This window comes from Euphorbia lathyris, chromosome 3 (assembly GCF_963576675.1).
Source record: "Euphorbia lathyris chromosome 3, ddEupLath1.1, whole genome shotgun sequence".
In the NCBI taxonomy this organism is placed as follows: domain Eukaryota; kingdom Viridiplantae; phylum Streptophyta; class Magnoliopsida; order Malpighiales; family Euphorbiaceae; genus Euphorbia; species Euphorbia lathyris.
The window spans coordinates 3,308,969-3,381,057 of NC_088912.1; the positions used below are offsets into that span (position 1 = coordinate 3,308,969).

General features: G+C 36.1%; 2 protein-coding genes, 1 non-coding gene and 1 pseudogene across 4 annotated transcripts; 2 read left to right on the forward strand and 2 right to left on the reverse strand.

Annotated features, from left to right (window-relative positions):
• The first annotated feature begins 13,786 nt into the window (after positions 1-13,786).
• On the forward strand, positions 13,787-31,194 carry LOC136223646 (pleiotropic drug resistance protein 2-like; annotated as a pseudogene).
• On the forward strand, positions 25,169-25,287 carry LOC136225084 (5S ribosomal RNA). Its single transcript, XR_010686820.1, has one exon. It is a non-coding gene; the product is annotated as a 5S ribosomal RNA (ribosomal RNA).
• An 8,083-nt stretch (positions 31,195-39,277) lies between the features above and the next one.
• Positions 39,278-50,750, reverse strand: LOC136223194 (pleiotropic drug resistance protein 2-like). 2 transcript variants are annotated; one of them, XM_066011072.1, is made up of 20 exons: positions 50,306-50,747; positions 50,037-50,157; positions 48,610-48,698; positions 47,299-47,383; positions 46,923-47,213; positions 46,719-46,809; positions 45,707-46,607; positions 45,078-45,238; positions 43,972-44,075; positions 43,713-43,872; positions 43,561-43,632; positions 43,326-43,474; positions 42,905-43,237; positions 42,528-42,818; positions 42,354-42,437; positions 42,128-42,261; positions 41,804-42,031; positions 41,228-41,399; positions 40,859-41,113; positions 39,278-39,878 (listed from the first exon to the last, which is right to left on the reverse strand). In XM_066011072.1, exons 1-20 carry the CDS (start codon positions 50,644-50,646, stop codon positions 39,609-39,611), a joined length of 4,332 nt encoding a protein of 1,443 aa, XP_065867144.1. In that variant the 5' UTR covers positions 50,647-50,747; the 3' UTR covers positions 39,278-39,608. The 2 variants fall into 2 exon arrangements, with proteins under 2 accessions (XP_065867144.1, XP_065867145.1); XM_066011073.1 differs by lacking the exon at positions 39,278-39,878 and having other exon boundaries at positions 40,974-41,113; positions 41,929-42,031; positions 50,306-50,750.
• An 8,344-nt stretch (positions 50,751-59,094) lies between these two features.
• Positions 59,095-69,499, reverse strand: LOC136221566 (pleiotropic drug resistance protein 2-like). The gene is made up of 20 exons (XM_066008939.1): positions 68,982-69,499; positions 68,729-68,849; positions 67,469-67,557; positions 67,171-67,255; positions 66,795-67,085; positions 66,544-66,634; positions 65,532-66,432; positions 64,709-64,869; positions 64,085-64,188; positions 63,837-63,996; positions 63,685-63,756; positions 63,452-63,594; positions 63,030-63,362; positions 62,653-62,943; positions 62,486-62,569; positions 62,265-62,398; positions 61,942-62,169; positions 61,666-61,837; positions 61,242-61,496; positions 59,095-59,937 (listed from the first exon to the last, which is right to left on the reverse strand). The coding sequence occupies exons 1-20, from the start codon at positions 69,356-69,358 to the stop codon at positions 59,668-59,670; spliced, it is 4,362 nt and encodes a 1,453-aa protein (XP_065865011.1). The 5' UTR covers positions 69,359-69,499; the 3' UTR covers positions 59,095-59,667.
• Between the last annotated feature and the right edge of the window lie 2,590 nt (positions 69,500-72,089).

A 72,089-nucleotide genomic window follows, 5' to 3' on the forward strand; every position in this document is an offset into this window, starting at 1 on the left:
TTATACTGCTAGAAGTGATTGAGTATGTGTATGTGTATGAAACATGTTTATGTATGATGTTCTGTTGATGTTTATGTTTGAGGTTCTGTATGAGTATGTGTACGATTGTTAATTTGGGCATGTAGCTTACTAATCATGCATCAAGTATTAGAGGAACATTATAAAAGGGTAATTAAGCATGTATGAAGCATGTATTAAAAGGTAAATTTAGGCTAATTGCATGTACTGATATGGCTTGCAAATGATAAGATATCACCATACTCTTTTTTATTTGAACATGACCTATGATGATAAGTAAGGAATAAGTTGTCTTGAATAAGTAAGGAATAGACATGCACGAATAAGTTGTCTACTTATTATAGCATGTTCACTTGAATATACATGTCTATTTGAATAAGTTGTCTACTTGTTATAGCATGTTAGGCATACTCTTAAAGCTGAAAATGTTATGAACTCAACTGGCTCATTTTTATTTGAACATGACCTATGATGATAAGTAAGGATTCTGAATGCAATTCGTTTATGAAGCATGTATGAAGCATGTATTAAAGGGTAAATTTAGGCTAATGGTATGTATTGATATGGCTTGCAAATGATAAGACATATTTTGATTAGATAGAATATACATATACATACGAACATAATAACAAGCTCTACATAAAGGGTTATGCATGTGCATTGGCCATACTCTTACTATGTTCCTTTCCACTCGGTTTGATATCGTAACAACAACATTAAACATGGTGATAGGTTTATGATGCATTCAGCACAAACAGAGTCCCTTGTTTTGACAACATCATAAACCTCATTACCAAGTTTAGAGTACCACGAGTACAACCCAAGTGGAAGGAACATTGTAAAAGGGTCAGTTTAGTCTACTTGCACATACATACAAACTGAATAGCAAAGCTCTACGTTATATTACAAAAAGGGGGATGAGTGTTGCCTTTCAGTTGTAATTGACAGTCCAAAGTTCCTTAGCTGTTTTGACTAGTGAAAGGAAATTTGGAATTGGAATGAGAATCACATTTGGATATCACATTGTCTTTCAATTCTCCTTTCACTTAGCCAAGACAGCTTAGGAGATTTGAACACCCTTCATATTCAGCACAAACAGAGTCCCTTGTGGTGACAACATCATAACCCTTATTACCAAGTGGAAGGAGCATTATAAAAGGGTCAATTTAGGAGCACAAAGCTCTACGTTATATATTACAAAGGGGGGGGGGGGGGGAATTAAAGGTCCAAAGCTCCTTAACTATTTTGACTATAGAAAGGAAATTTGGAATTGGAATGAGAACCACATTTGGAGCTCACATTGCCTTCTGATTCTCCTTTCTCTTAGCCAAGATAGTTTAGGAGATTTGGACACCCTCATATCCACTTTGCATACTCCTCAGTCCATATCCGGGTGATCCCCTCATACTCTTCCCTGTTGCTACGGTATTGGTCAGCAACTGCTTCTTGCCCAGGATATGGCTCCTCACTGTGGGGCTGTAGAAGTAGATCATATATGTGCCACAGACACTACAAAATGCATAGAATAATTAGAACAAAAATATGATGTTGTATGTTTATCAAATGAAATAGATAAATGGTTGCATTATACCATGGCAGTGGAAAAGCGATGGTTATTAAGGATACGGGGAAGATGAATCGACCCCTGAGGAGCCACGTTAGGATGATATATCCTATTCCGGAACCAAAACTGAGAATAAGATGAGAGATTTATTAGTGTATGTTTCATGTAGGTGATTATATCTTACTGATCTGAGTTAATATTACTCTTGCAGGTCTGTTTGGGAAATCCGGATGGTAGCTGATTCTGATTTCAAATACACCCCTTTCATATGAGGTGTATTGGGGGCCTTTCATCCTGATCGACCATGTGAAGAAGTTACCATCGAGAGGACCTGTACGTTATCATCCAAGAAGAATCATTAGAAATACACAGAAGAAATCAAGAAGGGTTACAGAACAACTATAGATTGACATACGTACCATTGATGGCCAGAAGCCACTCTGGGTTCTCCATGTACAACTTATTCAAGTCAGCAATTATGTCTCCTGGAGTTTCAACAAGGGGATCCATTGTTGGTAAGTTTTCTGGCTGTTGAAGGTATGATTCTGAATTATGATGCATATATTTATAGTGATATGATTATGGTAAGTGAAAGGCCGTGAAAGGGGAAGGGTCACGTAATTACTACTGAGTTTAGAGTTGTGTGTAATATTAATGACCTGCTTGGCTTTTGCAGATACCAAGATCTTTGGGATTATATGCCTAATTATTACTCCAAGATATGGATTGACTTATGGAAGATTGGTTATTTTTTTGTGTTTTAATTCAGAAATGTATTGGTTATTCAAGATATGGATTGATGTTAGGCACAAATGTAAACATATTATGAGTATTGGTCTCCAATAAAATTAAAACCATTGATATACAGAATTTAATCTTCATATTTTAAAATGTTTCTGTATTCAGGTATAAAAACCAGAAATTCAAACGAAGAAGAAGACATAAAGTGACATTTTAATTTGTAAAAATGTCATCTAAACAGCAATAAAAAGACATTAAAATTAATATTTCTGTCACATAAAAAAAATCTTTGGACATGATTGATTAAGACGTGTGCCATCTAAACAGACTATAACGGCAGAAATTATTATACGAACTGTCATCTCAAATTAAATATGTCAATTTCCCACACGCTAACCTGACGGTTTTAATTGTAAAAATGTCATTTGATGACATTAAAGGTGACGGCAGTAATAAATAAGTTGCATCGTAATAAGGGTAAAATGATAGTAAGAAAATAGGCTAATGTCATGTGTGATGACGAAACATGACAGAATCTGACCGTCGTCTGAAGGTGCAATAGACGGCAGCGAGCCCCGTGCCATCTAAACAGACTATAACGGCAGAAATTATTATACGAACTGTCATCTCAAATTAAATATGTCAATTTCCCACACGCTAACCTGACGGTTTTAATTGTAAAAATGTTATTTGATGACATTAAAGGTGACGGCAGTAATAAATAAGTTGCATCGTAATAAGGGTAAAATGATAGTAAGAAAATAGGCTAATGTCATGTGTGATGACGAAACATGACAGAACCTGACCGTCGTCTGAAGGTGCAATAGACGGCAGCGAGCCCCGTGACAGATTTATATCTCGCGGGACGGCGGTTTTTAACCATCGTCTAAAGAATCAATGTAATTTGAAGAATCAATGTATTATATTATAAATATTATTATATTATAAATATACTATATTATAACCTATGCATTATATATATATATATATAGGTAGTTATTTTGTGGGTGGTTACAAAAATCATGATTCATGGATTGATAGATAAAAAAAGAAGAAAAAATGGTACATCATGGTTCATTACGTGATAAATTAGTAAGATGGAGAGGAATCAAGTTCATTAATGGTGTTGAAGGGAGGAATCACTTATTCATATAATATCTCGGGGAATGGAATCCCTTTCCCATTTAAATATTAGCTAACCAAACATTAATAAAGGGAAGAGACTATTTCCATTCTCATCCCATATTTTCATTACCTCCAACCAAATACCTCCATAATGTATTATTTTATCTACGATAAATATATCAAGAGCTCTTTAAAACTGATCCGATTATCTAGTCGAAATGAGATTTGTTCCTTACTTCACTTATGTTTCGATATCCTGCTTGGATCATAGCTAATGTATTATTTTATCCAGGCTAAATACATCCCGTATTCCCTAAACTTAGTCTAAAATAGTGATTAGCTATCCGAATTTTGGAAATGTATCCTTATCCCATGAACTTATTTACATTAATAAATTGACCCTTTGACTTATTTAAAGTGACCTTTTAGTATTCTGAACTTTCTTAAAGTGACCTGTTAATACATAAGCTCTTGGTTAATGTGATACACATGTCAATTTGTCCAAATCTCACACTCCCACATGACAATAGGGAATTAGTCATGTCATATTAAGCAAGTTTGGAAACTAATGAGACATACTCAAAATTTAGGGACAGTCGATTTTTCTTTTACCAAATCCGGAGGTCTTCAACGTTTTATCTATGAATATCAAAAGGATTTAGGGTAAATAATGTTTTCCCTACATCTTTACCTAATATATTATTTAGTTATCTTATTTTAATAATACATTATTTAATCCTTAACTTTTATTCTATTTAACAGTTTAGTCTTAAACTGTTGAATAGAACAAAAGGTAAGGACTAACAATGTATTATTAAAATAAGAGAACTAAACAGTATAAAGTAAAAATGTAGGGATTAATAAATTATTTATCCAAAAATTTATAACACATTTTTTTTAATATAGGGATGAGGTGCAAAAATACCACTAACGTTTACAGTCATGAGCAATTTTACCCCCTAACATTGGTAGCCAAGAGCAATTTTACCCATAACGTTGTCAAGTTGGGTCAATTTGAAAAATAATTCATTAAACTATCTTCTAGGTCGCAAATATTATTATCTACACTTCACATATGAGTCATTTTTATCACTTATTAATAACGGATCATAAATATATAATTATACGTGAAAACAAAAATTAAAAAATACTGTCTATGGTATGATTTGGACAAAAAAAATCACCGAATTTATAAATATTAATCTCTAATTCTATTATTAAACCGCACAAAATATGAAATCTTTTTTTTAAATGAACTGATATTTAATTGGTGCAAAATAAGGAATAAAATATTTGTGTTTTATAATAATATATGAAATTGATGCAATTTGCCAGCGTTAGGGCTAAAATTGTATCATTTTAAACGTTAGAGGTAAACTTGTTCCTAAATGTAAACGTTAAAGGTAAAATTGCTCCTGAATGTAAACGTTACGGGTATTTTTACACCTTATCCTTTAATATAACATATTTGCTTATTTCATTGAACTATGGAAGAAAGTACAAAATTGTAATTGGATTCCTCGTAAGTTGTAAAAATTACATCATAATTATCATATACACATCTACAAATATGGTACACTCCACAAAAATGGGAAAGAATAATATCCACTATCAAGCTAATAAGAATAATAATAGAATACATCAGCAGACTTGAACCTAGTCCAAAAAATCAATTTACTCCAGAATTTACAGAATATTTTGTTAATCCCATTAACTTAATTAAGGTGATCTATTATAGAGTTGTAATTTCGTATTTCGTATCAAAATCGGGGTTAAATGCATAATTGGTCACTGAATTTATATGATTGTCTTAAAATGGCTACTCAACTTCAAATTGTGTCAATAAAACCACTCAACTTTGAGTTTTGTCTCAATTAGATCACTCCGCCGATTTTAGTGGTGAAAACGCATTGAAATAATAATATGGGTGACACGTAAGATTTAAAAGTTTTTAAATAGGGTGTGTTTAGTTTAGTTTCAAAATCAGTCATTCCGTGAAAAATGATTGTCATGACTATTTACCTCAAAATCGATGTGGAACAATTAAAGGGTCTGACTTTGTAAACCACAAAGGTTATTTGACCGACGTCAAAAATTATGTTGTGACTATTTACCTCAAAATTGAGCGATTTGTAGAAATTAAAAATACTTTTGCAAATTATTGAAAATATAAAGTCCGATTTTACAAATTAACTAAATCATAAATATTATTTGATCAAAAAAATTGACTCACATATTCTTTTAACTGCAAATTTCACAAAATGTAGATCATATTTGTAAACTTTTAAACTAGAATGATTATCTTTACGAATTTATCTATTTTAAGTGTATTGTAATTAATGAAAAAAAATTGTACGAGAAATAGTCATTAAAGATGATAGGCTACCATCTAAGGTTAAATTGAGTGGTTTAGAGGATTTGAGTCGCTTAAATTAGAATTCGAGTTTGAATCTTAATTACTGTAAGACTACCCGACGAGCTGCGAGAAGTCACTATAGATGGAATTATAGAAGATGGGATTATAGATTAGTATTATTTTTTTAAGTCTTATTTAATGATTTCTTAATTTAGATATAATTTTAATTTATTTCAATAAAACTACAAAATTTATTTGTCTACCTTTGTCTTAATATAATTTACCCTCAAATAAAGACCATAATATCCATTTCGCAAAATCAATTTGGATCTTAAACTATCAAAATCATTAATCAGGTCCCTAAAGTAAGTAAATATCATCAATTGAGTCTTTATAAAAAATCATTCAATTGAACAGTTTCAAAATCTCTTTTTCAAATTCATTTTGAGCCAACACTGAGATTATTACAGTGTCATAGTTTCTGATTTTAGGTTAAGATTAGGACAGTGGCAAATACAGGATTGTTTGGTTGGGGGAGCGATTTTACACGTGGTGTGTAAAATTTTTTTTTTCGCTAAATCGGTGTCTAATAGAAAAAATTCGGATTTAGAGAGAGCCTGATAGACCAAAAAAATTAGAAATTTAGATTTAAGAAAGACCTAACACGTCAAAAAAGAAAATTAAAAATTTGGATTTAGAGATGGCCTAACGGGACAAAAACAAATTAGAATTTTAGATTTAGAGAAGACCTAACAGTACCTTGGCTAATTTTGGAATGCTAATTTAGCCACCCGGTCTAATTTTTTTTGAAACACGAGGCCGGAACCACCACAATCTTAAATTTTATGGAGACAGACGTAGTCATAGTGGTTCCGGCGGCCAGAGGAACCTAGGCCCCCTGTCTCCGTCTCTGGATGAAGACTCCATTGATGAGTTTTACTTAATTCAGAGACCTAATGGACAATTTTGATAGTTCAAAATCCTAATTGACTTTTAGCTTTGTTTGAGAGTTTGGAGGTAAATGGAGGTGAGAGTTAAAGGAGGTAATGGAAAGAGAATGAAAGTGATGGAAAGGAAAGTTAAAAATTAACCTTGTTTGGGAGTTTATAGGATGTAAATGAGTTTAAATGTTTAACTTCGTTTGTGAATTTAAATCTGGAGGGAAAGGAAGGTTAAATTTACTCTGCAGAGACAAGAAATTTTAAAAAAGTTTACGTTACTCCCATTAACCCCCAATTTGGAGGTTAGAGGAAGTAAGGATTTAACCCCATTAACCTCCATTTACTCTCAAAAAATAACTTCAAAACAAGGTTAATTTAATACTTAACCTTCCATTACTTCCCTTTACTCTTATTAACCTCGTCCCAAACGAGGCTTAAGTTTTAATTTAGGGGTTAAAGGGAGTGTTATGCCTAAAACAAAAGTTAAATACCAGAAATATCCCTCTCCCCTCTCCCCATTTGCTATTTTTCCGATCGGAATCAGATCTTGCTTTTGCTTCATCTCTTCTTTAAATCGAGTGCAATATTGTTAGGAAACTTAATGTGTGTATTGATAAAGTCTGTGAAGACCTTCTTGAAGGTAATGACTGACCTCAACGCCTGCTTTCTTTCAGTTCTAACAATGGCATTATCAGCTTAACTTTGTTTTTTTCGCAAATTTTTATTTCGTTTTCTTAAGTTTTTCTTTCATGCGATAGCCCTGAATTCGTGGAATTGAAACAAATGGGTCTCCAGAAGCTAACTGCGGGTCGGAAGAAGAAGATCGGGAAAAGAAGAAGAAGCAGAAAAGAGGGTCGGAGGAAGAAGAAAAATCGTTAAAGGGTAATTTTGGTATTTAATTCTTTTTATGTATATTTGACTATTAGTTTGACTAATGGATTCTTCTTAATTTTCAAAGTTAGGGACTAAATAGTTGAAGTTAATAAAATTAGAGGTTAAGGTGTAAAAATATCCTTATGTTTATAAACAGGAGCAATTTTAATCGTAACAGTTAAAATGATGTAATTTTACTCTTAACGTTGCCCGCCAAGAGCAATTTTACCCATAACGTTGGCAAGTTGGGTCAATTTCAGCCATTATTGTAAAACATGGATATTTTGTTCCTTATTCTCAACCAATTGTGTGATTTAATATAGAATTGGAGATTATATTTATAAATTTGGTGAAATTTTTTTTTATCCTAATCGTGCAATAGACAGTATAATTTATAATTTTTTTTTTTTAAAAATTCACGTCTTGTCATATGTTTATGATCTATTATTAATGGGTGATAAAATGACTCATATGTAAAGTGTAGATGACAAGATTTATGACCGAGAAGACAGTTGATGAATTATTTCTCAAATTGACCCAACTTGCTAACGTTAGGGGTAAAATTGCTTTTAGATGCCAACGTTAAGGGTAAAGTTGCACCATTTTAGACGTTAGGCGTAAAATTGTTCCTGACTGTAAATTTTAGAAGTATTTTTTGTATCTTATCCCTAAAATGAGAGACTTTATAATATATTATTATAAAGATAAAGACTAAAGAGTATATTTCAATAAAAATATAGGACTAATAAATTATTTATTTAAATGGCTAACATTCTTTGGGTAAATTGCACGAAAAAATCTATTGTGGATCGGGAGGATCGGAACCAGTAGTGGTCTTTTTACTTAAATGATGCTACATTAGTAGTTAGAATGACGTGGCATTTAAGTAACGATTAAATAGTTGACATTAATAAAATTAGGGATTTGATAATATATTATTATAAATATGAGGACTAAACGATATATTAGATAAAAATGTAGAAGTTAATACATTGTTTACCTAAATATCTAACATTCTTTAGGTAAATTGCACCAATGGTCCCTAAAATTTGGAGTCGCTTTCAAAAAGTTAAGTGAGATTCATTTTGTTTCAACAAGTTTCTTTTCTTTTTTTTTTTAATAGTCATTTTAACTAATTCAGACATAAAAAATAACTGGAATAGTGATGTGACAATCATGTTGATAAAAAGGGGATGTTTAGTAGCTACTTTTCATGCTCTTGTTTGTCTTTTCACTTCAAAAATGAGAGTTTAGGTGTTTGGTTAGTGATATTCTATTTGTCTTTTACACTTGAAAATTATTCTTTTATAAAAGCGGGAAATCTTGCATAGAAAAGCAGATTTTTCCAATAGCAAACAACGAACCGTAACAGCAAACAACAACAACAAAAACAAACCGTAGGTAAAACAAACGGATCCTAATAACTTTACTTTTACCTATAACATGACAGTCATGTAGCAATCATGTCTATAACATGCGACAACAAAAAAAAAATACAACTTTTCGTTATCACTTGACTGTTTCGAACAGTTGAATTAAGTAAATAAAAAATATAAAATTTTTTTCTATCATTTAGCAGCCATGTCATATATATCAATAATTTCCAACATGATTATCACGTGACTATTCAAATGACTTTTTCTATTGAAATATCCAAGATGATTTTATTGCAATAAAAGAAAAGTTCATTAAAATAAAATGAAGTTTAATTGAAGGGCAATTTTGATATTTAATGTTTACTTTAGGTATAATTTGGTTTGACTAAGTGATTCTTGTCAATTTGTAACTGGAAGGACTATAAAAAATGTTAGGAAATTTATAATGCATTATTGTAAATAGGCTTAATATATCATTTCGCTTTTGAATTTGTTCAAAAAGCTTAATTGGTTCCGTAAACTTTCAAAATATTTTGATAGTCCCCTCAATTTGTATAAAATATTCAGTTAGCTCTTTGAACTTATGTAAAATATAATCAATTGATCACTCGGTTAAAAATAAGTAAGTTAAATGCAGAAGATATATTCCACGCATGTTAAAATGTTATTACATAATTCAAAAATAGATTAAAAATGAAGTTATTACTTGCTCAATTATAAAACTTGTCTTCTCTAGTATTAGAACTGCATACCCCGATCTTGATCGTTTTATTTTTTTTTTAAGACGGGTGTAATAAATCTTTCGTTTTTTTTTTTGCAACCGAGTGATTAATTGATTACATTTTACGCAAGTTCAGTGATCTAACTGAACATTTTATACAAATTGAGTGGGCTATCGGGACACTTTGAAAATTCAGAAGGTCAATCAAGCTTTTTAAATAAGTTCAGAGGATAAATGATATATTAAACCTTGTAAATTCGATGAATAAACAATGTGTTAAATAAACATATAAACACAAATAAATTATTTACTCAAATGTGTAACGTTCTTTTATTTACAACAATTTTTTTTTTATATATAATCATTGGCTTGATGCTTATTCAGTTCATTTTTTTTTTTTGCTGTTTTATTCCAAATAATAATAAATTTAGGAATATTTAATTAGGTCTGAAAAAAACAACTTTTATAACTATTTTGGAATAACATTTGCTAACTATACGTAATAGTAAACAACTAACAACAATAATAGAATCAAACAATATTTCACGAATACAATTATAATTGATCTAGAGATTAATATTGTCAAATTAAAGAAAAAAATTTAGAATACTTCTTAAGTTAGGAGTGTCAAAAATGGTTCGTGAGTTATAAACGGATCATATCAAACTTACTCTAGTAATCTGTTAGGGGTCACTCTTAATCCAACCCATTTAATAAACAACCGGGTTGACACGACATGATGGGTTTAACCCATTAATCTATTATATATCAAAATAAGTTAAAAGGGTTGTATAACACATCAACCTATTTATGGGGAAAGGGGCATCGGAAAGTTGTCTTAATATGATCAGTTTTTTTGAATTATTGGAAAGTGTTGAGAGTTGCTTCATAGAAACGAGGAGACTTGTATTGAGCATTTCTACCATGAAGGTAATAAAGTTGCCGATTGAATGATAAACTCTATAGGATAGTGGTGCTTGGATCATTACGTGTATGTGATGTGCCTTTTACAATCCAAAATATCCTTTTTTATGATATTGGGTAAATAATTTATTATTCTTCTCTTTTTTTCCCAACACACTGTTTAATCCCCTAGTCCCTATTTTGAAAACCACATTACAAGGTCTATATCTTTTAGCACTGTTAACCCTTTGGTCCAGACAAATAAAAAATAAAAGAATAACATGGTCATTTTGTATCGTATTATGGTTATCTTGAAAGCTAAGATATGTTCGATTAAAAATCTAAAATAAATAAACGGATCAAAGGGTTAATATTGACAAACGTTAGAGACCTTATAATGTGTTTTTCAAAATATGGATCAAACAGTGTGTTACGTAAAAAGATGCAGACTAATAAATCATTTACCCTATGTATATTAACCATATATATGTATATTTAGGCAAAAATGACTATTATATCAAATATAACCGTGTATTATTTATAGAAGAGTAAATAATTTATTAGTCCCTATATTTTTATCTAACATATTGTTTAGTCCTCATATTTTAATAATAAACTCTTTAGTCCTTAATTTTTGTTTTATTCAATAGTTTAGTCCCTCAAGTATTTAAATTATTGGATACTTTAATCCCACCATAAATAATTAAACGGTTGAATAAAATAAAAGTTAAAGACTAAACAATATATTATTAAATATGTTATATGGATCGGGTTTTAATAGGTTAACGGGTCTTGTTGACATGCCTCATCAACCCGTTTAAAATTATACGAGTTATAACAAATTCATAAGTCAATCCATGTCTAATCCATTTATTATACTGGTGACTTGTTTGGATCTGTTTATGAGTCCAACTCATTAAACTTCAACCCTAATTCATTTAATTCGTAGGTTATATGAATTGAGTTATTGTATCATGTGATAATCCTATTTTCCTTAGTTATAAAAAAGACATGTATATTTTTTTTTAATCAGTAAGCTTAGATTAATCAATAGCAAGTCTGAAATCGTTACATATAAGATGTCAAATTGGGACAAGGCGGGCGGTCCTCTATAAACACAATCGGTTCATTTATATCAACTGTCCACGCAGCAAGGGAATGAGCTACTCTATTACCTTCTCTACACACAAAAGAGTACGAAAAATAGAGCTCAATTTATGAACATCGCCGTAGAGGAAAAGGAGACAGGTCGGGAAATCATCTTTCAGTAGAGCTTGCACTAGAATTTGGACATCAGATTCAACAATGATATTGTTAAAACTACAATCTCTTGCAAGTGGCAACCCTTCAAGAATTGCTTGAAGCTCTGCCTCCTCCACTGAGGTATATATACCAATAGGAACTCCAGCCGATGCCATAATTTTACCTGCCTCATTTATAATAAACAACCGTACGCTACACGCATGGCCATTCATTTCAATTTTGGCGTCACAATTGATTTTCATAACGCTGCTCGGAGGAGGGCTCCATACTATTGCAGGACCACGAGTTAGTGAATTAGAAATCGGGTCATTTATCGGCTTTGTAGCGTTAGCAATCATACCAGTGCCATATTCTTGAATAAAGGCAGCAACCTTGTTAATTAATATCCTCGATTCTGTCCACTTGTGTTCGTGAAGATATTTATTGTGCCTATATCACAGCCACTAGAGAATGACCACCACTCGTCTGTATATTTTTATTATTATTAAAGTCTTTTTTTATATGAAAATGCTAATAACTTTGTTAGATGAAAACACAACAAGTACAACAAGAAAATAGTAAAGAATCAAACCTCACAAGATCTATAAAAAAACTAAAACGACTACATAGAGTAAAAGAAAATCATAAAAGGCATAAAAAAACACAAAGCAACAATAAAACATATACTTCTCGTAAATCAAAATCTGCAGAAAAGTAGTTGCAATTCAATCTTCAACATTTTGACCATTCCGAAAATTTTAATGTACGGATAAGATAAACTATTTCGGCTCTTTACTAAATTCAGAAAAATTATAAATGAAGCATATATCATTCAGCTAGATAAAAATAAATCAAATAACAAGAAAAACACATAAAATCTAACCCATAGAAAAGGAAAGAAAGAAACATATTATGAAATTTAGACAGAAAAAACGGATAAGAAGTGAAAATGGTAGTTAACACCTTCCAACCAACCAATGATACCTAAAAGTCCTTACCAGCAACACTTTTCCCAATATATATATATATTTTATAGAATTCACAGTATATTTTTAAGCAGTAGTACCATACTCGAGTATTTTTTTTTTAAAAATCCAAATTGAAACATTATATAAACTTAATTCAGAAAATGGAAAAGATGACGATCCAATCATGTTTTCTTTTTGCTTCATACATTATTTTCTCCTGAATTTGTTCTAAAAAGTTTGATTGCCCTTTAAATTTTCAAAGTGTCCTAATAGCTCTATACTTACATGAAATGTTCAGTTAGTTATTTGAACTTGCATAAAGTGTAATCAATTGGTCACTCTATTGCAAAAAAAAAAAAAAAATTAAATGCGAAAGATATATTCCACGCATCATTACATCATTCAAAATTAAAAAGTGGGGAAATAATGTATTAATTCTTTCTTTTCCATTACTTAATCAACAAACATAGATAAAAAGCTTAATACATCATTTGTACCCTAAATTTGTTCAAAAAATTTGTTTGGCCCCTGAACTTTCAAAGCGTTTCGATAGTCCCTCAATTTGTATAAAATATCAAGTTAACCGCTGAACTTACGTAAAATGTAATCAATTAATAACTAATCGTAAAAAATGTAAGCTCCATATGACAGATGTCAAGAAATGCAACATATTCTACAACTTTTTATTTTATTTTTTTTTGTAATCTAATAATTAATTAATTACATTTTAAACGAGTTGAGAGCATATCTGAATATTTTACGGAAAGTGAAGAGTCTATTAGGCAAATGATGTATTAAGCCTCGATAATATAAATGGCCTCGATATACCTGCTGCAAAACATGAATGCTTCTTCATGCATACGACGACCTAGAAGCTAACAAATTATTATATATAATTATATATATAACTATTGCAAAACATGGATGGTTCTTTATAATAAAATATATAATATTTTGTTATTCTTTCTTTTCTTGTATCTCGCCAATGTCTGACCAGGCCTTGATGTTGCTGCATATTAAAATATAATAAATCTGCAACCTTTCAAGTTTCCAAACCATCATCACCATTTCATTTATCAAGATTTCAAGAAAAGTTGACTCGTTTTTGGAGCATTTTAAAGAAAAAAACACAGAAGAAAGCTTTGAAGTGATTAAAAATGGCAGCAGCTGCATTAGCTGCAGATGATATTAGCAGATTAAGTAGTAGTAGTAGACAAAGTAGCAAGAGAAGTTGGGGTTCTAACAGTGTAAGAGAAATGTTTAATGCACCGGATGTGTTTCAACGAAGTTCAAGATACACGGCGGATGATGAGGAGGTGGAGCTCCGGTGGGCGGCTATAGAAAGATTACCTACTTATGATAGAGTGAGAAAAGGGATGTTGAAGCAGGTTTTGAGCAATGGAAAAGTTGTGCAGAATGAAATTGATGTTACTCGGATTGGAATTGAAGATAAGAAACAGTTGATGCAAAGTATTCTTCAGGTTGTTGAACAAGATAATGAGAAATTCTTATTGAGGTTGAGGAATAGAATTGACAGGTTAGTTGACTTTCTTAATCTATGTTTGCATCGTCTTCAGTGGCGTTTTCGTGTTTCGTGCCCGTTTTCATTTTGGTTTCACTATGTTTTATGGAAATAACATTTCCTGATCTATGTTGCACAAAAAGTCATCTTTGGTGGCGTTTTTGCAGTTTGGTATCGGTTTTCATTCTGGTTTCCTCACTATGTTTTTTTAGAAATAACGTCCGTTTCTGTTTCTGTGCAACATAGAATCTAGTCTATCTGGTTCTTGACAAATTTATTGAAAGAACAAAGTTGAACCCCAGTCAAGTCTTTGACTTGTTAAGCATGATCCTCAATGCTTTGGCATTTGACGATCAGATCATCAACATAGATCTCGATTTTTTCAAGTCTTTGAAGATTTTGTTAATCTATGCTGAACAGAAACTCGTTTAATGTTTCGTGTCTGTTTTTATTTATTTTGGTTGACTCGCTAAGTTTTTCTTAGAAATAAGGTTTGATGGTGTCCAGAGGGCGAGCTTTGGCTCAACGATAAATGTTGTTGTCGTATGACCGAGAGATCATGGGTTCGAGTTTTAGGAGCATCCTCTTGCCAAAAAATTGGCAGGAGAAGGCTTGCCCCCTATATACCCTTGTGGTGGACCCCTCCCTGGACCATCGCTTAGCGGGGATGCATAGTGCACCAGGCCGCCCTATAACGTTTTATGGTGTCCGTTTCTTCTATGCGACATCGAATCTAGTTCATCTAGTGAATTTCAAAATTACTGAAAGCAAAAAGATGAACTCAAGTTTTGATATCAATACTTGGTTAGTTGACTTTCTTAGTCTATGTTGTTCAGAGTTTCGTGTCCGTTTTCATTCTGGTTTCCTCGCTATGTTTTGTTTTAGAAATAACGTTTCATGGTTTCAATTTCGGTCTCTGTACGACATCAAATCTAGTCCATCTAGAATAACCACTGTTGATGTATTCTTCAGGCTGTTGAACAAGATAATGAGAAATTCTTGTTGAGGTTAAGGAATAGAATTGAAAGGTTAGTTGACTTTCTTAATCTAGTTTACATTGCATGGAAACTCGTCTTCAATAGTGTTTTCGCAATTTCATATCCGTTTCTGGTGTCGGTTTCCGTTTTTGTGCAACATCAAATCTACTCAAATCTTTGATGATCATACCAACATATTGAGGTGTGAAGCATGATCCTCAATGCACAAAAACCCATCTTCATTAGCGTTTTCGTAGTTTCGTTTCCATTTCTAGTGTCGGCTGTGCAACATTGAATCTAGTCAAGTCTTTGATGATCATATCAACATATTGAGGTGTGGAGCATGATCCTCAATTCGTTGACTTTTGACTATCATATCATCAACATAGATCTCGATTTTGTCTCGAGTCAAGTCTTTGAAGATTTTGTTAAGCTATGTTGCACGGAAACTCGTTTAGCATTTCGTGTCCGTTTTCTTCATTTTCGTTTCCTTGCTATGTTTTTTTTTTAAAATAACGTTTTATAATGTCTGTTTCTGTTACTGTGTGTAATAATGTAAGCATGGTATGGGTCTGTCTAGGTATGGGCTGTAGTGTCTAGGTAGTATCCTTAATGTGCATATATTTGTGTATTCACGTTGAATGAAATAGATTCATATAATTTTAGTCTATATGGTATCCCATGTGTTTCCAGTGTATTCACATGGTCTGTAACATGGCATCAAAGCCTAGTTTGGTTTCATTTTCTGCCCTTGTGTGCAGAATTTGTGGGTTTGTTTTTTTTGGGTTGTTTTCTTCAGCATTAATGTCTGCCTTGTGAGTTAATTGTTTGTCCGGTTAGTTTTCCAGTGAATCTCCTTTTGTGCAATGGCGTTGCTAGCAGCATCTTGTGTGTTGCTTCAACTGAGTTTTGCTTGTCCTTTTCCAACAAAGCTTGATGTTCCGTTGTCGTCTCTCATATCAGATTTGTTCTTCTAGGCTGCATCTCCCAAATTATGTTTTATATTCCCAAGTATCTTAAGTTTCTTGTTTTGAGTTGTATTATCTTTTAGACTATGTATTATGTATCTGTAGCAAGCTTAGCATGATTAAAATCCATGGTATGGGTCTTGTAGGTGTGGGTCTGTCTAAGTATGGACTGTAGTGTCTAGGTAGTATCCTTAATGTGGCACGGTGGAGTGCGGGCCGAGGATGCCGGAGTGCGGCTGTTGGCGGCCGGATGGTGGCTGATTGGGCCATGGGGCCGTCGGGAAGGGGCACGGTGGAGTGGCCCATGTTTGCTGCGCCGCCCAGGGATAGAAGGGAGCCCAAGGCGGGTTGAACGGCTGGCGGTAGGAGGAGCCGGCCGAGTTTCTGTAATTGGAGCGACCACCTCTGCCGCGGTGGTGACGGCCACCGTATCGCCCGCCGCGATGGGACTGGGGCGTGCGATTATGCGCCGGCCGGGAAGAGGAGTAGTGCGGTGGCTGGTCGGCGACATCAGAAGATGCTGCGAGTGCGACAGGTTCGGTGGATGGACTGTTCTTGCGAGATTTTGCGGTCTCTTCTAGGATAAGCATAGATCGGGCTTTGTGAAAGGGAGGAAGGGATCTCCGTGTTGGATCTGTGTGCCAACTGTGTCGTAGGCATCAGTTAAACCAGAGATAAGTTGCAAACCATCTGGCCATTGGTAGCAGACAGTCTACATTCGAGAGTTGATCGGAAAGGGATTTAATGAATTTCGAGAGTTGATGGTGTCCATTTTGTTGAATATATAGAAAAGATATATTGTATTTAATGAATTTCCCTCAATCAGTGTTTATCATAGAGTCTTGTATATATAGTAGATTACATGACTTAGAGTTAAACTACATGAGTTAGAGTTAAACTAGGATTGATAACTCTAAACAAACCTAATAGTTATTAGGTTAGTCTCTGATGATAGCTAAAGAGATAATTAACAATAATTATCTCCAAGCACTTGCAAGCGGCTTGCTAAAGATATCCACAACTTGATCATCACTCAGAATGAAGCGGAAGCTTGAGAAAACCATATTGTACTTGTTCACGAGCTGATAAGTATCACGCCAAAGCTGAACAGATGGGATAGGAAAAGAAACAAAACACCAATTAGAGTAATCCATAAAAGAGTAGATGAACCATGGAGCTGGAAGGACTAAAACAAAAAAAGCAGAGATATGACTCTGCTTGAATAAGACTGAATGCAGAAAGCAGACCAGGACAGAAGTAGAAACATGAACAAATTAGAGGAAAATTGATCGTGCAGATTTGAGAATGAGACACTGAAGGAAATAAGGAAAACGAAATAGGAAGGGGATATTTGGGGAGGGAATAGGTGAAATTGCAGGGATAATTAAATTAGAGGGAAGCAAGAAGAACGTTGGAACTGAGAACTGCAGTTCCATTGCCCGGTGGCGAAGACAAAGCATGTTTTTGAATGGCAGCCACATATGTTGCTGGTGCAACAGGGGCAGAGTTAACTATATGTTGGGAATCAGCCATAGATGAACAGAAAAGTGAAGGGGAGAGTCAGTGACTCAAGAACGAACAACACGGACAAACCAGAACGAACGAACAGAAGACTGCGGACACAAATCGTAAGCAAGAAAAGATACAGACAGGGAAGAAAAGTAAACGGAAAGAAAAAGGATTGCTGAGAAGAAAGTAAAATCAAGAAGAGTTTCTCGAACAGATATTGAGGAGATGATATTGGGGTTAATGAAATTTGAAGATGTTATTCAACAGAACCGTAACTCAGGAAGACCAAGATTCCCCTCTTTATCGAAAAAAAAAGAAGAGAAATTGAAAACCAACAGCAGCAACAAAAGCAAAACTAGAAACAAAAAAAACAAAATCGAGATGAGAGATTTAACAAAGAGGCAAGGGATCAAGATCGATAGAATCAATAAAAGGGAAGAGAATGGAAGAGAATATGGCACAAAATTGAAAAGAAGAAAGGAGAAAAGTCTAACTGGGGGTTTCTGTATTGATGTAATTGAATTTGGCAGGGTGCTGAGAAGGGCTAAGAAACACGAGTAGGACACAGAGAGACAGTTGAAGGGAAAATAAAGGGAAAACAAGGAAAGGAGAGGGCAGAAGGTGAGGTAAAAAAGAATTTATGAATCGAATTCAAAAATTCTTGCATAGCGTACAGCGGGAAGACAAAACCAAGATTGTTATATCGGTGAAAACGAAGCTGAAGCAGTATCTAATTGCATAGCTCTGATACCATGAATATATAATAGACATAGAAAAGATATATTGTGTTTAATGAATTTCCCTGAATCAGTGTTGATCATAGAGTCTTATCTATATATATATAGATTACATGAGTTAGAGTTTAACTAGGATTGTCAATATGTAATATAGATAAACATAAACACTAGTTATTTGATAACTCTAAACAAGCCTAATAGTTATTCGTTGGTATCTAATGATAGCTAATGAGATAATTAACAATAATTATCTCCAACACGTTTCTGTTGACTATCAAAAATTTTGTTAGAAAAAAGATTAAGTCAAGTTTTTGGTTTCAGTACTTGGTTAAGTTGTTTAAATCCTCTTCAGTAGCATTTTTGCTTTTCGTGTCTGTTTGTGTTTCAGTTTTTACTTTTGTTTCCTTGCTATGTTTTTAGAAAGGCTTAATACATCATTTGTCCATGAACTTGTCCAAAAAGCTTGATTGACCCCTGAACTTTCAAAGTGTCCTGGTAGCCCCCTCAATTTGTATAAAATGTTGAGTTAGCCCCCTAAACTTGCATAAAATGTAATTAATTGATCACTCGGTTGCAAAAAAAAAAAGTAAGTTAAATGGCGTCTGTTTTCCTTTCTGTGCAACATCGAATCTAGTCCGTCTAGCAAACATCAAAATTTCTGAAAGAAAAAAAAGATGATTTCAAGTTTTCTTATTTCAGTACTTGGTTAGACTTTCTTAATCTGTTGCACGGAAACTCATTCAGAGTTTCGTTTATGTTTTGACGTTAAGGAATAGAATTGACAGGTTAGTTAACTCTTTTAATCTAGACTCTGTTGCACGGAAACTCCTCTTCGTTAGTGTTTCTGCTTTCTGTTCTGTTTTTATTTTGGTTATGTTTCTGCGTTTTCGTGTTTTGTATCGGTTTTCATTTTGATTTCCACAATATGTTTTTCTAGAAATAATGTTTCCTGGTGTCAGTTTCCGTTTCTGTCCAACATTGAATCTAGTCGATCTGGTGACTATCAAAATTATTGAAAGAACAAAGATTAAGTCAAGTTTTTGGTTTCAGTACTTTAAATCCTCTTCGGTAGCGTTTCTGCTTTTCGTGTCTGTTTCTATTTCAGTTTTTATTTTTGTTTCCTGGCTGTTTTTATAGAAATAACGTTTCATGGTGTGTATTTCAATTTCTGTGCAACATCAAATCTAGTCCGTCTAGCTAATATCAAAACTACTGAAAGAAAAAAAATGAACTCAAGTTTTTTATTTCGGTTAAAAAAATGAACTCAAGTTTTTTATTTCGGTTATTTGACTTTCTTAATCTATGTTGCACGGAAACTCATTCAGTGTTTTGTGTCTGTTTTGACTTTGGTTGCTTCATATGTTTTTTTAGAAATGACTTTTCATGGTGTCCGTTTCCGTTTCTGTGCAACATCAAATCTAGTCCATCTAGTGACTATCAAAATTACTGAAAGAAAAAAGATGAACTCAAGTTCTTGAATTCAGTACTTGGTTAGTTGAGTTTCTTAATCTATGTTGCACGTAAACTTGTTCAGAGTTTCATGTCCGTTTTCATTTTGGTTTCCTCGCTATGTTTAGAAATAACATTTCTTGTGTCACTTTCCATTTCTGTGCAACATCGAAATAAGTGACTGATTTCTAGTTTTGGCTGCAACAGGGTAGGAATTGAGATTCCGAAGATTGAAGTGAGATTCGAAAATTTAGAGGTTCAAGGAGAAGCACAAGTTGGAAGTAGAGCACTCCCAACTCTTCTAAACTCTGCCCTCACTGCGATTGAGGTAAGTTTTTTCGTTAGTTTCGTCATGATTAGTTTGATTTCTATTTGGGTGTTTAAACAACCTCGAACTAATTAATCGGATGCACTTACTAATTAGTTGACTTTCTATGAATAGGGTGTTCTTGGTACTATTGGGCTTTCTCCATCTAAGAAAAGAGTTATCAAGATTCTCCATGATTTGAGTGGAGTAATAAAGCCATCAAGGTATGCATATGGAATGTGCAATTAGTCGGGTGCGTTTGATTTAGTTGTTGTTTACGGTTAGCTATTTGCTGTTACTAATAGCTCGTATGCATATGGAATTTGCAGTTAGACCACGATTTTTTTATTTTCTTATGAAAGTTGCTAAGAATCTGTTTTAGTCGTTGATGTTTACCTTTTCGTATTGTTATTTGCTATTGCTGATAGCGGGTAGATATTAGCTGATTTTCTTGTTCATTTTTACTTGAAGGATAACATTACTTCTCGGTCCGCCTGGCTCGGGGAAAACAACTCTACTAAAAGCACTTGCAGGCAAACTTGATGATGATTTAAGGATTTCAGGAAAAGTGACCTTCTGCGGCCACGAGTTTTCGGAATTTTATCCTCAGAGAACCTGTGCTTATATTAGTCAGCATGATCTTCATTGTGGTGAGATGACAGTCCGTGAAACAATGGATTTCTCGGGGCGTTGTATGGGAGTTGGAACCAGATTTGATATGCTGTTAGAGCTTTCAAGACGAGAGAAAGAAGCCGGTATCAAACCAGATCCTGAAATTGATGCATACATGAAGGCTACTGCTGTTTCTGGTCAGGAAAGCAGTTTAGTCACGGACTATATTCTAAAGGTTCCTTTATTATTTCATCGTTTATGGTTTTCATGTAAAAATTCGAAATCCTTCCCTTCAATTTCCCCTTATCTACTTCGATTTTGACATTATATCAAGTCAAAGGATAATTTTTTGAGAAATTCTACTATACTCCCGGTGCATATGTAGATGTTTATTTCTTAACACCAATCATCTCCTATGAATTGGTACCCATCCCTCTTTTGATTGGTCGGGTGCATTACAACCGGTGTATAGTAGAAGTTGTCTAATTTTTCGCCTTAGTGCATAGCTAATGATTTTATTTTTCTTGCTCAGCTTCTCGGATTGGATGTATGTGCTGATATAATGGTGGGAGATCAAATGAGAAGGGGAATTTCCGGGGGACAAAAGAAGCGTGTGACAACGGGTATGTGTAAATTAGTGGTGTAAACGAGCCCAGCCCAGCCCAAACTAGGTAGGTTTGGCTTTGGCTCGTTAATATCTCGAGCCGAACTCTAACCAAATTCATCATAAATGCATAGAATGAGTAGTGTAGGAAACAAAAGAAAAGCCTTATAACATACTTACAAAAAATTTAAAACAATGAAATATATATTAAAGTTTGTAATGTATTTTGTTTTTTATCGAAACATAATTTTCTAGCTAAAAGCCCAAATGCTAAAGTTTTGTCATTTTTCTCATGGGTGAGTTGCTACACATTTCTAATGCTAAAAGCTTGTATGAAATTTCAGGGGAAATGTTAGTTGGAGCAGTGAAAGCGTTTTTCATGGATGAAATTTCGACGGGGCTAGACAGCTCTACTACTTTCCAAATCATCAAGTACATGAGGCAGATGGTTCATGTAATGGATGAAACAATGGTCATTTCTCTTTTACAGCCTCCACCGGAAACATATGATCTTTTTGACGACATTATTTTACTTTCGGAGGGTCAGATTGTCTACCAAGGTCCGAGAGAGAATGTACTCGAATTCTTCGAATACATGGGTTTCAGATGTCCGGAAAGAAAGGGAGTTGCTGATTTTCTGCAGGAAGTAACTTCAAAGAAGGACCAAGAACAATACTGGTTTACAAAGAACCAACAATACAGATATATCTCAGTGTCGGAATTTTCAAAAGCTTTCAATTCATTTCATATTGGTGACCGGATATCCGACGAACTCAGCATTCCCTTTGATAAGTCTAGAACTCATCCAGCTGCTTTGGTGAAAGAAAAGTTTGGGATATCTAAATGGGAACTCTTCAAAGCATGTTATTCGAGGGAATGGCTATTGATGAAACGAAACTCGTTCATTTACATATTCAAAACTTTCCAGATAACATTCATGGCTATAATTTCGTTTACGCTTTACTTCAGAACTGAGATGAAACCTGGTGTACGAGAAGGTGGAGGGAAGTATTTCGGAGCTCTCTTTTTCGCTCTCCTTAATGTCATGTTCAACGGAATGGCTGAGATTGCAATGACTCTTATTCGGCTTCCTATATTCTTCAAGCAGAGAGATGCCTTATTTTACCCGGCATGGGCTTTTGTCTTGCCTATTTTCATCCTCAGAATTCCCCTATCATTAATGGAATCTGCGATTTGGATCGTTCTTACGTACTATACCATTGGATTTGCTCCTTCTGCAAATAGGTGCCTACTTCGATCTATTCTTTACAATGCATTTGCTGCGGCTCCGCAGATAGGAAGCTAGAGTTCTATAAGCCTGTTGATTCTACGAATACCAGTAATATAGGAATAACAAGACCACCTTTTGTAGCTAATAGTTGAATCGACGCACAAAGCTCGGCTCGAAAGCTCGCGAGCAGGCTCGATTAGAACATTTATAAACAAATTTTAGTTTTGTAGAAAACTATATAGTTTTGTGTTAGTTCACAAATATCTAAACTTAATATTATTCCATTTGCTATTAGATGTGTTTGTTCACAAACATAATAAATGAGTAATAGACGAACTATTTGTTGTAAGCATCTTGTTTATTTATTTACGAACTTTGCTTGTGAGCTTCTTTATGTACACAATTAAAGAGCTATTTACGAGCAAACTTCATAAATATAATTAACGATTTACTCACGAGCAATTCATGGTTAGATAATTTTCTTAAAGAACCAAGCTCAAAGAGGATTTTGGGCTCGAAACAAGCTCGAAGCTCGGCTTGAACGTTTATTTTCTAATGATCTGAGCCGAGCTTGAGCAAGCCAAAGCTCGGCTTGGGCTTGAGCTCATAAAATTTTATAGCAAGCCGAGCTAGCAGCCCAAAGCTCGGCTCGATTACAAGCCTATAGCTTAGCTATGGGTTTTAGCTATTGTTCCTTTTCCAATCAGAATAGGTTCAGAAATGTAAACTTGGCAGAATTTGCCAAATTGCTCGATCTTCGACTGCATCATTTCCCTTGTTTTTTCAATCAAAATTGGCGAGTTGAGTGCTGATATGCTCTTTACTCTTATTGCTTTTCTCTTAAGACTTTTTACAGATGCATCTCCAATATTTTGCAGGTTTTTCAGACAGTTCTTGTCATTCTTTGCAATAAATCAGTCTGGTCTCGCTCTATTCCGTCTCATAGCAGCTGCTGGAAGAACAGAAGTTGCTGCAAATTCATTTGGATTCCTTATCCTCTTGTTGTTCTGTATCCTTGGTGGCTTCATGATTTCCAAAGGTAATAAACCTTTGCGTGTTGATGTCGTGTCAGTGTAATCGGGTTGTGTGTAATTTTGCCACCTCTAGCGAAAATAATGTCTAATTTTTGGTATGCAGATGACATTGTATCATGGTTGAGGTGGGCATATTATACTTCTCCTATGATGTATGGACAAAATGCCATTTGTTTGAACGAGTTTCTCGATGATCGGTGGAGCACTGTAAGTCTTAATCACCGGCGTTCACTGAAATTTTTTTGTATACATTTTTAACTTATGATTTGATTTCTTAATTGTATAATAGCCCACTGGCAATCCAAGTGAGCCTACAGTTGGAATTTCCCTTCTTAAGGAAAGGGATCTGTTTACGACGGAAGGGTGGTTTTGGGCTTGCATCGGAGTGCTTTTCGGGTTTAATATTGTTCTCAACATTCTTGTTGTTTTTGCAATGACATATTTGAATGGTAACTCTTATGTCTTCCACATGTTTATTTGACAACCTCTCTTATTTCTCGAATTCGAATACTTAAAGATATGGCCTTTTATATCAATACCAGCTCCCGGTGAAAAAAATCCGATTATTAATGATTCTGATGAAGAGAAAACACAGTCAGGATCCAATTCACAAGGTCAGTATTTGACAAGGAAATGCATAATTATGTTCCTATGTGTTTTATGAAGAATTAGATGATTGATTGTAGGGATCGAAATGGTGGCGACTCAAAGGCGTAACAATTCAAACGTTAATGTTGCCAAAAGTCCATCTATGAAAGGAATGGTTTTGCCTTTTCAGCCTCTATCACTTTCTTTTAACCACATTAACTATTATGTGGATATGCCCGCAGTATGTTTCTTCGATTCTGTATGACAATCAAAATTTTCAGTATATAAATAATGTGCTTACCATTTTTTGGTGAACTTTTCAGGAAATGAAAGCTGAATTTGAAGAGGACCGGCTGCAGCTGCTACGAAATGTCTGTGGGGCTTTTAGGCCCGGTACTTTGACAGCATTAGTTGGTGTCAGCGGTGCTGGGAAGACGACTCTAATGGATGTATTGGCTGGAAGGAAAACTGGTGGATACATTGAAGGAAGTATATGGATTTCTGGTTACCCAAAGAACCAAGCCACATTTGCCCGGATAAGCGGATATTGTGAGCAGAATGACATTCATTCACCATATGTAACAGTCCATGAATCTCTTGTATACTCTGCCTGGCTTCGTCTTGCTGCTGATGTAAAGAAGGAAACGCGGGAGGTATGCTGTCTAACAGGATAAGTATGCCATATTCGAATACCATTATGGCCTTCCCAGCCGGTCCCAAGATCGGATAAAGGAGGAGGGTTGCGGTAGGTTTGTGGCGGCCAGCGTAAAACTTAGCCACATCTTATGGACATGAACCAAAAGGGTGCGATCATACCAGCACTAATGCACCGGATTCCATCCGAACTCCGAAGTTAAACGTGTTTGGACGAAAGTAATACTAAGATGGCTGACCTCTTGGGAAGTCCTCGTCTTGCAACCCAAAATTTTAATTCATGTTAGCCGACCCTGAATCATTTCGGGACTAAGGCTTTGTTGTTGTTGTTGTTATTGTCGTTGTTGTTGTTGTATTCGAATACGATTAGGAATCACGGGTACTTTCCTAATCGATTTTGGTATTCCTAGTTAGTGTTGGTATTGGTCCACATGATTCCTAATCGTATTTGAATATGACATACTTATCATAACCACCAAAGGCGACTTCTTTTTGTTATACGAAATGGGGAAATTGTAGCTGACTTTGCTCGTATTTTCACTCGCAGATGTTTGTAGAAGAAGTTATGGAATTGGTGGAGCTAAACTCAATAAGGCATGCCCTGGTTGGACTTCCGGGAGTGAACGGACTTTCGACAGAACAAAGAAAGAGGCTAACTATAGCAGTAGAGTTGGTTGCTAATCCATCTATCATATTTATGGATGAGCCAACATCAGGTCTTGATGCTAGAGCTGCTGCAATTGTTATGCGTACCGTGAGGAACACGGTGGATACCGGACGAACTGTTGTCTGCACAATCCACCAACCGAGTATTGATATCTTTGAAGCTTTCGATGAGGTTTGGTTCTTGTTCTGTTTCATTTCTATTTGGTTATGAGTGATTGTTTGCTTCTATGTGGATTGTTGTTTCATATCGGTATCAATGTTTTAACATAACGGTGTCATCGATTGCAGCTCTTGTTAATGAAAAGAGGAGGACAAGTGATATATGCCGACCTCTTGGTCGCCATTCTCATAAGCTTGTTGAATATTTCGAGGTGAGTAACATATGCAATCTCATGATGTACCGAAGTATATATCATGATGTACCGAAGTATATATCCATGTCATCAGAAGATGGGGAAAACATCTCCGATTTCCCTTGCAGGCGGTACCGGGAGTTGCAAAGATCAAAGAAGGCTACAATCCTGCTACATGGATGTTAGAAGTCAGCTCTACTACAGTAGAGGGACAACTTGGTGTTGATTTTGCGGACATTTATGCCAGTTCTGATCTCTACCAGTAAGTACTAAGAAATGTCTTTTCGGGTCTTAGTATCACACTGTGTATATTGTGATTCTATATAGAAACTAACAATTCTCTTCCGCCCGCAATTTTCAGGAGAAATCAAGGTCTCATCAAGGAACTGAGCACTCCATCAAGCTCTAAAGATCTTTACTTCCCGACGAAATACTCCCAAAGCTTTACAACTCAATGCAAGGCATGTTTTTGGAAACAATACTGGTCATATTGGAGGAACACTCAGTTCAACACGATCCGGTTTGTTATGACAATTGCCATTGGTCTTATGTTTGGTGCTATATTCTGGGATAAAGGACAACAATTGTAAGTATAGAACATTTTCTGAATGCTTAATACATCATTTGTCCGCTAAATTTGTTGGCCTCTTGAACTTTCAAAATATTCTGATAGTCCCCTCAATTTGCTTAAAATGTTCTGATAACCCTCTCAACTTGCTTAAAATGTAATCAACTAATTACTCAGCTGCAAACAAGTAAGCTGCATGCGAAAGGTGTGTGCACGCGCCTTGTAAAAGTAATATGAGAAAGGAAGTTTTACAGTTGAGCAAGTACAAGGCACATCCAACACACTTTTCGCCTACAAATTACTTTTTTTGCAACCGATTGATTAGTTGACTACATTTTAAGCAAGTTTAGGAGGTTATCGGGACATTTTAAATAAGTTGAGGGACTATAGAAACACTTTGAAAGTTTAGGAGGTCAACCAAGCTTTTTGGACAAGACCGGGACAAATGATATATTATAGCCTTTTCTGAAATGACCATATTTCTTCATTTTGAATGTATGCTGATCTCGGATTGGACCGTGTACTGATTTCTTGACAGTCAAAAGCAGCAGGATCTGACGAATCTTATGGGAGCTGCTTTCGGTGCTCTTCTTTTCCTAGGAGGTATCAATGCTATGGCAGTGACGTCTGCGGTAGCGATAGAGAGAACAGTCTTTTACCGCGAACGAGCAGCTGGAATGTATTCAGAGTTGCCTTATGCATTTGCTCAGGTAAGCAACGACTGTTTTACATCGCCAATTCCGTCATTAATACCAAATCGGTTAGGTATTCTGAATATACTGTAATTGGCAACAGAAATTTCACATTAGCAACAAAATACTATTTACATCACCACGTCACTTACACCAAATCTGTTAGAAATTCTGAATATACTCTAATTGGCGACAGAAATTTTACATTAACAAAAATTTCTGTCATAATTATATTTTCTCTATTTCCCCTTATGTCGGTGGTCTCGGACGTGTAAATCCACCCTGCTTAAAACCTTACCTATTTGGGGTTAAATGCATCGTTGGTCAATCAACTTTCATGGTTGTCTCAAAATGTGGTAATAAAAATTCAGTTTGTCTCAATAAAATAATTCTAACTTTGAATTTTGTTTCAATTAAGTCACTCTCGTCTTCAAGAGCAAAAAAACACCAGAAAAGTGACGTAGCTGCCACATCAGCAGTAATCAACTTTCACCGCTGATAAAAATGACATAATGGCTGCACTTAGATGACATGTGGCTGTCATCTAGCTGACTGAAACGACGAGTGTCAGCTAGCTAGCAGCCACATGTCATTTCGGTCAGCTAGGCCACAGACACTTGTTTTTTAGTCAGCAGTGAAAGTTGCTTAAAATCACATGGTGAAAGTTCATTGACCCTACCAATTTGCTTAAGTTTTTGGGTTAAATGGCTCTCTTATTCTTTATTTCAGGTGGCTATAGAGACGATCTACGATCTTTTGCAAACCATAATATATGCTCCGCTTTTGTATGCCATGATCGGGTTTGAATGGAAGGTTGAGAAGTTTTTATATTTCAGTTACTTCGTTTTGATGTGTTTCGTCATCAATTCATTGTATGGAATGATGCTTGTTGCGGTAACTCCTGGACAACAAGTTGCTGCTATTCTTATGGGGTTCTTCATGAGTTTATGGAACTTGTTCTCCGGCTTCATGATTTCCAGACCGGTATGTAGCTATATTTTCTTTGTTTACTTGAACTTGGAAGATGAATATGCATCTTTAACTGCTTAAAATGAAGAGGTAAGCTGCAAAAAAACAGATACCGGGAAATGTAATTTCTAAAATGATGCAGTTTTACTAGAAACATTTAAAATGGTGCAATTTTACAAAAACGGATACCGTAATTTCTAAAAGGCAAAAAGCATAATTAAGCTCCTGAATTTGTTTTAAGGACCAAGCTCCTGATCATGTATTTTTCCATATTGAGCCATTGATCATTGATTCTGTTATAGATCAGGCCCTTATTTAACTTTTTCGTCGAGTTGGGCCGCATACGTGGTTAGGGTGATTCAGCTTTTGAGATGGACAAATAAAAATAAGTTTCTTGACTGGGAGATTGTGATTTTTAAATTGGACGAAATATTTGTGATATCGGTTAGTAAATTTTTTTTTTCACCTCTATTCATGGTTATGTGATTTGTTACTAATTAGTGATAAAATGAAGCACATGTGATGTGAAGTATAGATGACAAGATTCGTGGCTGATAACACATTTTGATGAATAATTTTTCAAATTGACCAAACTTGGCAACCTTAGATGTAAAATTGCCTAGACAGCCAACGTTAGGGGTAAAATTTCACCATTGTAGACGTTATGGTAAAATTGCATATGGTTGTCAAGGTTATTTTTGCACGTTACAGAACAGGCAAGAAAAAGCTAGTAGAACTTCGAAACACTACAAGAAAATAATCCTTTAGCCCCTTTTTTTGTTGACTGTATCAAAGCTCCAACACTTTTTGTTAACTTGTAAAGTATGCAAATACGGGGACAAACTTGTACTAAGCCAATATTCCCGCATGGGGTCGAGATATCTCCAAGCCATCGGCCAACCAACTAATTCCGAGGGGATTTCTGCCCTATAAGCATTCTGCCAAGTCCTACTTTCGAGTGTATAGTCAAACGTAAGTTGAGACTCGTTAGCCACTTTTGAAACCATCCCATAAGATTCCCTTGTGTATCAAACCTCAATCCTCATAGGAATATGCACTATGGTACACAAATAAGGACTTTATAATGTATTATTAAACAGTGTGTTAAGTAAAAATGTAGATACCAATCAATTAGTTAACCTTTAATTATTGTTAATAGGTCTAATATATTTCCAGCCCCCTCAAGGTGTCCAAAAACTGCAAATGACCCCTGAACTTCAAAACGTTATAACTGACTCCCTCAACTTGCTTATTTGGAACAAATAACCCTTCAAATAGGTTAATATTTGTGATTTTGGGGGTTTTGTTTTTGCCTTTTTGTTAATGTATCGTTAGATTAGTTAGATGTAGCCGTCGATATTTTGGACATTTTTTTATTTCTGATGTAATATTATGTTGAATATTTTTTTGGTTTTAGGGGTTATTTGTTGCAAATAAGCAATATGAGAAGTTATTTATTTCAAATAAGCAACTTGAGAGCTTATTTATCCCAAATAATCAAATTGGGGTTAGTTGTAACGTTTTGAATTTCGGGGGTCAGTCAGTTTTTAGACAACTTGGAAGGGCTGGAGAATAAGAATATAAGAGGTTCAAGTTGTGTTTTCAAGTAATAACTATAATTTTACTACCTTTATTAATAAAGACAAGCTGTAAAAACTGAGAAAATATAATAATAATTTTAAATATTAGTCTCATTTTCGGGTCAACATTTCAACTCTAACCCAATAAAAATTGCTTGTCAATTTGGTGTCAAACAAAAAATGATACATTACCACCTTCCTGCACACCCTCAGAGCCCTCAGACATGTTTCTGAATAGAAGTACAAGGCCTAAATTGACAAATTTTACTGATTAAAAACCCCTAAAAGTGCTTTTTTTTTTCTTGTTATAATGCAGCAAATGCCTGTATGGTGGAGATGGTACTACTGGGGATCTCCAGTTTCATGGACAATCTATGGAGTTATAACTTCTCAAATTGGAGATAAGAAAAATATGCTTGAAATTCCAGAATCAGAACCAATGGCTGTAAATGTATACCTTGAACAAGTCTTTGGTTTCAAGCATAGCTTTCTTATACCAGTTGTTATTGCTCATCTTGGTTGGGTCTTGCTCTTCTTCTTCATTTTTACTGGAAGCATCAGATTCCTTAACTTTCAGAGAAGATAAAAAGATTCTTCTTACTAGTATCTGGACAGTCAATATCCTATCTCATTTTTTCCCATTTTTGTGAGTTAAATTCATAGTTTGTCATTGAACTTAGATTATTGTTTCAAAATGGTCATTCAACTTCGATTTGTCACAATAAAGCCACTCAACTTTGAGTTTTGTCCCAGTTAGGTCAATCAGGTTGAAATGAATCGGAATGATGTCATAACTGACACATGAGTATGAGTTGTTTTTTTTCATAAAAATAACCGACATGTGGTTGATAGGTGGTGTATATGTGGCTGCCACGTGTCGTGTCGGTCAGAGATCTGAGTTGACGGATGCTCATATGTCACCATGGGTTTCAGTGGTTGAAATGCATCAGAATGGTGCCATGACTGACACATGAGCATGAGTTGTTTTTTTCATAAAAATAACCGACATGTAGCTGACAGGTGGTGTATAGGTGGCTGTCACGTCGGTTAGAGATCTGAGTTGACTCATGTTTCACTCATATCATCATTCTAATCTCTTTTAATCATTAAACACCGTAATCACCTAATTGAGACAAAACTCAAAATTGAGTGATTTTATTGAGACAAATTGAATTTTAGTGACAATTTTGAGACAACCATATAAGTTTAGTGACCAACAATTCATTTGACTCCATTTTTGTGGGTTTGCAGATTTGTACATGTAAGATTTATTTTTGTTTTTTTTTTCTTAATCCATCGGGAATCTGACGAGGACTTAATAATGTGTTAGGTAAAAAATGTATAAAAATCTAAGTTTCAAAGGAAGTATATATATTGTATTTATATATTTATCTTGAAACATCATGCATGACACTCCTTTTGGATTGCGTTTTTTCCATTTCGTATCCATATCCGTTTCGTTTGAAAGCTATTTTATGAAGGTTATGTTTTCAAAATAACGTTTCATGGTATTTATCTTTCTGCTATTGTATGAAGGTTATGTTTTAGAAATAACGTTTTCTAGTATCTATGTCTCTGGCTTCAATTAACAATGAACAACATTAAACATGGAAAAAAAGTGAAAACACATTGACAAATTATAAAAATAATTCATATGTTGAATACCAAATGGAAGTCGGATTTTTAGAGGATGACAAGTAGTCGAGACCTACATAAAAGAGTAGATATCGGAATATCTTCCCTTGGAGGATTTGGATTGTTGTTTGTGTTGCTTGTTCATCTATGGATGATCCGATTATCTAGTTGGATTGAGATTTGGTCCTTACTACACTTATGTTTCGATATTTCGCTTGAATCATAACTAATTTATTGTTTTATCTAGGATAAATATATCAAGGGGTTAATTATAAAACTGGTCCAATTAAGAGCCTTGTTTACATTTTTATATCTATTACAATATATCTTACCAAACTAGACATTTTCATTGTAACTTTCCTGAAATAGCCTTATTATATAGTTCAAACCACCAACTGCAGATAAGTTGTTATGTGAAGCAACTACGTACACCTCTGAACGCGATTTTTGTTGCGAACAACTGTTGCGATTTTGGCTTTCAATTTTCAATGGATTTTTGCATCAAATTCAAGGGCAAAAGTCGAAAAGAGGTAAATTTCAATCTCCTTTTATCTAATAACAAGAGATCTGTGATTTTTGGGATCTATTAGGGTTTAGAGTTTAGTTTTTCATATAGAGATTAGTTTTTTGTATGATTTCGGGTTAGAGTTATGTTTAGTAGCATATTTATGCATTGGAAACTTAATTAGGATGTATTTGCGTGATTGAATGTGTTAGAAATACCCTTATTTCAGCAGCTCGATAGTTTCACCGTTATTAAAAACTTTCCACAGTGGAAGCAACTGTTGAATTTCCTCCATAGTTGCTTCCACTGTGAAAAATTTCATGACTGCAAAAACAATTGAGTGGAGAAGTACCGTCTTAGTCTCTTACACTGTGAAATTGCCAGAACTGCGAAAACAATTGTCTTCACAGTTTTATCATTTGCAGTTACTTCAACTGCGAAATATTTTAAGCTTATTTGTTTCTTAGTTGGGTTAACTGCAAAGGAGTTTATTAACTGCAAATGAGTTTATTAACTGGAAAGTAGTTTTGTTTTATTGTTTCTATTACACTAAATGTCAATTTATTTTTACAATGTGAAGGTTTCAACCAAGGTTCTTCTAAGGACTATCAAAAAAAAAAAAAAGGTTCTTCTAAGAAGGGTTTCAAGAAGAGGAAGAGAGGACTGCCTCTAGATGATAGTCTGAAAAACATCAAAGGATTCAAGTATCCCTTTAACTTGAGTTCAAAGGCACCTATCGTAGTGAGGGTTGATTTGGAGGTAATGAAGAAAGTGAATAGTAAAATGTCAAAAATATCAAGCGGAAATATTTAAGAGGAGTTCTTTCGGACATTTAGTAGATATGGAACTGTTCACATTCTCATATGCCATGGTGTAATAACTAAAGAGATTACGTATCCATTTAAACCGAAATATTCAATATCAAAAAGTTGAAATCAAATTTGGAGGTTGGGAATTCGGACTTATCATCGGGTTCATATTTGGTGATATAAAACCAATTTTTCAAAGGATGAGTAATGTAAAGAAGAATAACAAATATATGAAACTTTCGAGAACACAAATTGACACGACGGAAAATACTATGATGAAGTATTCATGGTAATATTTAATATATAACACATGTGTGTTGGTCCATCTCATTCAAGCCTGAACGTATTAGATTTCTGTATCGCAATAGCTCTAGCTCGCCATTTACATTTATCAGTAGGCTTACATCTAACTTCAAATAAGGACTTGTTAGATTTTTACACTTTCCATTCGAACTTATTCTTAACTGCATGTTTTCCAAGTGCATCTTGCAATTCTCGTTTGTTTGAGAATATATCATGCACCTCTAAACCGACCACCCATTTTGATGCACTAGATATAATAGGAATCATAGGTGCATCGTAGGCCTCTTGCAGCCATCGAAATGGATCAGTCCTCCTTCTTCTTCTTTCTTTATCATCCATCTCACAAATACTTAATGGGACATGGTTAGCTCGTGCATTTGTTTCGGGAACACCTTCACAGCGAGGTTATTTCCGTCGGTAGGTTGTTCTTTATCATCATCATCCTTGGGGTTATAAGGACCCCAAATATCTTCTTCATATACTGTTTCTTTGGGATCAAAAATGGATTCTCGGTTATATCATCTAAACCGAGCTTGGATGTGAGGTTGCAATCCATGATCTTTAGTTTTCCTGGCCGATGAGTGTCAAATACAATGCTGGAATCACAACTTGATTGAACTGACACCAGATTTGGATGTGTAATGTCTTCCAGAAGGTTACTCATCCCAACATTCTCCTTCTTCATAATTCATGGTAGTTGTGCATCTATTGTTCGCGGTTCAAAAGTAACATATAATGGAATCATATCGTTTGGATTCATTCGGCAATACACTATGAAACATTGAATATCACTACAATCAACAATGTGTACTATAAAATCTCGAAGTTAAGCCAAAAACTTCGTTTACACAGTAAGTTGTTTACATGGCCATACGTAGGTCAAATGAAATTGAATCAACACATACAGAAGTGTAGACTCTCTCTTATAAAATCTCGAAGTTGATTTTTGTTGAAAGTCGAAGCAACTTCGATTTACCACCCACGTATGTCATGACTTTTCCATCTGTTTCTATTGGCTATTCCACGTGATCACGCACAAACATGGTTGGTTGACATATTACTACTGTTAAGAAACACACACATCGTTAAAACAAATTAAAGAAAAATAGTCAAAAGTATTATATCATTTTCGCAATTCAAACAACTGCAAAACAGAGCAAATACTGTGAAAACAATTGGTTTTGCAGTTAATTTAACTACAAAGTCAATTTGCTTCGTAGTACTTCGCAATCAAATTAAGTGCAAACCTTATTCCCATAAATCCAAACCTCCACACTATGAAGGCTTGTGCTTCACAATTTACGATTATGTAAAGCACAACTGCAAAATACGAACCCATTGGGTTGAATATACCCTCCAAATTTTAATCTCCTAATGTTCAAACTAACTTAAAATATACATGACTAAACTATATAAAGGAATTTATGTATGTAAAATCAACAAAATACTTGCATGAAGAGTTTGGGTATTGGATTGATGTATAAAATTGAAATTGGATTGCATAAAGGATAAGAAGTGAAGTATAAGTGGTGTTAAGCGAACATATATAGTAAGGGTATTTCGGAAAAGTTAATAATGAAAATGACTAGTTTGGTAAAACATGTTGTAATGGGTCTGAAAATGTAAATATGCTTCTCAATTGGACTAGTTTTTTTATTTAACCCATACATCCAGTGTTCCCTAAACTTAGTCCAAAATACTAATTCTTGCCCTGAATTTTGAAGATGTCTCATTATACCATGAACCGTTAAAGTAATAAATTGATCTCTAAATTTATTTAAAGGCCTTTTTGGCCTTTTGAACTTTCTTAAAAGTGACCTATTAACTCCTAAACTCTTGGTTAATGTTATACACCATTCAATTTGTCAAGATCTCCTTTTACAATCCCACGTGAAAATATGGCATTAATCATGTTATTTTAAGCAATTGTAGGAGCTAATAAGACGCTGTGATGCACGGAAACTTCATGACATGCACTTCACCGTTTCCGACAGATGTGGAAAAATGAAACTCTGAGAAACTGATACGAAACGTTTCCGGACACACTTCGCAATTACCCAAAATATGAAACACATCTCTCAGTTTTTAAACGGTTTCCTCCACCTATTTCAACTAAAATCCATGAAATTCAAACTTTTTATTTTGCAATTTATATTCAATCTATGATTAACAAAATTAAAACTTCCTATTTGACTAATAATTCATTCTTTGTATCATTCAATTTAAAGAACTTACTAATATTTATTTCTCATATAATTCTTATCTCTTGAATCTCAATTGAGTTTGAACTTTTTTCATCTTATTCTTCGTTCTAATTTTTTAAAATATATTATTATATTTTAAATATTTATAAATATGCTCCTGTATTTTGATATTTACACGTTTTCTCGTTTCCGTTTCCCATATATTTTTTTTAGAAATTATGTTTCCGTATTTGTTTCCATTTCTATACATACTTAAAATTCAGAAGGCATTCGAATTTTTTTTTTTATCAAATTCAGAGTTATTCAATCTTTTATCTATTTTTTTTTTGGTAGAAAAGGAAAAGAAAACAAACAAACAAAAAACCTAACCTGGGATCAGTCTAGGACGGTTGACCCCAACCCTATCCTCAAGGAGGATGGGTAACAAAAAGGAGGGAGGAACAGAAAGGGTAGAAACACCTAAAATCCCCCCATGCCCAACAGCTGCCAAGCGATCCGCCACGCGGTTTTGCTCCCTAAAGATATGGGAGAAGCTAAGAACCTCAAAGGCAGGACGAAGCCTCAAAATAGCCTTGATAAGATTCTGGTTCTTCAGACCAACAGCCTGGCAATCAGAAATCCTATTGATCGCCTCCAAATTATCAGATTCCACCGAATGCCTTCTAACACCCATGCGAATGGCCAGTTTAACACCCTACAGAATACCCCAGAGCTCCGCAGAAAAGGAAGAGCCCGTCCCCAAGTTATGGAAAAACCCAGCAAGCCAAGCGCCACCAGCATCCCGAAGAACTCCCCCCCCCCCCCCGCAGCAATTCTGCCATTGCTAAGGCAAGAGCCATCCGAGTTCAACTTCACAAACCCTTCTCTAGGCTTAATCCAACCAACTAAATGGACCACTTTATCCGGGACAGGTCTAACAAGGGGCTCACCTTCAAAGCTCTTTGTAATAACAAAGAGTTTTTTCGAGAAGTAACCAAGTAAATCAGGAATAAAAACAGTCTTCTCAGAAAATAACTCTTCATTCCTCCATTTCCAAATTTGGTGACAGATAATGGCGAAGAAAATGTCACCGTGCTCCATATTGGCCAACAACTTCCCATTGGCTCAATCAGAGAACCAGTCAGCATCAGCATAAGCCATGAAAGAAGGAAGGGTGTGGTGAGGGAGAATCCCCTCCCAAATCTTCTTACTATTAGGGCAATCCCTCAAAGCATGGCACAAGGTTTCCACATGGCCACTGCATCTACTACAGGCTCCAGACTTAGCCAAATGCCTTCTGTGTCTATCCGCATGAGTAAGCAGCCTGTCCTTGACTCCCAGCCACAGGAAACTTCTGATGCGATAAGGGATTTTGAGGGCCCAAATGGACTTCCAAATTTCCAAAGGGGGATCAGCCCTATAAGGGGTAAAAGCTTCATAGGCCGATTTACAAGAGAAAATGCCATTATTCGTTAAGGCCCAGCAATGTCTGTCCTTGTCCTCCTCTTGATTGCTAATCTTCACTCCCCTAATGTTCAGGAGGGTCTCCAGGTTGAAGAAAGAGGCGAACTTAGACCAGATCCAGTCGCCCTCCGAGTCCACCACATCAGCAACCTTCTAGGGACGGATATCACTAGGCGGAGGGGCTCTGCAAACTTCAATCAGAGGTTTGTCACCAACCCATGTATCATACCAAAAACTGGTGGATCTACCATTACCCACCTCCAGGCCAACCCCCGAACAGAACTCATCAAACACCGCGCTAAGCCCTTTCCAGAGGAAGGAACAGCTGACAACCCTCTCCTTTGGTCCTCCGAAAATTCTGTCCTTCCGATATTTGCCGCAAAGGAGACGAACCCAAAGAGAGGAGGGATTTTGCCACATTCTCCAAAGAAGCTTCATTAAAAGGACTTTATTGTTGTCCTTGGCTTGCCTGATTCCAAGACCCCCCTTGCATTTAGGCTGACAGGTCTCCTTTCAAGGGACCAGGTGAACCTTCCTCCCAGCTCCAGACTCTCCCCACAGGAACCGCCGGTTAATCTTATCAAGGTCATTAAGAACAGGTTCAGGAAGCTTACAGGCCTGCATGATATGATTCGGAGCAGCACAGTTGACAGATTGGATTAAAGTAAGTCGACCTGCAAGGGAAAGAGAATTAGCTTTCCAGCTAGCACACAAACCGTTAGTTTTGTCCAAAATGTCTTTAAAAGAAGCTTTGGAAACCATGTCACTATGAAGAGGGACCCCAAGATACTTCCCCAACGAGTGAGTCAGGGGGATGCCAGAGAGATCACTCAGTCTTCTGCACAAGCTATTGTCCATATTCTTAGAACAAACGGGATTTTTGGATGTTAATCTTCTGGCCAGAAGCCTCACAAAAGCCACTAAGGATATCCATCGCCACCTGAATTTGCTCCTCATTACCCTCCACGAAAAGTATTACGTCGTCAGCAAAGAACAGATGGGTAATAGGCGGGCAGTGTCTGTTGATGGAAACAGGGTGGAGAGTCCCCTTGCTCACCGCCTCTTGGATCATGTGAGACAGTCTCTCCATGGCAATCACAAACAGGAAAGGGGCTCATAGGATCCCCTTGACGAATACCCCTAGAGGGAGAGAACTCATCAGACATATCCCCATTGATCATAACCTGAAAAACAGGAGAGGAAATGCACCTCTCAATCAAATTCCTCCAATTATCCGGGATACCAGCTTTACCTAAGCTATCCAGAAGAAAGCTCCAGTTCAGTCTATCATAGCTTTTCTCCAGGTCCAGTTTAAGAGCCACGATTCCTTTCTTGCCTTTCTTAATCTTCATAGAATGGACAACCTCCTGGGCAATAACAATGTTATCCATCATTTGTCTTCCAGGAACAAAGCTCCCTTGGTTTTGGCTGATAATATCAGGAAGGATCTTCCGGATTCTATTAGCCACAATCTTAGTAATAGCTTTATACAAAACATTACAAAGACTGATCGACCTCATCTGAAGAAAGGAGGAAGGCTTATCGACCTTAGGAATCAGAACAGGGAGGATTTTATTAACCAAACTGATATCGTTAGAACCACCAAAAACTCCTAACACAAAGCTATAAATGCCCTCTTTCACAGTGTCCCAGTGTTTATGATAGAAGGTAGCAGGAATACCATCAAACCCAGGAGCCTTAGTGGAACCAATGCTGGAGAAAGCCAGATCAATTTCTTTAAGGTCCACAGGATGGAAAGCATCTCTAATAGCATCCTCCCCTAAACGAGGAAAGGAAATACTAGAGTGGGCACTCTCCAAGTCCACCACTTCCTCTCTGAAAAGATCTTGGTAGAACTCAAGGGCAAGGCGCCAAATGTTTTCCTCCTCAAAAATCCACTCACCATTGGTATCTTTGATAGCATCGATCCTATTCCTCTGCCTCCTGATGATCGTAGAAAGGTGGAAAAACCTGGTATTCCGGTCCCCGTCTTGAATAACACAAGAAAATAAATATTTTTTTGAATATAATATATTTGCTTATTTCATTATACTGTGGAAGAAAAGTACAAAATTGTCATCAGACTCCTCCTAAATTGTAAAAATTACATCATAATTGGATAATACACACATCTACAAATATGTTACATTCCACAAAAATGGGAAACAAAAATATCCACTGTGAGCTATTCTGAATAATCTATGATATATAAATGGCATAATACATCAGTGCCCCTTCAACTAATCCAAAACATCAATTGACTCCAGAATTTATAGAATATCTCGTTAACCCCCTTAACTTGCTTAAAATAATTTATTTTCCACGTGAAGCAGTTTAAAATGACCTATTAGCCCTTGAACTTGCTTACATCGATCTATTGACTCTCCGAACTTGCTTAAAGTGATATATATCTCAATCTATCTAAATCTCTCTTGTTTTGTCACGTGGACTTAGGGCCAGGTTGATATTGCTTTCTCATAGTTTTTCCAACTTTCCTCGCTAAAACAGTGTTTGGTAAATACAAAATTACTTTCTTTATCCACTTTCTTTAATAAAAATACCCCCCTAACTTTCAATATAACACATACATAATTTTTTTTTTCTTTGACTTTTAGAACTTTTATCTTTTATTTATCGAACACTTATCAACCTTTTCCCGCAACACTTTCCCTCACATCAGGTTTTGTTAGCTACAGCAATGCAAAACTAGCACTTTAAACAAGTTCAGAACCCTAACAAGACACTTTATAAATTCAAGGGGACAATCGGGTTTTTAAGCCAAATTTAGGGGACTCCGTATGTATTAAGCCTATATAAATCTACACAATATTGACTCTCAATCTATCTAGTATGAAACAAATCTATCTTTTTTGGAAGTTAATAAATCTGATACTTCCAGTGAAAACAAAAAAGAAGAGCAAGACCCAACCAAGATGAACAAGAACAACAGGTACAAGGAAATCATGCTTAAAACCATAGACCTGTTCAAGGTATGCATTTACAGGCATAGGTTCTGATCCAGGAATTTCAAGCATACTTGTTTTATCTCCAACTTGAGAAGTTATAACTCCATATATTGTCCATGAAACTGGAGATCCCCAGTAGTACCATCTCCACCATACAGGCATTTGCTGCATTAATCCAAGTTAGAAATGTGGTTTTTTCAACACATTTTCAAAATATTGGTACAACAATTAAGAAGAAAAAGGTATTGTAGACAAAGGCTTTACTCGTACGAAAAGATACCTCAAAGGAGGTGGATTGCGGCTTGATAACATGTAAATTGTTAGATACTAATATGAATTAGACCTTTAACTATCAGCTTAAATTTTTAGCTCAAACGGTTCCATTACATGGTATCAGAGCTGATCGAGGGTTCGAATCCTGACAAGCTCATTTATTGATGAATTTAAACACATAGTGGGATAGTCCTATGTTGTACATGCTTCAAGCCTAAGACTAAGGAGCATTCGCGTGCAGGGTTATATCAGATATTAATATGAGTTAGGCTTTAACTATTAGCTTAAACTTTTAGTTTAATGAGTTCCATGACATAAATACTAGATATATACCCCTGCGAGGTTTACTGCTACCCGAAAAGACATTAATATATCAGAACTATTAGTATATCAGATATTAATATGATGAATTAGGCCTTTAACTATTAGCTTAAATTTTTAGTCATGGAACTCTATAAACTTTTAGTATATCAGATACTAATATGATTAACTTATATGTGGCACACTTAGTTGTTAGAGGTTTTTTGTAACTGTGTTAGTAACACACTATCTTAGTTGTAAAGACCCCTCAACTTGTTCGAGTCGAGTTACATGCTTGAAATGAAATTCCAATCACGCACATTTGAGGGGTTATTTGTTCCAAATAAGCAAGTTGAGGGGGTTAGTTGTAACGTCTTAAAGTCCAGGGATCAGTTGCAGTTTTTGGAGAACTTAGGAGGCTGGGGATGTATTATGCCTCGTTTTCCTGTGTTTCAAAGTTCTGGTATGTTTCTTGCTGATATTGAGATTGTTTGTGTCATTTTTAAGCAGTTAATGATGCATATTCATCTTTCAAATTCATTTAGAACAACAGCCAATTCAGGATTACTTACCGGTCTGGAAATTATGAAGCCGGAGAACAAGTTCCATAAGCCCATGAAGAAACCCATAAGAATAGCAGCAACTTGTTGGCCAGGAGTCAAGGCAACAACCATCATTCCATACAACGAATAGATGACGAAGCACATGAAAACAAAGTAAAGGAAATACATAAACTTGTCTGCCTTCCACTCAAACCCGATCATCGCGTACAGAAGAGGCGCGTATATTATAGCTTGCACGAGATCGTAGATAGTCTCTATAGCCACCTGAAGCAAAGAAAAATATATTTCAAACCTATAACTCGAACTCTGAACCTCTTAGTTTAGTAGCCTCCGATACCATATGAAAGAACCATTTAAGATTGACTTCCGAATGCTTACTTGAGCAAATGCGTAAGGCAACTCTGAATACATTCCAGCTGCTCTTTCACGGAAGAATACTGTTCTTTCTATCGCTACAACAGAAGTCACTGCTATAGCATTGATAGCTCCTAGGAAAAGAAGAGCACCAAAAGCAGCTCCAAGAAGATTCGCCAGATCCTGCTGCTTTTGACTGCCAAGAAAGGAAGAGGACACAGTCCAAACGAAATCAGTATACATCAAAACGGACCAAATATGGAATTTGAAGAGAATTTTGAATAAAATATTGTCATGGAACCGATTGAACTAAAAGCTCGAACTTATAGTTAAGGCCCAATCATACATCTTATATAAATCTCCGACACACCCCCACATGCAAATGCATCTTGGGCTTGCAGCGTGCACAACACAGGTCCATCCCGCCTTGTGTTTTTAATTCTACAAATTAATGAGGTTTCCGGGACTCAAACCCTCGACCGTTTGGTCGACGAGGCTCTGATACCATGTCATGGAACCGATTGAACTAAAAGCTCGAACTTATAGTTAAGGCCCAATCATATATCTTATATAAATCTCCGACAAATATTCTTCACTTACTATTGCTTTCCTTTATCCCAGAATATAACACCATACATAATACCAATAGAAATTGTCATAAAGAATCGGATTGCGTTGAATTGTGTGTTCCTCCAATATGACCAGTATTGTTTCCAGAAACATGCCTTGCATTGAGTTGGAAAGCTTTGGGAATATTTGGTAGGAAAGTAAAGATCCTTGGAGCCAGGTGACGGAGTGCTTAGTTCTTTAATGAGCTCTTGGTTTCTCCTGAAAATTAGAGACGAAACAGAAATGTTAGTTTCTACATAGAATTGCAGTACACGACGTTTGATGCTACCCGAAAAGACATTTCTTAGTACTTACTGGTAGAGATCGGAATTGGCATAAATTTCCGCAAAATCAACACCAAGTTGTGCCTCTACTGAAATAGAGCTGACTTCTAACATCCAAGTGGCAGGATTGTAGCCTTCTTTGATTTTAGGAACTCCCGGTACCGCCTGTAAGAAAATTTGTAGACATCTCACTCAAGTGATGATCCATAGATACTTAAGTATATTGCGAGATCACATATCGAAATGATTTTACTCACCTGAAAATACTCAACAAGCTTATACGAACAGCGACCAAGAGGCCCACCATATATCACCTGTCCTCCTCTTTTCATCAACAAGAGCTGCAAGCATCAAAACCATTATGTTAAAACACTATGCAAGCAAATGATTACAGATAACCAAATACAAACGAAACAGAACAAGAACCAGACCTCGTCAAAAGCTTCAAATATATCAATGCTCGGTTGGTGGATTGTACAGACAACAGTTCGTCCCGTATCCACTGTGTTCCTCACAGTACGCATAACAATGGCAGCAGCTCTAGCATCAAGACCTGATGTGGGCTCATCCATAAATATGATGGAGGGATTGGAAACCAGCTCTACTGCTATCGTAAGCCTCTTTCTCTGTTCGGTTGAAAGTCCATTAACTCCCGGAAGTCCTACCAGGGCATGCCTTATTGAGTTCAGCTCCACCAATTCCATAACTTCCTCTACAAACATCTGCAAGTGAAAGTAGAAGTAACGTCAGCTACATTTTCCCAATTTCTCATAAAAAAAGAGTCGTCGTTGGTGGTGAGACAGCATACTTCTCGTGTTTCCTTTTTCACATCAGCGGTAAGACGAAGCCAGGCGGAGTATACCAGAGACTCGTAAACTGTTACATATGGTGAATGAATGTCATTCTGCTCACAGTAACCGCATATACGGGCAAACGTGGCTTGGTTCTTTGGGTAACCAGAAATGCATATACTTCCTTCAATGTATCCACCAGTCTTCCTTCCGGCCAATACATCCATCAGAGTGGTCTTTCCAGCACCACTAACACCTACCAATGCTGTCAAAATACCAGGCCTGAAAGCTCCACTGACATTTCTTAGTAGCTGTAGCCGGTCCTCTTCAATTCCTTGTGCCTTCATTTCCTGAAAAGTTCACCAAAACAACAGCCACAAAAATAATCAGATACTGAAATTTTTATCATTCTACAGAATTCGAAGAAAAAAGACATACCGCAGGCATATCCACATAATAGTTCACGTGATTGAAAGTAAGTGAAAGAGGCTGGAAAGGCAAAACCATTCCTTTCTTGGACTGGTTTTCAGCAACACTACTGATCGAGCTGTTAACCTCTCGAGTCGCTACCATTTCAATCCCTGCAACTGATGATTTAATTCTTTATAAGCTTGAGAATAAAGAAGCCATTCAGATTATCATGAGCTAATCTTCTAATTTATCAAATACTAACCTTGTGAATTCGATGCTAACTGATTTTGCTCTTCATCGGAGACATTACTAGTTGCATTTTTGTCACCAGGAGCTAGTATTAATATAAAAGAACACATCATTAAGTTTATGAGAGAGTTTATTAAACTGAAAATATGGAAGACAGAGACTTACGATTCAAATATGTCAATGCTAAAACCACAAGAATGTTGGAAACAACAGAAAACCCGAAAAGCGCTCCAATGCAACTCCAAAACCATTTTTCGGTTGTAAACATACCCCTTTCCTTAAGAAGGGAAATTCCAACTGTAGGCTCACTTGGATTGCCAGTGGGCTGTACCAAAAGAGAAATAGCCAGAGATAATTAAGATCTAAACCCAAAGCTAAAAAAAAATGCAGATATTTGATTGAAATGCTGGTGATTGAGACTTACAGAGCTCCATCGGTCATCAAGAAACTCGTTTATAGCAATGGCATTTTGTCCATACATTAGAGGAGAAATGTAATAACCCCATTTCATCCACGATACAATGTCATCTGCACACCGAAAATTAAACAGAAATTTTTTCAGTGATGCAAAGTAAGTTTGGTTATGAGAGTATTATGTTGTGTTAGGACATAAATAAGGCTCTGATACCATGTGTTAGGAATAGGAAATTGGACATTATGTGGTTCGACTAATGTTGCTTACATCCACGGGCTAGGAGGAGCCATAATTCATTAGTAATCATCAAGTTGCTACAACAATAAAGAAATCACAACTTTTACCCAAGTCCGTAACTCTAAAATCCCACGTGACATTGTATCGTGGTGTCACGAAAATCAATTGTGATGCCGCCTTGGGGATAATGGCCGGGTATGCAGGGTTGGACTGATAGCTAGGGACTCAATCTGTAATGTTTTAGCATCAGCTGGGATTCCAATTCTTCCATGTTGATTCAGTTGAGGATGCAGAAATTCAAGCAGTTATAGCAGGGCTTCAATTTGCCAAGGATTGTTTCTTCCTCGATGTGAGTATCGAATCTGATTCTAAGGTGGTCACTGATGTGCTAAAGAAAGGTGCCCTGCCTGATTTCGCTCTGAAATTCAAGCAGTTATAGCAGGGCTTCAATTTGCCAAGGATTGTTTCTTCCTCGATGTGAGTATCGAAACTGATTCTAAGGTGGTCACTGATGTGCTAAAGAAAGGTGCCCTGCCTGATTTCGCTCTGAAGTTTGCTTATAATTATGCGGTTAGCCTGAGTCTTTTCATAGCTTAGCTCATTGGGTGAAAAATCTTTCTTCTCCTATTTTTCTGATGGAGGATGTTCCTACCTCTATTTGGGATTTAGTTTGTAAGGATCAATATTTGCTTGCTTAGTATAATTACGTTTTCCATAAAAAAAAAGTATAATCTTTTTCCTAGTCGGATTCACTTAAGTGGAAGTTCTCAATTCCTATTCTAATTAGAAAAGCAAAACTAAATAGGATCCTAGACATACCTTAACAAGTTGTATGTATAATGCTTCATTTTAGTAGCAAAGGAAGAAAGGTTTATTACCTTTGGAGACAATGAAGCCACCAAGGACACAGAACAATAAGAGGACCAGAAATCCAAATGTATTTGCAGCAACTTCTGTTCTTCCAGCAGCTGCTATGAAACGGAACAGAGGGAGACCTGACTGATGTATTGCAAGGAATGACAAGAATTGCCTAAAAAACCTGAAAAAATTTGAGATGCATCAGTACAAGCCTCAACTTGCCAATTTCACCTGTGTTCCAACTTCAAAAACAGAATCTCGGATTTGTGTATTTCCATCTCAAGATCAAATTGGCATTTGATCCGTCAAATTTAATGAGCTGATGACAGAATTGGGATTTTTAAGACTTCATGAACCAATTTGTCCTTGAGTTTCCACTTTGGGAACAAAACCGAATTCCCATGTCACGGATAATAATAAAAGCTATTTTTGGATCTTACCTATCATCTTAAGATTTTAGGTTAATTGGTTATTTAACACCCTCAAAGGGAGACAGCTCTCCCGCAACTTTTTTCGCCATACTAAGACCTTACTCAAGGGGAAAGAGCACCCAATCACTCCAACCAACAACTTGTTGGCGAACCAAATTGGTATTTAATCCGTAGAGAAATCATTGCCAAAAAAATGGTAAATAGATCAGAGAACTCACCTACTTGCAGCAGGAGCAAAGCCAATGGTATAGTATGTAAGAATGACCCAAATGCTGGATTCCAGTATTGATAGAGGAATTCTGAGGATAAAAATAGGCAATGCATAAGCCCAAGCTGGGTAAAACAAGGCGTCCCTTTGCTTGAAAAATACAGGAAGCCTAACAACAGTCATTGAAATCTCTGCCAGTCCATTGAACATGACATTAAGCAGACCGTAAAAGAGGGCTCCAAAGTACTTCCCTCCACCTTCTCGTGTACCCGGTTTCATCTCAGTTCTAAAGAACATAGTAAACGCAATTACAGCCATGAATGTTATCTGGAAAGTTTTGAATATGTAAAGGAACGAGTTTCGTTTCATCAATAGCCATTCCCTGGAAAAACATGCTTTTAAGAGTTCCCAATTGGGAATTCCGTACTTTTTTTTCACCAAAGCAGCAGGATGAGTTCTAGACTTATCAAAGGGAACCCTGAGTTCTTCAGAAATCTGTTCACCAATGTGAAATGAATCAAAGGCTTGCGAAAATTCAGACACTGAGACGTATCGGTATGGTTGGTTCTTTCTGAACCAGTATTGTTCTTGGTCCTTCTTGGAAGTTACTTCCTGCAGGAAATCAGCAACTCCCTTTCTTTCTGGACATTTGAAACCCATGTATTCGAAGAACTCGAGTACATTCTCTCTCGGACCTTGGTAGACAATCTGGCCCTCTGAAAGTAGAAAAATGTCATCAAAAAGATCATATGTTTCTGGAGGAGGCTGTAAAAGGGAGATGACCATTGTTGAATCCCCTATATGAACCATCTGCCTCATGTACTTGACAATTTGGAAAGTAGTAGAGCTGTCCAGCCCCGTCGAAATTTCATCCATGAAAAACGCTTTTGCTGCTCCAACCAGCATTTCCCCTGCAATTTCATACGAGCTTTCAGAATAAAAAACGTGAAGCAATAATTTTGAAAAATTGGGATCAATACACCTTAGTTTGCAGCAATGGAGAATGCAGTATTTACACATACCGGTTGTCACACGCTTCTTTTGTCCCCCGGAAATTCCCCTTCTCATTTCATCTCCCACCATTATATCAGCACAAATGTCTAATCCAAGAAGCTGAGCAGGAGTTTAAAAAGAATTAACAAGAATAGATATCATTAGACGAAAATTGAAGGGCTAGATTTTGAATTTTTCCATGAAGATCATAAATGATGAAAGTTTAAAGGAACCTTTAGAATATAATCAGTGACCAAACTGCTTTTCTGACCAGCCACAGCTGTAGCCTTCATGAATGCATCAATTTCAGGATCTGGTTTAATACCGGCTTCTTTCTCTCGTCTTGACAGCTCTAACAGCATCTCATGTCTTGTTCCAACTCCCATACAACGTCCAGAGAAATCGAACATTTCGCGGACTGTCATCTCGCCACAATGAAGATCATGCTGACTAATATAAGCACAGGTTCTTTGACAATAAAATTCAGAAAACTCATGGCCGCAGTAGGTCACTTTTCCTGAAACCTGTTCATTATATGAAAGATTGATCTAAGTATCTACAATGGACAAACACAAATTAATAGAAAAGGAGAAAGGAGAGGAGACAAACCTTTAAATCTTGTTCAAGTTTTCCTGCAAGTGCTTTTAGTAAAGTTGTTTTCCCCGAACCAGGCGGCCCGAGAAGTAATGCTATCCTGAAAGTGAAAAAGGACGAAAAAAACTAGATTTAGTGCCGATTTAGTTCTCTTTTTCATACTTTCTTTTTGTTGTTTTCCTCCAAATAATACACATTGTTATAGAATAAGTTAATGTAATAAATGTAAGCATGCCTAAGGCTTCTACGACAGCTAGATGGGTGCTAGTAGGGTCTAGTGGGGCTGCTATGCTTGCTTAATTGTAGGAGTAACTTAGGGAGAACCTTGTATAAATGTGTATTCATCTTAAGTATAATATATTCATGTAGGCTCTTAATCTACATGATATCCCATGGAATTCTCTATATTTCCATGGTCTATAACATGGTATCAGAGCCTTGTTTCGGCTTCTGTTTTGGGTTTCTGGATTGAGATTCCAGAATTTATTTTCTGCTTATGAGCAGGGAGCAGGGGTTGTATTTCTAGATTGTTTCTTTCAGTATCGCTGTCTGCCTTGTGAGTAGACTGTTTGGACCTAGGGTTCCAAGCCTCAGTTCTTCTTCCACCATTGTCGCCTCTCTGTTTTAAACCTGTCTTTTCCGGTGAATCTTCTTTTTGTTGACACTGTCGGCAGCCTCTTGCACGATGTTTATATTGGCATCTGCTTCTCTGTTTTCGTCTGTTCGATTTGTTCTTTTGGGTTGCGTCTCCTCATTATGTTTTATATCCTGAAGTATCTTAAGTTTCTTATGTTTTATTTTGTTTTGAGTGGTATTGTTTTAAGACTATGTTACCTCTATCCGATTAAAATTCATGCTTCAGCTTGAGGGGAGTGTTATAGAATAAGTCAATATAATAAAAGCATGCCTAAGGATGCTATGGCTGCTAGATGACGGCTAGTAGGGTCTCTATGTTTGCTCAATTATAGGAGTAATTTAGGGAGAACCTTGTATATTTAAATATGTGTATTCATCTTAAGTTTAATATATTCATTTAGACTCTTAATCTACGTGGGATATGTAGGCTCTTAATCTGTATGGTATCCCACGGACTTCTTTATATTTCCATGGTCTATAACACATATAAAGTGTTGAACAGCATTGAGAAACAACTATTAATAGCGATTTTGGAAGGAAAATCAGCTAATATACAACAACTACCAACGATACCTAACAGTTAACAGTAATAACAAACGATAAATAGCAACCGTTGAACCAAACAAACCCTTATAAATTTCATAAGCAAATGAAGAAATTGTGCTCTAACTGTAAATTTGATATGCATACCTTGATGGCTTTATTACCCCACTCACGTTATGGAGAATCTTGATAACCTTTTTCTTAGATGGAGAAAGCCCAATGAAACCAAGAACACCCTATTCATAGAAAATCAACTAATTTAGTTATATTGAAGATGTTATATTTTTATGAATAAGTACAGAACTTTTTGCCTCTAATCAAGCATATCATTGTGTTCAAAAAAAAAAAATCTGATTACGAGGAACATGATACTCTCCTAATTGAAATCATTAAAAGAGATTGCCTTTTTTTTGGGGATATTGACACATTTGAAACTATTTTCGGTTTTGTGGTGTTTTTAGTTCACTCCGCTAATTATAATGGCGTGCCAAAGATTTTTGTCAAACATTCAAAGTAGTCCGCCTGACCGAGAGTTCACGGGTTCGAGTCTTAGGAGCGGCCTCTTGCCAAAAAACTTGGCAGGGGAAGGCTTGCCCCCAGTACACCCTTGTGGTGAGACCCCTTCCTAGACTCTCGCTTAGCGGGGACGCGTAGTGCACCGGGCCGCCCTTTTTATTCAAAGTAGTCCGCCTCTTTGACAGATAGACTGGTGATAAGCGGATTGCTTTCTCTAACGGTCCACCTATTTGAATGGTGAACTGGTGGTGTGAGTTTCTCAAAGCGCAGGAAAATCTCGCCACCAAGTACCACTCTGTCTGTCTACAGTTCGATTGCTTTACCTATTTGACAGGGAGGTGAGATCGGTTCGGTCCAATTGCACCTAATGAGAGTCAACAGTACAATTCAGTTTGGTCCTAAAGAAAAAATCAATGGTTTAAGTATTCAGTCCAGTTCAAAAATCTCTAACATATTTGCTCAATAATAGTAAGAATTTGAAAATATTCAGAAATTGTACCTAATGTAAGTTAACAGCACAATTCAATTTGGTTCTAAAAAAAAATCAACTGTTCAATCTAATTCTGAATCTTTTTATTCGGGTATTTGCCCGGTTCAAAAGTCTCCAAGATCCATGCTCGTTCCTAATAACGGACTGTCAAAGAAAGCAATCCAACTATCAAACAGGCAGACTGCTATAAATATCTGAAAAAAAAATCTTTCAAAGGCCATTATGATTGGTAGAATAAACTAAAACTGGAATAAATTAAAAACACCACAGAACCGGAAATAGTTTCAAATCCACAGTAAATACAGAAATAGTTTAGCAACTGACGACAAATATATAATACTCTGTTTTTATAGCTACATCTGATTAATGGGTTTGAGGTCCACAAATCTCCCAATTAAGTCATTTTGCATTTACTAATTAAGGTTTCAAATCGCTTAAATTAGAGATCTCGAGTTCGAGACGTCTTTAATTAGTAAATGGTCCACCAAAAAAGTGTCTGACAAGCATACGAAACAAGTAATCAGATTAATTATAAAATAATAAAAAAAACAAAAACAAAGAGAAATACCTCGATTGCATTCAGGACAGAGTTCAGAAGAGTTGGGAGAGCTCTGCTTCCAACTTGTACTTCTCCTTCAACATCTAAATTTTCAAATCTCACTTCAATCTTCGGAATCTCAATTCCTACTCTGTAAAACAAAATCCATCACTTCTTTTCTTCTTAAGAACAAAGATATGAACAACTTAAGTCAAAAACTTGAAAATTGACTGATCTTTTTTCTTTGAGTAATTTTATCAAACACCTGATGAACTAGATTAACAAAGTAAAAAACAAACCTATCAGTTCTATGCCTTAGCCTCGATAAGAATTTCTCATTATCTTGTTCAACAACCTGAAGCATACTTTGCATCAACTGTTTCTTATCTTCAATTCCAAGCCGAGTAACATCAATTTCACTCTGCACAACTTTTCCATTACTCAAAACCTGCTTCAACATCCCTTTTCTCACTCTATCATAAGTAGGCAATCTCTCTATCGCCGCCCACCGGAGCTCCGCCTCCTCATCATCCGCCGTGTGTCTTGCACTCCGTTGAAACACATCCGGTGCATTAAACATTTCCCTTACACTTGTAGAACCCCAGCTTCTACTGCTTAACTTTACTATATCATCTGCCATTTTTACTCACTTCAGAGCTTCCCCTTCCGTCTTTCCTCTCTAAAGATGGAACTTTTTATGAAATGATCAGGGAATTATTGTTGATTATTATATGCAGGAGTAGAAGTCTTTGGTCTAAATTGTAACACAGAAGTATTGGTCTAAATGTAGAAAAAGTTGTCTGTTTACTGTGCTCATTTGCAGGACACTTGCCTAATAAGCCAATTTCATGAAGTAAGCTGCTTTTATATATAGACATTTTTGCTGACAGAAATGACGCCATGTTCACAGCTGAATTTTGAAAACAAAAGTTAATGAACGAAAGTATTGACTACGTGGGTTCAGAAAATACAAAACAAAAAGGAATGACCTTGAGACTTTAAATATGGACAAACTTTGACTATATATTATATATATATATATATATATATATAAGCTACAATTTAGCCTTCAATTATTGTGGGTAGGGAGCCAATCTACAAAATTCTGCAAATTCTTTTGTATGTAAAAGTAAAAGTAATTTCTTTTCAATCTTGTTGTCATGACTACCTTCACTCTAATCACCCAGGTAGTGTAACCACGAAGCTTCGCCAGAAGCGACTAGTCGCTTCCTGAATGCTTCAAATGACTTTATTGAAATAAAAAAAATAAGTTCAATGATTTTATCAAACAAAATGGAGTTCAGTGACATTTATAAAACTGTCCCCAAACTTCAATGACAATTGATACAATTTACCCGAATAACTCACTAACATACAAATGCTACAATAATAACGTTTTAAGTAATTCATAAAAAGTTTGTAATAACTATTACATTCGGAGACAGAGGAAGAGATGGTCACGAAGGATACACTTGGCCTCCTAACTCGTGGGAGAAATATTGAGAGAATTCTCTATATTGATTATGAAATGAGTATAGGTATTTATACAGAGAGTTGGAGTCTAACTGGGAGAAGGAAAATAAATGCTAACTACTATTATATATTTATCACTCCCCTTCGAGCTAGAGGATGGATATTTGTCATGCCCAGCTTGTTATATATATAATTTACTCGAACCCTATTTAAGGCTTTGGTGAAAATGTCTCTAAGATGTTCATTGGTGTCCATGTATGACTGATTGATACATCGATTTTGCACTGGAACGAGAAACAACATGTTTCTTGCTCTTCCAAGAAACTAAATTACCTCCAACAAAGACACAGCAATCGATAGTGGATCTCCTATCATTCTTGTCTCCTGCCTAGTCTGCATCAGAGAAACACTCAATCTGGGTAAGACCATAATTCTTGTAAAGTAATCCTTGTCCAGGAGTTCCCTTTAAGTAGCATAAAATATGTCCAAGCGCAATGGAGACACGAGATATTTATTAAGAAATGGAGAAAAGCAATGACACCCTTTTTGAAGACGAAAATACCCAAGGAAGACACGTTAAGTGCTTTCGAATCTAGTTTAGTTTCTTGTGGACGAACATCATGAACAAAGAAGTACTCCCAAAAATACGAGGTGGAACAGGAAATATGGGTTTCTTATGAAAAAGTGTATGGTAAGGAGTCTACCTTGTAACATAGAGGAAAGCATAGAGACATCATCAGCCCAAAAGTGTTTTAGAACACGAGTTTGAAACAAAAGAGCTCTAGTAGTTTCAAGAAGATAACGATTCTTGCATTCAACTACACCATTTTCGGATGATGTATCAACACAAGAAGATTGATGAAGGATACTATTCTGGATCATGACAGTTTGAAAAGGTCCAGAAAAGTATTCTTTAGCATTGTTACTTTTTAACGCATGAACCGAAACATTAAACTAGATTTAATCTCAACACAAAAAGCAGTAAAATGAGACAATAATTCATAATGATTTTTCATTAAATATAACAAAGTAGTTCGAGAATAATTATCCAAGCATCACAAAATATCTGAAACCCGGTTTTGACAGAACCGAACAAGGATCCCAAACTTCAGAATGAACTAATTCAAAAGGAAATTTGATCTTTTATTGACTCGGGGAGAGGCACACAAACAGTGATATTTAGCAAACTGACACGACTCACAATCTAAGCTAGAGAAGTTCTGAAACTAATGATGTAACTTCTTCAGTAGAGGTAAAGAAGGATGGCCCATCCAACAATGTTCATCAAAAGGTGTTGATACACTAGAGCAAGAAATAGGTCTTCTAACAATTGTATCGAAGACGTAGAGACTGCCAGATTCCCGTCCACCACCAATAATTTGCTTCTTCTGTAACGATTAGGGATCTTTGGAAGTGGTGGTTAGAGAAGAATTAGGGTTAGAGGTAGGAGAAGAATAAGAAGAGAAGAGAGAACAGAGAATCAGGGAGAGAATCGCAGTAGAGAGAAAGAGAAATAAGGAAAGTGAGATATTTCATTCAATATTAATATGATGATCCCTTACAAAAGCATGACCCCTAATATATAACAAAGGTACTGCTGATCTGGCAAGAGTTACCCACTTACAGTTGTAAATATTTACATCTGTCTAACAACTTTCTAAAAGACAAATAACAACTTCTAAAGTAATAAAAACAGTAAAAAGTAACAATTAAGCAATCAGCCTATCAGCGTATCATTCTTATTCTAATAATCGTGACAATACCCCTCCTTTAGAGCATTCTTGTCCCCAAGAATGTACAAAGGCAGTAACTGAGTTTGCTTGCCATACATATGGATACTTCCAAGGAGTGTACAATGCTACCATATTTAGCACCAATGCTATATGAACCTCCATCAGAATTGCTTTCTTCTTCCGGCCTTGGAAATTGTCAACTGTTGAGATTGCTACATCCTTAAGCTTATCTTTAGTGCTCTTAGTATTTGCAGCAAAATAGTTTGTGCTCCATTCGTCAACAAGACTCTTGGCATAGAAAAGCTTGCGCCAATGGCAACATAAGTTTCATCGTCAACCATATCCAAGCCATCACTATTGTTTACACTTCCATAGGATGAGTAGCTCAATCGGAAACCTCTCACACTTCTGTTTTTCTCATCATCGCTGTCAACACAAAGAGGAAGACTCACTAATTCTTGCATAGCTGCCCTTTTGTCTATTGCCAAGGCACCAAAAACTGCTTCAATTTCTTCATTATCTATGTCTGTTCTACTCATGCATGAACCAAATGGGAAACCGTTTGTTGTTTGTTGTACTTTAACAAGCAAACCAAAATCAACACCAGAAAATTTAATGGCTACATCACGCTTTCGGATCTTGTCAGTCAGTCTCTTCTGATGGCTGAACCTCGCCTCTTGGTCTACTAGGAAAATTGGAACTTCCTCAACCATTAAATCAACACTTGTCGGTGGACCTTGGATGTAAACCATGACTATAGAAGGAAACAAGCTACAGAACACCCTAGGAATGGCTTCCTTATATCCAGGTAGCGAGTTTTCTGCCTTTCTACTATAATGAGTAACAATGTCACCTTCCCTAGCATTTGCTACTGATCTTATTAAAATAGAAAGGTAACTTACTGCACCCGCAATCAATTCTTCCACTTACAATTGATTTGGAGATAAAACTCCAATTTCATGCCATCTATCATTATTAATCTCAACTTGTCCTCCATTGACCCACTGATTTTCCACCCCAAGAATTACGTTCACATTTTTAGGAGCTAAGGCAGCTCGAGTTATTTTTCTTGAACTGCATGAAAGGCACTGCAGAAGTCTACAATTATAGTAGTTATGCCTATTTCGAGTGAACCCAAATGCTCGCCTGTAGTTTGCACCACAAGCAATAAACTTCACACATATGTCCTTTAACTCTTCAACCAGAATTGGTGCTTTCGGGTCCTCGATGTGTCCATGGCCTAACCTCCCATTGACACCCTTTCCCCTTGTGTAGACTTCATTCCTGGATGTTAAAGCAGCCACATGATATGCAATTTCTTCAACAGATTCTCCGAAAGGCTTATTCTCTACCAAGCACGAAAGCCTCCCATCAGCATAAAGATTAGATTCTAAAACTACATTAGATTCTAATGGCCTAGGGACAAGCACATCAAGTCTATTGTATAAATAATTGGCATTATTGTCATCCCCAACCTTAACAGAGTTATCATATATGAGCTCATCCCATTTGTATACTTCACCTAAAGCATCACAATAATCTGGTGCAGAACCATGACTGGAAGTGCTTGGGGCACTAGTAACATTAACCCAAAAAACATCTAAACCAAATCCTTTACCCTGCATATTTGTTTTCTCTGATGCTACAATTAATGCTTTAAAGCCTTCCATCAACTTCTTTTTCCCTCTTTCAAACGGATACAGTAAATGACGATCATCAATACCCATCTCAAATAGAAAGTCAATTGAGTTCATATTAGCATACCTCCACTTTAGAAGCCCTTCATGGGTGCGAGTATCAGAGGAATCATCCCAACCTTGAAAGCTAAAGCCATTTGCATCATGTGAGAGCCTTGGAATGAACTCCTTCAAGACTGTGCCAACAGTAGAAAAAAAAAACCAGAATTCCTTTCTCCTAACTCTGAAGAGAACACCAATGAATGATCTTGAATCATTAACGCCTCCCTTTTTATATGCAAAAGGTCTCCTTTCTCTAATGGAAATAAGGCAAGGACGTAGAGCCTTAGTAACAAGTTGAGGATTAGGGGTGGTACTGCTTGACAAGGAAGAACCAATAATAACAGCATGATTATAAGAGAAGGGTGACCCAATAGCTTGGCCAACAGATGAATTCCTACCATTTGTACCAAAAGGCAAACTGTTTAGTGTTTTGTGGCTAAAATTGGCAGCAGATTTGTTTCAGGCAAAATATCCAGTTTATTTGGAGCATTTTGGGTACAAGTAGTTAATGAAGATCTGGATGTTGGGTTAGGTTTCTGAGTTGTTATAGGTGTTAAGTTGACTTCAACAGATGTTTTGGTATGTGAAAGGTGAGCTTGGGGCCATTGCTTTGGAGCAAGGGGAGATCGAAACGTAGGATTGGGCTTAGGAGCCTTAATCACATCATTGAGAGGGATGTCCTGAAGGGTAGCTTGCTTAAAAAGATCTATGGATGGGTATGACCTTGATTCAAATTGATTTTCAGCTGTCAACCTGTTAATGAAATAAGAGTCAGTATTTTATGGGTTTAGCTTCTCAGTTTGAAGCTCAACCACCATAGTAGAGGTTTGCTTTTGTTGGTGCAGCTGCTCAACAATCTCTACAGTTTTTCCTTGCATTTTAAAATCTGCCACTTCCCATTTCTGTTCAGACTTTTCATCAAACACTTGGGGTGCAATTAAAGAAGGATCTGTAACTCTTCGAAATTCTCGAATCGATTGAAGCAAGTCTGATAATGATTTGCGGACTTGTTCATCTTTCTCTTGTTGCTTCTTGCGAAGCAGTACCCATTGTTCATCAAACCGTTGCTGCCGCTCTTGAAACTCCCTATGGTACTGTTCCATTTTCTGTTCAAAGTCTTCCATGGCCGGAGGAAAGCTATCTCTGATACCAATGTAACGATTATGGATCTTTGGAAGTGGTGATTAGAGAAGAATTAGGGTTAGAGGTAGGAGAAGAATAAGAAGAGAACATAGAACAGAGAAACAGGGAGAGAATCGCAGTAGAGAGAAAGAGAAAGAAGGAAAGTGAGATATTTCATTCAATATTAATATGATGATCCCTTACAAAAACATGACCCCTAATATATAACAAAGATACTGCTGATCTGGCAAGAGTTACCTACTTACAGTTGTAAATTACAGCTGCCTAACAACTTTCTAAAAGACAAATAACAACTTCTAAAGTAATAAAAACGGTAAAAAGTAACAATTAAGCAATCAGTCTATCAGCATATCATTCTTATTCTAATAATTGTGACATCTTCATAAGATCAACTTATAAGTATCATATAAGCGAGAGATTACCATTGCCCATATATAAATATTGCACGTAGTCCATAAACAATGTTATATAAATATTGCAAGTAGTCCATAAGTTGTTTAACATACTCACAATGACAAATCATACCAACAACTGTCGTATCAGTAGACTGATGTGCAACAACGAACAACGATGAAATGGAACCCAAAAGAGATTGACCTCCACCAGAAAAAAATGTTACCGAAAGCAGAAACAAAGTGGTCAGATATGTCGGGGATGACGAGATGAAGCAGAGGATGCCAATCGGGGCAGAGAGGTGGTCGGACACACCATCTTGCCAACGTGTGGAGGAGAGCCGTCTGCTGACAGTGGTGTGTGAACTTCACTGCCAATCAGAATGCAGCCAGAATACTGGAAATTAGTTTATCGGGGCACGAGCAAGTGATTAGGAGGGGCGATGAGAGTAACAGGAGGTCACTGTTAAGAAGAATGGGTGGAAACCTAGGTCTCGAAGAACGTTTTCCCAAGTAATATACACACTAGGGCAGCTCTGATATCATTTAATCAATCAAACACAAGAGGTTGAGAGAATTCTGAATATTGAATATGAAAAGGGTACATGTATTTATAGAGAGTTAAAGTCTAACTAGGAAAAGAAAAATAAATACTAACTACTAACTACTACCTATATTAGTGTATAGCAAGAGTCATCAAGAGATACCGTGAACCCCCAAGTAGATTATCTAGACTAAATACATCAATAGTCTTCTAAACTTGGTCCAAAATTCTAATTGACATACTGAATTTTAGAGATGTCTCATTAGTCACTGAATTTAGTTAAAATGATCTAGTGATCCCCTAAACTTACTTAAAGTGACTTATTAGCATTATAAACTGTTACAAAAATAAGTCAATCTAATTAATGAATAGCATGCCTAAGGCTGCTGTAGGGCTGCTAGATCTGTTGATAGGGTCAGTTTGTCTCGTTGATTGAAGGAGAACCTTGTATATATATGTGTATTGCTCTTAAATAAAATATATTCATGTAGACTCTTAATCTACATGGTATCCCATGTATTCTAGTGTATTACATGGTCTGTTACATGGTATCAGAGCCTTGTTTCGGCTTCTGTATTCGGTTTATGGAATGAGATTCCAGAATTTGTTTTCTGCTTTGTGAGCAGAATTTACGGGTTCGTATTTTTGGGCTGTTTCTTTCAGCATTACTGCATGCCTTGTGAGCAGACTATTTGGACCTAGGGTTCCAAGTCTAAGTTCTTCTTCCGCTACCGCCTCTCTGTTTTCGTCCTGCCTGTCCGTTTAGTTTTCCGGTGAATCTCCATTTGTGTTGATGTTGCTGGCAGCCTCTTGTGGTGATGTTTTAAATGGGTTCTGCTTTTCCGTTTCCAACAAGGATTCTTGTTCCGTTGTTGTCTCCTCGTCTACCTTCTACCTGACCGATTTGTTCTTCTGAGTTGCGTCTCCCGGATTATACTTTCTATTCTAAAGTATCTTAAGCTTTTTGTTTTCAGTTGTATTGTCTGGAAGACTATGTTATCTATAGCTTTAGCAAGCTGAGCATGATTAAAATCCATGCTTCAGCTTGAGGGAGAATGTTACAAAATAAGTCAATGTAATTAATGAATAGCATGCCTAAGGTTGCTGTAGGGCTGCTAGAGCTGCTTGTCTCCTTGATTGAAGGAGAACCTTGTATATATGTGTATATTGCTCTTAAATAAAATATATTCATGTAGGCTCTTAATCTACATGATATCCCATATATTCTAGTGTATTACATGGTCTGTTACATAAACGTTCTTAAAGCGACCTATTGGCGCTTTGACTTGGTTAAAGTGATATGCACTTCAACTTGTCAAAATCTCCTCTTACACTCCCACATGGCAATAGAGGTTAACCATGTTATTAAGTAAGTTTAAGGGTAATTAATTTATTAGTTCCTATATTTTGCCAAAACACACTGTTTAGTCCCTGTATTTTAAAAAACACATGGTAAGGTCCCTAACCTTTTTCTCAGTCAACTGTTTAGTCCTTCCGTCTGTTTGTTAGATTTTTTACCGTTTATGAATTCAGAAATGATTAAATTACCCTTTACTATTTACCTTCAAATTTCAAAAGTGGAAATCTAATTTAGAAGAAGCTATTTGTGTGAATAACAAGAAAAAGAACAGACCCAATGCTTACGAATTTGAACGATTAAGAAGAAAATCAAGAAGAAGAACACTCAAAGTTGATTTCAGATGCAGTAGAATTTAAAGGAAGGGAAAATAAAGGAAAAGAAGAACTCAAATCTAAATTGACTAACAGAATCTTCATGAGAGTCTAACGACAGGGACTAAACAGTTCACCGAAAAAAACGTTAGGGACTAAACAGTTCATCAAGAAAAAGGTTAGGGACTTTACCGTGTGTTTTTTAAAATACAAGGACTAAACAGTGTGTTTTGTCAAAATATAAGGACTAATAAGTTAATTACCCTAAGTTTAAAGACTAATAAAACGTCCTTAAAAGTTAAGGGATCAATCTATTTCTTTAACCATGCTGACCCGATGTATTCAGCCTTCTATCTATTTATCACATGAATAAATTGCTCTTCATCAATTACATAAGAAAAAAGCATATTTTTTTAATATAAATTGCTTATTTCATTAAATTATGGAAGAAAAGTACAAAATTGTCATCAGACTCCTAAGTTGTAAAAATTACACAATAATTATCATATCTACAAGTACAGTACATTCCAAAAAAATGGGAAAGAATAATATCCACTGTGAAGCTGATCTGAATAATCTATGATATATAAATGGCTAAATACATCAGAGCCCTAAACTTAATCCAAAAAATCAATTGACCCAGAATTTCTAGAGTATCTCGTTAACCCCTTTAACTTGCTTAAAATAACTTATTGGCCACCTGAAATTATTTAAAGTGACCTATTAGCCATTGAACGTATTCAAGTGAACATATCTCAATTTGTCCAAATATCTCTTGCTCTGCCACGTACTTTAAGCAAGTTTAAGAGGTTAATGAGACACTTTATAAATTCAGGAGGGTACTCGGTTTTTTAAGCTAAGCTCAAGGGACTCCTGATATATTAAGGCTATATAAATCTACAAATGTGGTACATTCCACAAAAATGGGAAAGAATAATATTCACTCTCAATCTAGTATGAAAGAATCTATCTTTTTTGGAAGTTAAAAAATCTGATACTTCCTGTGAAAACAAAAAAGAAGAGCAAGACCCAAGCAAGATGAACAAGAACAACAGGTACAAGGAAATCATGCTTAAAACCATAGACCTGTTCAAGGTATGCATTTACAGGCACTGATTCTGATCCAGGAATTTCAAGCATACTTGTTTTATCTCCAATTTGAGAAGTTATAACTCCATAAATTGTCCATGAAACTGGAGATCCCCAATAGTACCATCTCCACCATACAGGCATTTGCTGCATTAATCCAAGTTAAAAATGTGACTGAATCGCAAATGTGTTTACTAAAGCATTACCAGAGAATCGGATCAACTACATTTGTAGCAAGCTGGGAGTGGGAGTGTTATAGAATGTAAAGATGTCATTCACTGTAAATTACATCAATGGTTACTGAAATTTGGGACCCGTTTCAAAAAGGTTACTGAAGTTCATTTTGTTTCAATAAAGTTATTAAACTCTAGGACAAGGTACCAAAATAGCCTAATGGTTTTCAGAAAAAAGGTTAGCCCCAATGTATAAAATAGCAGCATTTTAGCCTCAACGTTTGTGAAATGGTGCCAATTTAGCCCTTGGTAACGGAACTTGGGGCTAAAGTGGTACTATTTCACAAATGTTAGAGGCATCAAGTTACCTTATCCGGGGCTAAATTGGTACCATTACACAAACATTGAGGTTAAAATGGTGTTATTTTGTTCGTTGGGGTTAAATTGGCACTTCCCAAAAAACCTTGAGGCTGTTTTAGTACTTTATTCCTTCAACTTTCATTTTTATTTTCATAAAGTTATTCCAACCAATTCAGATAGAAAAATCCACTAGAATAGTGACTTTTAACAACCACATTGGAAATAGCTTTTATGTATAACACGATAGTAATCACGTGACAATAAAAAAATACATTTTTAGATTGTCACATGACTGTTTCAAGCAATTTAAGGAAAGTTCAATAACTTTACTGAAACAAAATCAAATTCAATGACCTTTTGAAACAGACCCTAAACTTCAGTGAACATAGGTGCAATTTACCCTCGTTATTCCGTGATTACTGATTACTGATTACAGGATTCAGTTTCCTTGACCATAGGAATTGGAGTAAATGTGATTTACATACTTTCCTAGTATAGCATACTCATGTGTGTGTGTACATATATATATGTATTCTTCCACTCTGTTTGTGTAAGTTTTTCTATTCTTAACACATTTTAAAATTTTGCTACAAAAATTAAGAAGAAAAAGAGAGAAGGCAATTTTTAGCATTTGTACTCTGTAAAAGTAAGCAGTTAGATTCTTTTCTTGTGGTGTTTCAAAGTTCTAGTATGTTTCTTGCTTATATTGCTGATTGTTAGTCATTTTAGTGGAATTCTAGTATACACCCGGAACATGTGCTCCCGATAAAGGTATAATGAAAAGAAAATTATGCCGAGATTATACCTAAGGGAGTATGTAGTCCCAGTGTATTGTAGAACTTCTCATCATTTTAAGCAGTTAATGATGCATATTCATCTTTCAAATTCATTTAGAACAGCCAATTCAGGATTACTTACCGGTCTGGCAATCATGAAGCCGGAGAACAAGTTCCATAAGCTAAAGAAGAAAGACATAAGAATAGCAGCAACTTGTTGGCCAGGGGTCAAGGCAACAACCATCATTCCATACAATGAATAGATGACGAAGCACATGAAAACGAAGTAAAGGAAATACATAAACTTGTCTGCCTTCCACTCAAACCCGATCATCGCGTACAGAAGAGGCGCATATATTAGAGCTTGCACGAGATCGTAGATAGTCTCTATAGCCACCTGAAGCAAAGAAAAAGAGAATCATTTCAAGTCTGTAACTCAAACTCTAGACCTCTTAGTTTAGTAGGCTCTGATACCATATCAAAGAACCATTTAAGAATAGCATTTCTCATATTTAACACCGTATATGAGCCATTTACATAACCAAGATTGACTTCTGAATGCTTACTTGGGCGAATGCGTAAGGCAACTCTGAATACATTCCAGCTGCTCTTTCGCGATAGAAGACTGTTCTCTCTACCGCTACAGCAGTAGTTACTGCCATAGCATTGATAGATCCTAGGAAAAGAAGAGCACCAAAAGCAGCTCCAGTAAGATTCGCCAGATCCTGCTGCTTTTGACTGCCAAGAAAAGAAGAACGCAGTCCAAATTGAAATCAGCATACATCAAAACAGACCAAATATGGTAGTTGAAGAAAATTTTGAACAAAATGTTCTACACTTACTATTGCATTCCCTTATCCCAGAATATAACTCCAAACATAACACCGATAGCAATTGTCATAAGGAATCGGATTGCGTTGAATTGTGTGTTCCTCCAATATGACCAGTATTGTTTCCAGAAACATGCCTTGCATTGAGTTGTAAAACTTTGAGAGTATTTGGTACGAAAGTAAAGATCCTTGGAGCCTGGTGAGGGATTGCTCAATTCTTTAATGAGCTCTTGGTTTCTCCTGAAAATTGCAGACGAAAAAGGAATGTTAGTTTCTACATAGAATCACAATATACGGGTTTGATACTACCCGAAAAGACATTTCTTAGTGCTTACTGGTAGAGATCAGAATTGGCATAAACTTCCGCAAAATCAACACTAAGTTGTGCCTCTACTGAAATAGAGCTGACCTCTAACATCCAAGTAGCAGGATTGTAGCCTTCTTTGATCTTAGGAACTCCCGGTACCGCCTGTGAGAAAATTTGTAGACATTTCACTGATTATCCATAGATACTTAAGTATATTGCAAGATCACATATCAAAATGATTTTACTCACCTCAAAATACTCAACAAGCTTATATGAACGGCGACCAAGAGGCCCACCATATATCACTTGTCCTCCTCTTTTCATCAACAAGAGCTGCAATAAGCGACACCGTTATGTTAAAACACTATACAAGTAAATGATCACAAATAAACAAATACAACAGAACAGAACCAGACCTCATCAAAAGCTTCAAAGATATCAATGCTCGGTTGGTGGATTGTACAGACAACAGTTCGTCCGGTATCCACTGTGTTCCTCACTGTACGCATAACAATGGCAGCAGCTCTAGCATCAAGACCTGATGTGGGCTCATCCATAAATATGATAGAAGGATTGGCAACCAACTCTACTGCTATCGTAAGCCTCTTTCTCTGTTCGGTTGAAAGTCCATTCACTCCCGGAAGTCCTACCAGGGCATGCCTTATTGAGTTTAGCTCCACCAATTCCATAACTTCTTCTACAAACATCTGCAAGTAAAAGTAGAAGCAAAGTCAGCTACATTTTCCGCATTTCTCATAAAAAAGAAGTCATCTTTGGTGATTAGATAGCATACCTCCCGCGTTTCCTTCTTTACGTCAGCAGCAAGACGAAGCCAGGCAGAGTATACCAAAGATTCGTAAACTGTTACATATGGTGAATGAATGTCATTCTGCTCACAATAACCGCTTATCCGGGCAAATGTGGCTTGGTTTTTTGGGTAACCAGAAATGCTTATACTTCCTTCAATGTATCCACCAGTCTTCCTTCCGGCCAAAACATCCATCAGAGTGGTCTTTCCGGCACCACTGACACCGACCAATGCTGTCAAAATACCTGGCCTGAAAGCTCCACTGACATTTCTTAGTAGCTGTAGCCGGTCCTCTTCAATTCCTTGCGCCTTCATTTCCTGAAAAGTTCACCAAAACAATGGGGACAAAAGTAATCAGATACTGAATTTTTTTTATCATTCTACAGAATTCGAAGAAAAAGACATACCGCAGGCATATCCACATAATAGTTCATGTGATTGAAAGTAAGTGAAAGAGGCTCGAAAGGCAAAACCATTCCTTTCTTGAACTGATTTTCTGCAACACTACTGATTGAGCTGTTATGCTCTCGAGTCGCTACCATTTCAATCCCTGCAACCGATGATTTAATTCCATAAGCTTGAGAATAAAGAAGTCATTTAGATCATCATGAGCTAATCTTCTGTTTTGTCAAATACTGACCTTGTGAATTCGATGCTAACTGCTTTTGCTCTTCATCAGAGACATTACTAGTTGCATTTTTGTCACCAGGAGCTAGTATTAATATAAAAGAACACATCATTAAGTTTATGAGAGAGGTTATTAAAATGAAAATATGGAAGACAGCGACTTACGATTCAAATATGTCAATGCTAAAACCACGAGAATGTTGAGAACAACACTAAACCCTAATAGCGCTCCGATGCAAGTCCAAAACCATTTTTCAGTTGTAAACATACCCCGTTCCTTAAGAAGGGAAATTCCAACTGTAGGCTCACTTGGATTGCCAGTGGGCTGTGCCAGAAGAGAAATAACCATGAAATGCTGAAGCTAAAAAAATTATGCAGATAATTTGATTGAAATGCTGGTGATTAAGACTTACAGAGCTCCATCGGTCATCAAGAAACTCGTTTATAGCAATGGCATTTTGTCCATACATTAGAGGAGAAGTATAATATGCCCATTTCAACCATGATGCAATGTCATCTGCATACCAAAAATTAAACAGATATTTTTTCAGCGATGCAAAGTAAGTTCGATTATGAGAGTATTGTGTTGTGTTAGGACCTAAATAAGGCCCTGATACCACGTGTTAGGAACTTGAACTGTTGTTGATTGTAACAAGTTTTGATATGCGGAATAGGAAATTAGACATTACGTGGTTCGACTAATTTTGCCTACATCCACGGGCTAGGAAGAGAGCATAATTTATTAGTAATCGTCAAGTTGCTCCAACAATAAAGAAATCACATCTTTTACCCAAGTACGTAACTCTTAGGAGACCCGATTACACCCAAAACCTCACACATGCATTTTGCAAGAGCATTAGCTCCAAAACTCTCAGCGCAAATAAACGGCAAAAAAGGCCTCTTACTTATACATGCCTAAAAGTAAAATCTTTTTCCTAGCCGGATTCACTTAAGTGAAAGTTTTCAATTCCTATTCTAATTAGGAAAACAATACTAAATTCTTCATTTTTAATAACAAAGGAAGAAAGGTTTATTACCTTTGGAGATCATGAAGCCACCAAGGACACAGAACAATAAGAGGACAAGAAATCCAAATGTATTTGCAGCAACTGCTGTTCTTCCAGCAGCTGCTATGAAACGGAACATAGCGAGACCTGACTGATGTATTGCAAAGAATGACAAGTACTGTTTGAAAAACCTGAAAAAAAAAATTTGAGATGCATCAGTACAAACTTTAACAGAACTCTGATTTGCTTTGTGTACTTCCATCTTGTCGGATATTAATATGAATTGGGCCGTAACTATCAGCTTAGGCTTTTAGTTCAATTGGTTGGTATCAGAGTCTTTTAAACTCATTTATTGATTTAATTTCAACACATGGTAAGATGGGTCTGTGTTAGTAAAAGCTTCAAGCCAGTTGACATTTGCATGCAGGGTGTGTCAGATATTAATATCAATTAGGCTTTAACTATCAGCTTAAACTTTTATTTCAATTGGTTCGATGACACAACTAAAGGTCAAATGAAATTTATCATAAATGAATGAGCTGATGACTGAACTGGGATTTTTAGGACTTCATGAACCAATTTGGCCTCGAGTTTCGACTTTGGGAACCAAACCGAATTCCCCTATTACAGATAATAATAATAAAAGTTATTTTTGGACCTTACTTATCATCTCAAAGGGAGACAGGCCTCTCCCGCAATTTTTTTTGCCATACACGTCTCAAACCTGAGATCACTTAAGGGGAAAGAGTACCTAATCACTCCAACCAACAACTTGTTGGCGAACCAAATTGGTGTTTAATCCATAGAGAAATCATTGCCAAAAAAATGGTAAAGAATAGATCACAGAACTCACCTACTTGCAGCAGGAGCAAAGCCAGTGGTATAGTATGTAAGAATGACCCAAATGCCAGATTCCATTATCGATAACGGAATTCTGAGGATAAAGATAGGCAAGGCATAAGCCCAAGCTGGGTAAAACAAGGCATCCCTCTGCTTGAAGAATACAGGAAGCCTAACAAGAGTCATTGCAATCTCTGCCAGTCCATTGAACATGACATTAAGGAGACCAAAAAACAGGGCTCCAAAGTACTTCCCTCCACCTTCTCGTGTACCCGGTTCCATCTCAGTTCTAAAGAACAGAGTAAACGAAATTACAGCCATGAATGTTATCTGGAAAGTTTTGAATATGTAAATGAACGAGTTTCGTTTCATCAATAGCCATTCCCTGGAAAAGCATGCTTTCAAGAGTTCCCAATTGGGAATTCCGTACTTCTTTTTCACCAAAGCAGCAGGATGAGTTCTAGACTTATCAAAGGGCATGCTGAGCTCTTCAGAAATTTGTTCACCAATGTGAAATGAATCGAAGGCTTGCGAAAATTCAGACACTGAGACGTATCGGTACGGTTGGTTCTTTATGAACCAGTATTGTTCTTGGTCCTTCTTGGAAGTTACTTCCTGCAGAAAATCAGCAACTCCCTTTCTTTCTGGACATTTGAAACCCATGTATTCGAAGAATTCAAGTACATTATCTCTCGGACCTTGGTAGACAATCTGGCCTTCTGAAAGTAGAATAATGTCATCAAAAAGATCATATGTTTCTGGAGGAGGCTGTAAAAGAGAGATGACCATCGTTGAATCCCCTATATGAACCATCTGCCTCATGTACTTGATAATTTGGAAAGTAGTAGAGCTGTCCAGTCCTGTTGAAATTTCATCCATGAAAAACGCTTTTGCTGCTCCGACCAACATTTCCCCTGGAATTTCATACAAGCTTTCAGAATCAGAAACGTCAAACAATAATTTTGAAAAATTGAGATCAATACACCTTAGTTTGCAGCAATGAAGATTGTAGCATCTACACATACCAGTTGTCACACGCTTCTTTTGTCCCCCGGAAATTCCCCTTCTCATTTCATCTCCCACCATTATATCAGCACATATATCCAATCCAAGAAGCTGAGGAAGAGTTAAAAAAATCATTAGGCAAAAATTGAAGGGCTCGATTTTGAATTTTACTTAATATAACTTGTCAAAATCGAAGTAGATAAGGCGAAAATGAATGGCAAGATTTCGACTTTTTCCATGAAGATCATAAACGATGAAAGATTAAAGGAACCTTGAGAATATAATCAGTGACCAAACTGCTTCTCTGACCAGCCACAGCTGTAGCCTTCATGAATGCATCAATTTCAGGATCTGGTTTGATACCGGCTTCTTTCTCTCGTCTTGACAGCTCTAACAGCATCTCATGTCTTGTTCCAACTCCCATACACCGTCCGGAGAAATCCATCGTTTCGCGGACTGTCATCTCGCCACAGTGAAGATCATGCTGACTAATATAAGCACAGGTTCTTTGACAGTAAAATTCAGAAAACTCATGGCCGCAGAAGGTCACTTTTCCTGAAACCTGTTTATTATATGAAAAGATTGATCTAAGTACTATAATGGACAAACACAAATGAATAGAAAAAGAGAAAGGAGAGGAGACAAACCTTCAAATCATGTTCAAGTTTTCCTGCAAGTGCTTTTAGTAGAGTTGTTTTCCCAGAACCAGGCGGCCCGAGAAGTAATGCTATCCTGAAAGTGAAAAAGGATGAGAAAACCAGATTTAGTGTCTATTTAGTTCTCGTTGTTTGGCTAGCATTGAGATACAACTACTAATAGCTATTTTGGAATAAAAATCAGCTAATATACAACAGCAAACAGGTAACAGTAATATCAAACCGCAAACAACAACAACTAAACCAAACGAAAGATACTGTGGTCTAACTGCGAATTCCATATGCATACCTTGATGGTTTTATTACTCCACTCACATTATGGAGAATCTTGATAACCTTTTTCTTAGATGGAGAAAGCCCAATGAAACCAAGAATACCCTGTTCATAGAAAATCAACTAATGAGTAAAAAAAGCTTTTTCTCTTGACAAACCATAAAATTTAGTTACTTGAAGATGTTATAATTTTATGAACTTGTTGCCTCTAATCAAGCAAATCATTGTGTTTCACAAAAAAAAAAAAAAAAAAAAAAAAAAAAAAAAAATCTGATTTCCAAGAGTGTAGATGATTATGAGGAACATCATACTCTCCTAATTGAAATCATTAAGAGAGATTGCCTTTTGGGGGGGATATTGACACATTTGTTGTCATCCCTAAACTATTTCTTTATTTACAAGTGATTTGAAACTATTTCTCGTTTTGTGGTGTTTCTAGTTCATTCCGCCACCAAAGATTTTTGTCAAACGTTCAAAGTAGTCCGAGCAGGAAAATATTGCTACCACATACCAGTCTGTCTGTCTGACGGACTGTTTTACCTATGTGACAGAGAGGTGAGATCCGTTCGGTCCAATCTAGGGATTTAAAAAACTCTAGAATTGTAGCTAATGAGAGTCAACGGTACTATTCGGTTTGGTCTTAAAGAAAAAGTCAATGGTGTAATCTAGTTGTAGATCTTTTTCTTCGGGGATTCAGTCCGGTTCAAAAATCTCCGACATATTTGATCAGTAATAGTAAGAATTTGAAAATCTTTAGAATTGTACCTAATATAAATTAAGGGTACAGTACAGTTTAGTTCGGTTGTGAAGGAAAAGTCAACCACTCAATCTAATTTGTATCTTTTTATTTAAGTATTCCATCTTGTTCAAAGATCTTCAAAATCCAAGCACAGTCTAAGGCAAACTACCAGTGAAAGTAATCTGTCCATCAAATCCGCGGACTGTTTTAAATGTATGAAAAAAAATCTTTCAAAGGCTAGTATGATTGGAGAAATGAACTAAAAACACCACCAAACCGAAAATAGTCTCAAATCCATCATAAATAAAGAAATAGTTTAGGAATTGACATATCAATACTCCATTTTATAGCTGGATCCAGTGAATGGGTTTGAGGCCACAAGTCTCCCAATTAAGCACTGTAACAAACTTTAATTAGAAAATGATGTATCTAAAAATGTGTCGGGGGAGTCTCTTGTAACTTAGTAATCAAATTAATTATATGAAAAAGAAGGCATGTTCCATTTTTAAATAATCATGATGAAACAAAGAAAAAGACCTCGATTGCATTCAGGACAGAGTTCAGAAGAGTTGGGAGAGCTCTGCTTCCAACTTGTGCTTCTCCTTCAACCTCTAAATTTTCAAATCTCACTTCAATCTTCGGAATCTCAATTCCAACCCTGTAAAAAAGAAAATCAATCACTTCTTTTTCTTCTTAAGAACAAAAACTTGAAAATTGATCTTTCTTCTTTGAGTAATTTTGTCAAACACTAGATGAACTAGATGAACAAAGTAAAAAAAAAAAAGCAAACCTGTCAGTTCGATTCCTGAGCCTCAATAAGAACTTCTCATTATCTTGTTCAACAACCTGAAGAATACTTTGCATCAACTGTTTCTTATCTTCAATTCCAAGCCGAGTAACATCAATTTCATTCTCCACAACTTTTCCATTACTCAAAACCTGCTTCAACATTCCTTTTCTCACTCTATCATAAGTCGGCAATCTCTCTATCGCCGCCCACCGGAGCTCCGCCTCCTCATCATCCGCCGCGTGTCTTGAACTCCGTTGAAACACATCCGGCGCGTTAAACATTTCTCTTACACTTGTAGAACCCCAACTTCTCATGCTCCCTGATCTCCTGCTACTGCCTAACCTTCCTATATCATCTGCAGCTAATGACGCCGCCATTTTTACTCGCTCCAAAACTTTTTTTTGTGAAATGTTGATCAAGGAACAAGAAATGCTGTTGATTATTATATGAAGTTTTGGTCTAAACTGCTACATAGAAGAAAAAAATAAAGTAAATAATATGTAGAAAAGGTTGTCAGTTTTTTGGTGTTGATTTGCAAGAAACTTGCCTAGAATATATATATATATATATATATATATTTTTGCTTTTAGAACTGATGTTGACAGGTGAATTTTAAAAGGGTAATTAATTTATTAGTCCCTATATTTTGATAAAACACACTGTTTAGTCCCTGTATTTTCAAAAACACATGGTAATACCGACAAAACAAGAAGGAATGACATTGAGATTTTTAATACCGACAAAAGTAATGGAGGGAAACAAACAAGCATTGACTACGTGGTTGCAGAAAATACAAAACAAGAAGGAATGACATTGAGATTTTTAATACCGACAAGCTATACAACAAAAAAGCCTTAGTGCTAAAATAATTCGACGTCCGTTAACATGAATTGTCATAGGAAATCGTGAAATTAAGTCATGTCAGCGATATAAATTCTCTTTCTTCATTCTGACCTATCCACTACCATATTTTTCGCAATCTCCAATAAATTTGTATTATCTTCTCTCAACTTATTTAAAACTTGCTCATATGCCTTTCAACTTGGTTAAAATATAGGAAAAATTACAAATCTGGGTCAAATGGGAAGTCCATTTACATATTAAACTCATTTACTAATTCTACTACATATCTAGACTGATTTTGTGTGATTTTCCAAAAATACCCCCAATATTTACGCGGAGCTCGCCCCATCCCGTCTGACTTCGCATATTCACCCATATGCGAAGCCTGCGAAGTTAATGTTTTGATTTACTTAATGAATTTAGTTCGCATATGCGAAGCCTGCGAAGCTGAAGTTTGTTTTGCTTGATGAATTTAGTTCGCATATGCGAATGCTGGATATGATTTGAAGCTAATACGCGAAGTGGTATATAACAAAAATTGGCAAACAACAACGGATTCGAACATTAAAATCATAACATTATCAAAATTTACAACAAGATTGCCACAATAACAACATTCAAATCATAACATTATCAAAATTTACAACAAGATTGCCACAATGAACTCTACTAACTAATCATTTCAAAGTGAAACTAACTAATCCGGTACCAAGATTACGCATCCGCTTCAAAATTGGCACCGGATTAAGTTAGGTCCACTTTGAAGATTGGCACCATGGGATGGACGTGTCCCATGGTGCACCCCGAGATTGACACAACCTCTCCTAACGAATCATTTCAGGAGTGAATGTGTCAATCTTGGGGAAGTTCATCCCTATACAGGAAGGAAAATCATCTTCCCTGCAGCCCAGTACGCCGCCTTCCAGAAAGGGATGTTACGTATTCAACCATCTACAGAAAAAATTAACCGTGTTAGTTATGAAAAAGGACGATTTTGGCTTCGCGAAATGAAAATTAGCGAAGCATGCGAATGTAAATGTGCAGGGGAAGAGGTGATTTTACTTCGCATATCGATTTTTTCGTGAAGTCTGCGAGGTCTGAAATGTGACTATCTAGGTCGCATATCGATGCTTTCGCGAAGTCTGCGAGGTCTGAAACGTGAGGATCTATTCGCAGACTTCGTGAACTAATAGATTCGCGAGGTAGATCCATACGTTTCAAACTCTTTCTTTTCGCAGAACGTCGCGAAATCATCAATACACGAAGTAGATCATCACTTTCCAGGCTCATTCTCTTCGCAAAGCTTAGCGAAACCATCGATTGCGAAGTGAATTCATGAAAAAACGCAGAAAAAAACAGATACTTACATTTTTCGCCCCTTTCACCCCCAAAAGCGACAATAACAATATGATAACATGGGAAGAACGAAGGAAATAACGTAGAAAAACCATTTCTTTGATGGTAACAAGAAGAAAGAAACCAAGCAACGAACAGGAAGATGAAAAACCATGGCTTCGTTTTCTAGGGTTCGGAAGTTGCAGAATCAAGAGATGAAAAGAGGAAAACGAGAAATTCATTGTGATTTTGACGAAATGGTGCAGATTTCGTGCAATTTAAAGGAAGAAAGGAAGATCAAAAGTCTTGAAATCATTAATGCAGGAGTAACTTTTCGCATAACCAAGGAGATAGGGGGGAGCGGTGATTCGCGGAGATAGGGGGAAGTGGGAAGGTCAGGGGTATTTTTAGAAAGTCACAAAAAATCAGTCTAGATATGTAGTAGAATTAGTAAATGGGTTTAATATGTAAATGTGCTTCCTATTTGACCCAGATTTGTAATTTTCCCTAAAATATAATTAATTAATCACTCGAATAGCATGCAGAAGGAGTGTTGTACGCGACATGGAAAAGTAAAACGATCAAGGACGAAGGTCGAAGTAATAGAGTTCTAATATCATAGAAGACAAGTTTTATAGTTGAGCAAGTAAGTACAAGTTTTTACAGTTGAGTGTTCAACTGTAAAACTTGTACTTACTTGCTCAAGTGTAAAATTTATCATCTCCGATATTAGAACTCCATTATCTCGATCTTAGTTGTTTTACTTTTTCAATTCGCGTACAACGCTCCTACCGCATGCAACTTACTTTTTAAAAATTGGGTGATTAATTGATTAATTTTTAAGTAAGTTGTGGATGATATCGAGACGTTTTAAGCGAGTTCAATAGCTATCAGAACACTTTGAAAGTTTAGAGGGTCATGATGAGGAGT

Coding starts and splice junctions, on each gene's coding strand:
- LOC136221566 (XM_066008939.1), bottom strand. CDS start 69,358: ATGGCGGCGTCATTAGCTGCAGATGATATAGGAAGGTTAGGCAGTAGC. Junction 63,997..64,084: donor TTGATGACCGATGGAGCTCT/GTAAGTCTTAAT, acceptor CTTCTGGCACAG/CCCACTGGCAATCCAAGTGA. Junction 62,399..62,485: donor AGCTTGTTGAGTATTTTGAG/GTGAGTAAAATC, acceptor ATTTTCTCACAG/GCGGTACCGGGAGTTCCTAA.
- LOC136223194 (XM_066011072.1), bottom strand. CDS start 50,646: ATGGCAGATGATATAGTAAAGTTAAGCAGTAGAAGCTGGGGTTCTACA. Junction 42,032..42,127: donor GCCAATTCCGATCTCTACCA/GTAAGTACTAAG, acceptor TCTAATTTTCAG/GAGAAACCAAGAGCTCATTA. Junction 39,879..40,858: donor GCTTCATAATTTCCAGACCG/GTAAGTAATCCT, acceptor GGATTAATGCAG/CAAATGCCTGTATGGTGGAG.